We start from the raw sequence: 69,110 nt of genomic DNA on the forward strand, positions 1-69,110 counted from the left end.
AGTCTGGGGTAAAGGGCTTGCTGGCTCTCACTTGGGTAAATTCCTGGATATACATCACTGGTTGCCATGGAGCCTGGCACTGGTCAGAGCCAAGCTTGGAGGAAATGGGGGAAGGGAGGTGCCCAACACCCCACCATCCAAGAAGCTGAGCCAATCTGAAGCACTGACTAAGCCATGTGAGCCACAAAGACAGAGTGTCCTCTGGCCACATAAAAGGCTCATCAGCTAGAGGTGGAACGGTGAAGCTATGCCTGTCCATCCCAACACCCTCTGGGCAAGCCCTTCACCCAGGACTCTATGCTGATACCCCATCGACACCAGTCACAGGACTTGGGGGGGGGGGGTTGCAGGAGCAGAGGCCTTGCTGCCCTTGACTCACAGCTGATGGAGAGGAGCAGGAGCCTATGGGCCCTGCTCAGCTTTCCAAGGTGGCAGAAGGAACAGCAGATTTCGAGAGGAAGTTCCACAGAAACCAAGGTAGGATCAGCAAGATGGATCAGCAGGTAAAGGAGCTTGCCACCAAGTCTCATGGCCTGAGTTCAAACCCCAGAATCCAAGTAAGGGTGGAAGGAGAGAACACTAACTACCACAAATTGTCCTCTGACCTCCACAGGGGCCATGGCACATGTGTGTGCACATACATACATACACACACGTATATACAAATAAATGAATGTACTTTTTTTTTTAAGAAAAAAATTAAAAATGAAAAGAAACTAAGATGGGCACAGCATGTTTAGCCATCCTCAGGACTCCGGCTGCCCCTGGGTCTCCAAGCCTCAGTTTCTTCATCTGCAGAGTGGGCCAGGGTAGGGATCCACTGAGTAGCTCCCTCCACGCTGAGAGTCTGGCTAGCACCTGAGACTATATGACCAGGAGGTAGAAAAGGATCTCCTCTGGAAAAGAGGCAATGTCCCCTGTCTGGGGACAATATGTCCCTGTCACCAGTCACAAGGACCGGAGAACCGAGATACCAGCTTCAGGAGGTGCATGGGCACACTCACACAGGCACTGACATGCAAGCGTGCACTCCCACACATGCACTCACTCAACATCAGTAATGTTGACATCCTCACTCAACAGCAGCAATGGCTCCCTGGAGAGGAAGGCATAAAAGACTCCACCCCGTGGCCTGCTTTCAGGACTGGCCAGGGCAGTCCTCTCCAGGCTATTCCTGTGTCCCTGCTAAACAGTCCATGTTTCAACATTTAAGTCCACCCCGAGTTCATGCAGCAGCTACAACTTCCCCACTTCCTTCCTGACCTCCAGCCCTCTACCCCCGCCCCATCCAAGCCCACCTCCCACCAAATGGGTCAGGTCCCCGGGCCCAGGCAGACTTACGATCACCACCTGGCAGACGTGCCCACGGCAGAGCTCCGAATAGGACGAGTAGTGCACATAGACCATCCAGCTGCCCACGAAGATGCCCAGCCAGACCAGCAAGACATACTTGACCCTGAGGCCTGGGAGCCGGCCCTGCTGAGGGAGGGACCAGGTAAGGAGGGGCCTATCTATGGCCCTGCTGTGCCCATAACCCAGGGCAGCTTCTACCTCTTTAGATCTTCCACAGCCAACCCAGCTGGCACCCATCACCTCCAGCACTGAGAAGCACCTAGCTCAGTACCCCACCATTATCGGGCATATGCCAGAGTCTGCAGCCAGGGGCTCTCCATCAGAGACAAGTAGACATTTCAAAATGAGAAGATAAAGCTGAATGAAGATACTTTTTACAGCCTGTTCCCTTAAAATGCTCTCATTTCCAAATATTCCTGCCTCCAAATAAGGTCAGCTGAGCCATCAGCCTGGAGCTAGTTAGTTCAGCCACCCCAGGAATGTGGCCCTCATTTTTCCCACTGATCCCCTTGAGTCAAGGCCAGCAGGAAAAGGGGTATGGAGGGCAAGGCGCCCACAGCCCAATTCTACTACACCCTGAGAAGCAGTGAGAAGACATGGGGTCATGCATGCACATCCACAGTAGCAGTAACAACAGCAAGAGTGGACAGCCAGTATCCATCCACAAGATAAAAACACCACTCAGCCTCAGCAGGAAGTAAGCCTGGTACCTGCCACCACCAGGATGGATGTCACAGAAGGACACCTTCTGTGGGACTCCAACCCAAGAGTCCTCCAGAGTCCTCAAATGCACAGAGGTAAAAAGTGTCGGGCAGGGTAGGCTGTGGGAACACAGAGTCAGGATGGGAAGGTGAGCTTTCTGTGGATGGACCACGTCCGTGGCTCCACAGCACCAAATGTACAAGCAGAGAAGGGCAGGATTATTTCATGCTGTGGGTTTTGTTTTTGTTGGTTTGTTTTGGGGTTTTGTTATTGTTGTTGCTGTTGTTTTGAGACAGGGTTTCTCTGGCTGTCCTGGAACTCGCTTTGGAGAGCAGGATGGCCTCGAACTCACAGAGATCTGCCTGCCTCTGCTTCCTGAGTGCTGGGATTAAAGGTGTGTGTCACCACTGCCTGCCATGCTGTGTATTTTGCCTCAGTTTCTTTTAGAAAGCTGTGTGTGTGGTGGACACATTTCTGTAATCCTAGCATTGGCACTGTTAAAGAAGAGACCAGCTCGGTTCCTAGCACCCACTCAAACCGTCTTCAACGCCACAGGACTCAGCACCTCCTTCTGACCTCCTGTGGCACCAGGCATACACATGAAGCACATATATATATATATATATATATATATATATATATATATATATATATATATATATACATACATGCGGGCAAAACATTCATAGACACTGGGAGGTGGTGGCACACGCCTTCAATCCCAGCACTTGGGAGGCAGAGGCAGGCCGATCTCTGTGAGTTCAAGGCCAGCCTGGTCTACAGAGTGAGATCCAGGACAGGCACCAAAGCTACACAGAGAAACCCTGTCTTGAAAAAGAAAAAACAAAAACAAAAAAGGGATAGAAACCAGAGGGGGTGGGGGTGGGGCAGGCAGTCCTGGCCCCAAAACCCTGATGAAGATGGACCTAAGACCTTCACTTCTGCAGAGGTTCCAGGTCACCCTGTCTTCCTCACCCCTGCACCCTGTTTCCCAGCTGACAGGTGAGCACTAAAGGGTGAGAAGAGGTCTGATCTAGGTGCTGAGGACACGGGTTCCCACTGAGTACTCCAAGCAGTGTCCAAAGTTGACAGCCAGAGACAGCTGGATGCCACCTCCCTCCCCGGGAAAATGGCAGTCTCTAGGGGAAGGAACTGGGAGTTTCCAGACAGCCTGTGCCACATAGGGCCAAATGTCCCAATCTGAAGCAAAAGGCAAGGGATCAGTCGCAGAGCCCAGCTCGGGGGGGGGGGGGGGGGGGGGGGGGGGGGGTCAGGCTTGTGGGGCATCATCCCCAGAGGAGAGCCTCTTACTGATGCCAAGTGCTTCCTGCGGCGTCCTGTCTACCAGCTGCCAGAGAGTCTGAGCATGGAACCAGTCAGCGTCCCACTTTTGGATCTGGGAGTCGTGCTGAACTCCAATCTACACTCTGCCCTAGTTCCCTCAGGGCTAGAACAGAAAGGAGCCTCCTTCACCAGCACAATGCCCAGCCCTTCCTAAGTTCTTCCAGGAGATGGTCCCTCTTCTGGGGCATGGCTCTGTGGACCTCAATTGGTTCAGGCAATCAGCTGTTTCTTTCAGATTTGTCCAAAATGAAAACACGAAAACTGAGAAACAAGGGGACACCGTAGCTGGGAGGCAAGAGCAAAGGACTTCAAGCTACACCAAGAGCAAAGGGCCAGGACCAGAGCCAGCAGCTGACCCAGGCTAGACCAAGTTGATATAGAACTAGTAGCCAGCTGGCCAGCCAGGGCCCACTCCAGGCAGGCCCCTCCTGGGCCTTGGCACACATGGCTCCACCAAACCACTTTGCCTATTATTACCTGGTTAAGTTCTGATGGTCTACCTGGCCTTTGTCGGACCCATCTCTTCCCCAGGGTCCCTGACCCACTGCATATCCCCACCCTGGTGCAGGTATCACCACAGTGGCTACTCGAAGCTCACATAGTCTTCTGCCACTCAGAGGTGAACAGGCTGGCAAGCCCTGGGCCCATATTTTGCAGCACCAGAGAAGTCACTTGGGAAGTGGAGAGGGTCATTACAAGGATGGTAACTGCACAGTGACCTCCCTGCCCAGGAAGCCCAGGCCATGTGCCAGGCACCCTGGTGTTTCCTCAGTTTCCTGAAAATGAAGCTCAGAGGTAAGGCTCAGCCCACATGCTCCCTGAGTCAGCCCCACTGGGAACTGGCCAAAACCCCTCACTGCTGAGTCAGGGTCTATCCTTCGGAGTTAGGGGTATGGAGACACCACACCTCCTGGCACAAGGAAGTTCCCAAACACCTCAGCTCTTACCCAACCTGGGGCTGAGCATGGACCATAGTGCAAGCTCAGGCCCCTGGAAGAGGATAGCAGACAAGGGCATCTGGGCCTGGAAGATCTCTGCATCCTGTAGGTTTCACCCTTCATCCTTTATCTAAAACCGTCTAAGGCAGGTCAAGCCCTGGGCCAAAGGCGCAGCCCCGGCAGCATCCTCCAAGCATCCTCAGGACCGCCCTACAGAGAGGCCAGGGAGACCTGGGCAGGGCTGGCGAGTGCTGTCCTTCCTACAGGCTCTGAGGACACTGGCAACCAGCGGCTGGAGTCCAGAAGCCTGACCGCATCACCCCAAAGCACGAGCGGAGGAGCCTCTTCTGCAGATAGAAGCTGGCCCTCCCTGGCCCAAGGTCACCAAAGTCCCTGGTTCCAGCTGGCTCAGGGGATGGCCATGGGCCGGGTATGTCCCAAGTTTGCTACTCCAGAAAAGCAAACCTAATTTTGAAACAGGGAAGGAAAGGAAGGACTTCGGTGCACAAAGCGCCCATCGACCCTCACCATCCCACGCCCAGCCCCTCCCCGTGTGGCCGCACCTGGCCTACCGCCGCTTACCTGCAGGCCTTTGGAGAAGGGACAGAGGAGCACCAGATGCACCAGGCGCCGCAACCGCCGCATGATGGGCGCCGTCCAGGGCTGCGGAATCCCGCGGCTGGCTCGGCCTCAGCCCAGGCCTGGCCAGGCCCGCAGCTGCCGCCGCTCGCACGCCATACGGGCCGCGCGTCTTCGGCCCGCGTTAAAGGCGAGGCGCGTGCCTTTCTGACGGCCGACCGCGACGCACGCGCGGGGAGACGGTAGAGGAAGGGCGTGCACGCGCGGGGAGACGGATGGGAGGGGGCGTGCACGCGCGCGGAGACAAATGGGAAGGGCGTGCACGCGTATGGGGGGGGGGCTAGCGCGCGGCCCCACATCCAGTCTCGCCCTCCCGCTGGGGACCTCACCCCTGCCGGCTCCGCAACTAGCTAAAGACACCGGGGCTGAGCTTGGAGCGCAGGGGCAGAGTTGGCGCTGAAGACCTGCGAGGGCCCCAGCCTGCGCTTGCGCGTTTCTTACACCTTTTCAAGGGTAAAAAAAAAACGAGGGATCTGCCCCCAGCCCTCCCGTGTTTGCACGTGCGATCAGTAGTGAGGCCACCGCAGCTGTCTGGCACCCAGCGTCTGCAGCCCTGGCTGCACCGGGGCCTGGGGAAGGATCCAGGGAAAGGATCCACAGCCCCCACGGTCAGCAACTGCTCCTGAGAGCCAGTCTCTTCTGATTTCTGCCCACCGACTGATGCGCCCTTCTCATGTGATTCCCATTTAGAGTGATTAGGAAGGCAGCAGCTGACCCCTGGGTAAGGGGCTTGTTGAACTTCATGGACAATGGCCAGAATGCCCGCTGCACCGTCCCCCATGCTCACCAGCTGTCCTGAATCCTCACCGACACCTTTGGTGGAGATTCTATGGCGTTGTCGTTTGCTCGCTAGGGAATACAGAGGCTGAATAGCCTTCCCCTATACTCCAGTGCTGTCCATAGACATGCTTTGCAAAATGGTGTTAAAAGACAGCTTTAGTTTAAGGATGCTAATTACTTCATAATTACTGGACCAGGCCGATTTTCTTTTCATAAAGTGGAGAAAGTGTCCCATGAGCCCTGCTGAAGAAGTTGGATTTATAGGCTAGAAAGGATGAAGAGAGTTGGAGCCAAGAGCAGGTCACAAAACAATAGGAAAATAACATCAGATCAGTATCCCAGAACCTATGAAGCAGCAACAGAAGGATCAATGTAAGTTCAAGACCATCCTGGCCTTTGTAGCCAGAACTACAAAGGGAGACCCTGCCTCAGGGAAGGAAGGAGAAAGAGAGAGAAAGAAGTGAAACAGAGGGATTATTTCATTATTGCACCAATTATACACTACCTGCTTAGGAAGTTTGACTATTATGTCTCTAATCTTGATTTCTCAGGTCAGATAGACAGTGTAGTTTAAGTTTGGCAACAGGGAGGCTGGAGAAATGGTTCAGCAGGTAAAAATCACTTATTGTGAAATCCTAAGGCTTGAAATTCAAATCCCAGCACCCATGTGGCAAGTCTGGCATCCTGCTCATACCTGTAACCCCAGCTTGATAGGAACAGATCCAGGATGGTTGCTGGGACTTGCTGGCTTCCAGTCTAGCTGAGAAAACACAGCCCTGGGTTCAGGGAGAGACCCTGCCTCAAAGGAAAAGATGGAGAGTGATAGAAGAAGCACCCAACACCCACTTCTGGCCTCCATGTGCACACAAAGATGCATGATCCCCCCTCTCCCCTACACACACATAAATAAATACATCTTTTTTTTAAATAAAACATTAAGCTTGGTGACGTGGACTTGTGTCATGAGTAACTATGCAGTCTGGTCTTCTAGGGTACAATGGCCTTAAGTAAAGTCTGTGATACGCATGTATACTTGTTCATGTCTACATGCATATATGTGTGTGTGGAAGCCAAAGGTCTGTGTTATGTTTCCCCCTCTCCATTTTATCTTTATAAGATTTTTAAATTTCATTTTTATTTCATGTATCTGAGAGTTTTGCCTGCATTTACATGTACCACACGTGTGCCTAGTGCCCTAGGGGTTAGAAGAAGTCATTGGATCTCCTAGAACTGGAGTCATGGATGGTTGTGCTTTGCCACATGAGTACTGGGATTTGAACCTAGGCCCTCTGCAAGAACAAGTGCTCTTAACCACTGAACCATCTCTCCATACTCTGCCCCATCCCACCCTTTGAGGGATCCAGCCTCTCAGGGTACCAGTCCTTGAGTAAACTCCATCTCCTGCCCACTAACTCTTGGCTCTTGGAAAGTGGCTTTTAAGTGGCGATCAGATAGACTTGGATGCAATATCAAGTGTGCCTTTCACTGTGTTGTTGCTGTTGTTGTTGTCCCTTGGGCAAGGCCTGTCAGGTCTCCCAACCATGAAGCCACTGTGCTTCCTTCTGTAACTGGTAAGGGTCTCAGAAGTGACACTGTGGCCATGGGAATGCCTTGCCCTGTGTTTACCTTCTAACGTGGCATCCACTGGACTCCTGCTGGAAATGGCTGATTACACAATATGGTCTTTAAATACAGTTAGTTCTATCTGTTTCCTTGACTTTTTCTGTTGTGATAAGTAAACACAGCAGACATTACCCACATTCCTGTGGTTACCAACCATCGCCACATTCTCATCTCCCAATAAACCATTCCCTTGCCCCTCTCCCCAGTCCCTGACACCCACCCCTCTACCTTCTCTCTGCTGCTGATACCTCAAAGGACCTCATAGAAGTAGAGCCTACAGCACTGGTTCTTTTACTGAGCATCTTAACCCCGGGGTTGATGTTGTAGCATGTGTCAGAATTTCCTTTAAAAAAAAAGAGTATTAGATTTATTGACTCCCCTTGTGAGTTTTGCCTGCACACATGCATAATTGGTTTCCACAGATGTCAGAGGACGGCAACAGAGCCCTTAGAACTGGAGTTTCAAATGGTTGTGAGCCACTATGAGGGTACTGGGAATTGAACCCAGATCCTTATCAAAAGCAATAAGTGCTCTTTTGGGGGGAGGCGGGGTTCAAGACAAGGTTTCTCTGTGTAGTCCTGGCTGTCCAGGATCTCACTCTGTAGACCAGCTAGCCTTGAACACAGAGGTTCACCTGCCTCTGCCTCCCGAGTGCTGGGATTAAAGGTGTGCACCACCACCGCCTGATATGTTCTTTTTATTCTATACCCAGAATTGTAACTTGTAAATTGCTTGATAATTCTGTTTGATTTTTGAGGAATAGATGCTGTACCTGGCTTTTCACACCAGAGCAGGACTTTAAGGCAGCTTAAGCTAAGTCCAGAAAGGAACATTTGGAAACATCTGTTTACATGGATTTTTATCTTTCACCGATGATGGATTGAAACATAGCATTTGGCCGGCATGGTGGCACACAATCTGTAATCACAGGAGGCTGTAAACCTAAGGCCACTGGGACTGAAAATGAGTCCTTGGGGCTGAAGACATGGCTAAGCATTTAAGAGCATTGCTGCCCTTCCAGAGAACCTGGGTTTGGTTCCCAGCACCCACATGGTGGCTCACAAACATCTGTTACTCCGGCATCAAGGAATCCAGCACCTTCTTCTGACTTCGGATGGCACTACACACAGGGTACATTTACATGACAAACAGGTAAAGCACCATACCCATAAAATAAAAATAAATCTTTTCTTTTTTTTAAAAGGAGATCTTGTCTTTAAAACAAACAAAATATGTGTCCTTTGCATCTGTCTCTTCCTGAGTTCTTCATGATGTGGGAATAACCCTCTGGGGAGGTGGGGATCTGAAACAAGTTTTCACATAGCTCAGTTTGGCCTCAAATTCAGTATGTAGCCAAGGCTGGCCTTGACTCCTGATCCTCCTGCCTCTACTTCCCAAGTGCTGGTATTACAGGTGTGAACCACTGCATCCTGAACTCCAGACCCGACTCTGGAATGACCTTTTGTGGATTTCCTAACTGGTGAGCCTCCAACTTCCTCCACCAAATGAAAATACATCATCTCAAAACTAGGAAATGACTTATCTCCAAGAGCCTCCAGTTACCAGAATAACAAACTGATTCAGAACCAGGCTTCTCCCTTCCCCAACCGTCTGCTGCTCCTGTTCTAGCTGTATGCTGTGGAATAATCCATTTTGTACACTCTGAAGGTTTGTTACTGTGGTTGGTTTAATAAAGAAGCTGACTGGCCAATAGCTGAGCAGGATAACGTTAGTTGAGATAGCCAAACTGAGAGTGATGGGAAGAAGAAGGACAGAATGAGTGGAGAGTACAGCCAGCTGCTGAGGAAGCAGGATGTGTAGAAAATGAGGTAACAAGCCTTGAGCCACATGGCAAAGCATAAATAGAAATATGGGTCAATTTAAATGTAAGAATTAGGCAGTAACATGCCTGAGCTATTGGCTGAGCATTTATAATTTATATTAAGACTCTGAGTGGTTATTTGGGAAGTGCCTGCTGGTTATTTGGGAGCAGGTGGTCAGGCAGGAAAACTCTGCCTACAGCTGTAGAGCTACAGTCCCAAGTTCATAGCCCTTTGAAGATGGCAGCACTGTGGGTAGGTCTCCCAAAGGAACTCACCTATGCTGTTGTACTTAAGTTGTAGTTGCTATGGCAACTGCATGGCTCAACTAAATGCTGTGTACACTAATAATATCTCCATGTATATTGGGAAGGAATTTGGTTGAAACCAAGTGGAATCCCACCCTACCCCAAGAATTGGCAGCCAAGACAGCTAATGACAGGAGAAACTCCAGGAAAAAAAATCCTCAAACTCTAAGAGCTTGTGCTCTCAGGCTGCAAGCCCCCTTCAGCAGAATGGTGGGTACACCTCAACATCATGATTGACGTGTGGACTATGGTCCTTGGTGGCATGCTCACACCAGCAGGACCTTTGCACAGGTACCCACTGCCTATCAAGTGCCTGTGTGTGCTATGTGCTTGCCCTTCTGTTATTCCCTGTCCTCACTGAGCCTTCATGAATATCTGGTTCATCTCGGCACTGCCATTATGAGCTATGTGATTTGTGTGACTCTGTGTGTGTGTGTGTGTGTGTGTGTGTGTGTGTGTGTGTGTGTGTGTGTGTATGTGTGTGTGTGTATGGATAAGTATGTTTGTGTGTACCTGTGTGTGCATGTATGTGTGTGTGTGTGTTTGCACATGTGCATGTGTGGTGCTGAAGATGGAATCCAGGATCCTGTACATGCTAGATTAGTACTCTGCCCCTGAGCCATACCTCCAGCCCCTTAGGCAGATGGAATGATCCAATGGCTGCCTTCCAAAAGTCTCTCCCACATCCTGGTTCCTAGGACCTGAGCTGTGATGTCATTTGGGAAAAGGGTCTTTGCCAGAAATCAGAAGTCAGGACCATATTTACACTGGTACTCTAATAAAGGACCCTTCCCACTTATTCAGGGCCTAGTGGCTCCTAGTGTCCCCTGGCTTGTGGCCACAGCTCCCCAATATCTGCCTCTGTCTTCTCCTCTCAAGGACATTGATTAGATTTAGGGTGAAACTCACAGGGGCTGAGCTCATCTCAAGACCCTCTCCTTGACCTGGGAAATGGCTCAGTTGCTTGGTTTTGGTAAAACACTTGCCACACAAGCATGAGGACCTGAGTTTGATCCCTAGAACTCATGTAGAAAAGCTAGACATGGAGGTGGAGGCAGGAGGAACCCCAGGAATTTCTGGTCAGCCAGCCCAGGCTGATCAGTGAGCTCCAGGTCCCAGTGAGAAACCCTGTTCAGAAAACAAGATAGATGGCTCCTGAGGAACACCCAAGATTGACCTTTGGCTGCCACACATAGACACACTCATGAACATGCATGCATCTGCACGCACGCATGCACGCACGCACGCACGCACGCACGCACATGCACACACACACACACACACACACACACACACACACACACCTTAATTATATCCGCAATGACCCTGTTTCCAAATAAGATCTCATTCACAGACTATATCTAACTAGACCCCTCGAGGTTCACCATTTAATGCACTGCTGTGACAAAACCAAGTTACAAAACCAGATGCTTAGTATGGTACCATTTTTTTTCTTGCTGAAATTGTATGTATTGGCATAGATGCAGATGTGCATCTAGCCTGGGAAACAGCTGTCATTGAGAGCTGCCATTTAGGGCTGAGCTTGGGGAGGGAGGGGCCTCTGCTTCAGTGTTTCACAGAGATCTGCTACCTCTGCCTCCTCAGTCCTGGGATCAAATTTATAATTTATATTATAGAAGGTGTACCACAAAGCCCTGCCTACAGCTGTTGAGCTCCTAAGTGGTCGAGATTATTTTCATTACTGAAAATAAGCAGCCTTAAGGGCTGAGAATGTGTCTCTGGGGTAGAGTGCCTGCCTGGCATGCCAAACCCTTGGGTTCAATCCCCAGAGAGGGAGGGAGACCCAGCCCATCTCTGCAGCCTCTTTCTGTGTTTGGCCTATTCCCAGGAGGCCCCACCACCCAGCACATCCACAGGCAACTACCTTGGTAAGGCGATGCTCCAATGGGATGTGAGGGTGGGTGCTACCTGCCATTGGCCCTCTAGACCCTTCTGTCTGAGCCTTAGCCTGCCTCTCACAGGGGGTTGTTCAAAAGAAAACCATATAACTCATTATTAAAAAGAAAGCCTGGTGATAATTCTGTGTCTGGTGGGCTATTCCCCATCTATCTTCGGGTTTAAAGATTAAGTAAAATGGGAGGCCTGAGCCTGCAGAGGACACAGACGCGCCCCCCCCCCCAACCCCACCCCAAACTCCTGGACAGCACACTAGAGCTGACTCTGTAGTCATGTATGCAGGTGAGCCAGCCTTGAGGGCATGAGAACAGGAGAGCTGAGCCTGCCCTGCCTCGTATGCTCTCTCCAACCCCACCCCACCCCCGCCCCCGACAATCAGGAAAGAGGGCCCTGCACCTCACCTGGGCAAAACAGTAGAGCTGGCCCTGGTGTTGTAAGCGTGGGTGACCAGGATCTGAGGACCTGAGAGCAGGAGAACTGGCCCCGCTCCTTGCTGCAGGCTGCATTGGGTGAGCTAGGCAAGGCAGTGCCGGAGAGCTGGCCTGGGTGGTGATGATGGGGGAAAGCTGGCTGACCAGCCCAGCTACCACCCAGGCCCAGAACCAGGCCTATGAGTTGGCCACCCCAACATCCACCTCATCTGTGAACTGTTGGAGCATGTGAGTAGGACAAACCTATAGATCCCAAGCTGCAGGATCCACAGGACAACAACAGGATATCCAAGGGGAGCCCCAGTGAGAGCCCATTATCATGGTGGTGGTGTAGCAGAAGCCAGAGGCCTTGAGCCAGACCCATGACTCACGGCAATAAACACTTGCAGTAAAGATGAATGGACTAAAGGGTAAACTGTGTGACTCAGCAGGCCACACCACAACTCCTACTCAAGATTCTTCTCTCTTTTTTGTTTTGTTTCCTTTCTTTGTTTTGTTTGTTTTTTGGTTTTCTTTTAAATTTGGTTTTGTTTTTTGGGGGGAGGTTGCAAGGGCAGAGGGCAGATGCAAGGGGACAGGAAGATAAATGGGATCGGATTGCATGATGTCAAATCCACAAAGAATCAATAAAAGTTAAAAAAGAAAAAAAGATTAAGTAAAATGGTTTTGCATATTTACTATTATCCAAAGATTTTGTCTTTTCCTTAGATTTTAAAGCAGATTGTGAGGCCCTCTGACAGGTGCACACCTGTAATCTCAGCACTTGGTAGGTGGAAGCAGGAAGACCAAGGTCTGCAGGGCATAGTGACGCACACCTTTGATTCCAGCACTTGGGTGAGATGGCAGATGGATATCTGAGTTCCAGGCCAGCCTGAACGACATACAAGCCTGTCTCAAAAAGGGCAAGCAGGGAGGAGGGGGGACCCCATCTCAGTTCACTGAAAGGACCACGAGTGGCAAATGATGGATGATGTGGGGTGGCCCCACCTGTGGTGACACAGGCCCTGGCTGAAAGCCATTCCTCCTTCTAAATTAAAATAAAGCCATTGTTTGGGTCTAGGATCCTGCACGGAGGGAGCCCTGCAGGCCAGGCTAAAAGCCAAAATGGAGTCTGTACCAGCGCTCCTAGCCAACAAGGAAACCCCTGAGGTGTTTATCTCACCTGGGAAATCAAGATTATCGTGATGTAACCGAAGCTTCCCAAACAACCCTTTCACTAGATTCCTTAATAAAAAGTGCCTTCTGCTCTTATGCAAGGAGCTAGCCTGGGGTAATCAGGTGTCCCCTGATCACAAGGAAGCTGTTCTGTGTCTGGACGTGGCGCTCAGTGGTAGAGCACTTGCCTTACCTGCAGCAGGCCCCGGTTCCATCTACAACATTGCTTATAGAACTGAGGGTGGAGACTGGGGCAGTGAGTGACACACCCTCAATCCCAGCACTTGGGATTAAAAGCAGAGGCAGGAGGATCTCTGTGAGTTTGAGTCCAGCTTGGTCTCTGTAGTGAGTTCCAGGACAGCCATAGCTACAAAATGAGACCTTGTCCCAAAAAGCAAACAAACATAAAAAAACAAAAAACAAATAAACAAATGTGGAGTAGATTGGAGGGGACACTCAGGGGTTAAGAGCACTTGCTGTCCTCTCAGAGGACCTAGGTTTCGTTCCCAACATCATACCAGGAGCTCACAACCACCCATAACTCCAATTCCAGGGATCTGTCACACACACACACACACACACACACACACACACACACACACACACACACACACACGACTTATGCATATATATGCATCACATACAATAAAATAAATAAATCTTTTTGTTTTTGTTTTTTTTGTTTTGGTTTGGTTTGGTTTGGTTTGGTTTGGTTTGGTTTTTTGAGACAAGGTTTCTCTGTGTAGCTCTGGCTGTCCTGGAACTTGCTCTGTAGACCAAGCTGGCCTTGAACTCAGAGATTTGCCTGCCTCTGATAAAGCACTGGGGATTAAAGGAGTGTGCAACCACACCTAGTAATAAATCTTTTAAAAAGTCACCTGCTATGACTGATTCCCCCTTTGTTTCCCTTCTGCCCTTCTCGGTCTATAAAGACAGTCTCTCTCTCTCTCTCTCTCTCTCTCTCTCTCTCTCTCTCTCTCTCTCTCTCTCTCTCTCTCTTTCTCCCCCTCCCTCCCCCCCCCTAAAGAAAAGGAAGAATTCCTGAGAGAGAATAGCTCCAATGGAGGAACACCCCCTTATTCTAATGAAGCCAACTGAGCTTTCCTGTTTTCCTGGTGAGCACACCACAGAGGTACATCCCTGTGCTCGCAGTTTTGTTTGGGGTTTGGGTTTTGTTTTTTGTTTGTTTCTTTCTTTTTTTGTTTGAGACAGGGTTTCTCTGTGTAACAGCTGGCTGTCCTGGATCTCGCTCTGTAGACCAGGCTGGCCTCCAACTCACAGAGATCCACCTGCCTCTGCTCCTGAGTGCTGGGATTAAAGGCGTGTGCTACCTCCATCTGGCCCAGTGCAGTTTTAACCTCTGACTTTCTTCTTGCGGATTCTGGTGTCTTTGGTGGTGTGATGCTGATCCAAGGTAGGTAGGAGTGACAGGAGCCAGAGCTGAGGGTGGAGAGTGGGGTCGGACCTCAGAAGGGTGTGTCTTGAACTAGCAGCCTTCCTCAACTCCTGCCACTTCCTTTCACTGTGAAATCAGGCTCACGTCCACCAAGCCTTGTGTGACAAACAAGGCCGTGCGCTGTCTGTACCTGCAGTGGAATGTGGTTCAGCTGTGAAAAGGGTTGGGACGCCGGCACACGTCACACACCAGTGGGCCTCACAGATGCCACCTGGAAGGAAAGAAGCTAGACGTAAAAGATCAGGTGCTGTGGGATTCCGTCGCTGTGAAATGTCCAGGATGGACAGACCCAGATGGAAGACAAGCTGGCAGTCGGTCACCAGGCACCAGGACAATAACAGGAAGAGGGGTGTCTAGTGGGTGCAGTTTGTGGTGTGTTGCCTAGTAACTTTTCCTGGGGAGATATGAGCAATCGGCACCATGACAGATCAAAGTAACAGCTGCACCCAAGTCTGGTTTGGTGAACCAGTGAGTTTATTAGGCTTACTCACAGAATCATAGGTGACAGAGCCCCAAGCAGCCACATGACTAGAAAGGCTCACCCCAGAATAATGACGTCTTCATAGCTGCGTGGATGGAATGTTACCTCTTCAGTTAACTTCCCTCAGTCCGCATGCAGCTGGGGCAGAATTACATACAGCTGGCAGGGAGATACAGGAGGGAGTGACAGGACTCTCCAATGACCCTCTCTGCCCCCTCCTGCCATGAGGGAAGGTCAACAAGCCTGATGTCAGGGGCTCTTGCAAATAGCTACAGCCTTTGTAATGAGGATGACAATGGCTGTTATTTGTGAGGACAGCGCTCAGCAGCAAAGTGATGTCAGTTCTTGAACTCTACCGAGAGACACTTAAAATTGTCACTTTCATGAAAATTGGTCTGGTGAGACAAAGAAGGTGAACTTTATCGCTGGAACCCACGGAAGGTAAGAACTGACTCTGAGAGGTTGTCCTCTGATTTCCACATGGGAACTGTATCATGTGTATGCACACACATATGCACATTCACAAGCAAATAAATACATGTGATGAAATTTTAAATCGTCACTTGCGTGTTTGGGAATTGTACCTCAATTTTTTTTTTTTTAAAAGAGAAAAGATCAGCTGGGTGCACGCCTTTAATCCCAGCACTTGAGAGGCAGAGGCAGATGGATCTCTGTGAGTTTGAAGCCAGCCTGGTCTACAGAGGGAGTCCCAGGACAGCCAAGGACAGCTAAGGGTACACAGAGATACCCTGTCTGAAAAAAAAAAAAAATCAAGCCACCTGTAATTCCCCAATCTGACAAGTGGTGTCGCGGTGGCACCAGGTGCAGGACATTCCAGACAGTTTGTTACGGATGTGCTACCGCACAAGTGGACCCTACTCTCCCATCAGGGCTGGACTTCAGATGAGCTCTCATTCTGTAGTCCAGGATGACCTCAAAGTCCACATTCTCCTGCCTCAGGCTCCTGAGTAACAGAGTTACAGCTGGCTTCCCCTTTCTTTGACTTAGGTTTTGTTTGTTTGTTTGTTTGTTTGTTTGTTTGTTTGTTTGTTTTAGCAGAAAAGGGGGCCACAGCCATATTCTTGGAGATCCACAAATTCTTTTTTTTTTTTTTTTTGTTTTGTTTTGTTTTGTTTTGTTTTTCGAGACAGGGTTTCTCTGTGTAGCTTTGCGCCTTTCCTGGAGCTCACTTGGTAGCCCAGGCTGGCCTCGAACTCACAAAGATTCACCTGGCTCTGCCTCCCGAGTGCTGGGATTAAAGGCGTGCGCCACCACCGCCCGGCCAAGATCCACAAATTCTAAAGCAAGGATTAGAAAGTGTGTTTTGATCTGGGCATGCAGGCACTCACCTGTAATCCCAGCACTCAGGAGGCTGAGGCAGGAGAATTGTTGACAGTTTGAGGCTACATAATTGGACTTTGTCTCAAAAACTATTTCACTCCAGACACCCCTGTCCAGTCCAGTAAGATCACAGCTGACTTTGGAGCACAGTCCAGAAGCTGTTCTGCTCGAACCCAGTGGGACCACATTCTGGAGCTCTGACCACAGGCTCACAGCACACGATCACTCACTCCCAACGTGTGTGGAAGGCATGGTCTCACCTGCCTGCATCAGATGCCGCTGGTAGACACTGTTGGAGCCACCTCCCCCGTGAGTACCCCTGCTCCAGGAAGTTCTAGCTGGGACCTCTCACATAGAGGCCTTCCATCCAACAGGTCACTCAGGATCCCCCAATTCTGGCCTCCCCAATGGACTGGGAACCTCCAGTTGCCTTCCTCACACTTGGGCTCCAGTGCTTCTCTCTCTCTCTCTCTCTCTCTCTCTCTCTCTCTCTCTCTCTCTCTCTCTCTCTCTCTCTCTCTTGTGCACGCGCGCTGGAAGAGGAGCTGAGGAGCTGGCTCAGTTGAAAAGGTAAAATGCCTGCCACACAAGATTGAAGACCTGAGTCTCGATCTCCGGCACCCATGGAAACAGCCCAGCTCAGGACACATGCCTTTAATGCCAGCACTGGGGAAACAGAGACAAGGAGGATTCCCGGGGTTCTCTGGCCTGCCAACTTGGCCGAATTGCTGAGCTCCAGGTTCAGTAGGAGAGCATGTCCAAAAGATAAAAATAAAAAAAAAAATAAGTAGAGGGAGCCTCTAGAGCCTCACCCCTCCCTGAGGACTTACATGCAGACATGAAAGCTGCAGCGGGAATAAGAGGGGGACCAGAGAGGGTAACGGGGAGTGGGTGCCTAAGCCACTGTGTGGCAGGTGGATTGGTTTTCTGTTGCTGTGATAAAACACTATGATCAAAAGCAGCTTGGGGAGGAAAGGGTTTATTTCATCTCACAGCTCACACTCCATCATGAAGGGAAGTCAGCGCAGGAACTCAAGGCAAGACCCGGGAGGAAGCAGCTGATGCAGAAGCCATGGAGGAATGCTGCTTACTGGCTTGCTCTCCATGGCTTGCTCAGCCTCTTTTGTTTTTGTTTTTATACAACCCAGGACCTCCTGTCCAGGGGTTGCACCATCCATAGTGGGGCTGGGCCCTCCTACATCAATCATTAATTAAGAAAATGCTACACAAACTTGCCTACAGGCCAGTCTGACGGGGGCATTTTCTCTGTTGAGATTTCCTCTTCCCAGACGACCCTGGCTTGTGTCAAGTTGACAAAAACTAACCAGCATAGCAATGTCGTAATGAAACCCATTATGTATTCTTTAGATATGTGTACATCTTCCTTTGGCCTCCAGGTATGCACACACATGCACACTCATCCAGGTACACAGACGCGTACACACACATACATACAGGGGAGATGTCACAACTCTGTTGAAGCTCATGATTGTGGAGAAGTGGAATGTTGCAGACTGAGTAGCAAAATTACCTTGGGCTGACTTTGGCCCCCTTATAATAGTCACTTTCTTTTGTTCTGTGACTATAAAAGCAACATGACTGTTTCCAAGTGGAAATGTTCAGGGCAACCTGAATCCATGTTAGGGGTCACAATCATTCATATCTGGCCCAAAGTAAGTGACCTCTGTCCCTTTGGAACAGAGCTGTGTATTGCATGGACAGCAGCATGTGCTGGCCCTGAGTGGCAGCAGCCTCTCTGTGTGCTTAATCAGAGCATTCTGAGGCCTGGGCACTGCATGGTGTCTGCCCTCGCAGGGAAGCAGGTGGGTAGCAACACGTGCCTGGTGAGTGACCTTGGCAGACCCTCTGACCCTCCAGTCCCTGGAAGCATCAGCACTGTTCCTTGGTTTCCCTCATCTGTTCATTCATTCATTCATTCATTCATTCATTCATTCATTCACTCATTCTATACTTAGCACTTTTCTATAACTCAGCAGCTGGGCTGGGAAGATGAGTGGGCAGAACCTCACAGGGTAGCAGGGAGATCAGATCAGGTGGCTCACTGTGACACAGAGGGACCATAACTCTGTGGTGGACGGCAAACACACATGGGAAAGGTCTGTCCAAGGACTGTCAACATACTAGGTGTCCCTGCCTGACCAGCGTAAGTGAGATTCTCCCTGCTAAGAAGGCAGCCGAGGACCAGCCCATGACCAGTCACTCCAGGCCGGAATACAGGATGTGGTGGGGACAGGGGTGGACTTGTGATAAGGGACTGGCAGGTGATCAGAACCCTGAGCCCCAGAGTCTGGAAGATAAGGAATTTGGATTTTGTCTCTGGGGGCTGAAGCCATGGAAGATAAGAATGCAGGGGGTGGGGGAGAAAAGGGAAAGAGGAGGGGAAGAGAAGGAGAGGGAGAAGCAGAGGAGAAGAAAGGGAAGCCGGCAGGAGAGGTAGCATCAGATAACCCAGCTCTCCAGGCCCTTGGGCACCTCTGAAGACCTGGGCTCCTGGTCATGGGCTGTATGCACCCGTTGCCAGCTGGCCCGTCTCTATGGAGACAAACCACTCCAGGCCCCTGCATCCCAGCATCCATCAACCCAGAAGCCAGGGGCGCCTTCTACAGAGATGCACAGGTCTCTCAGCCCTGGCAGGAGCTGGAAATTAGGGGTCCACCTTTCCCCAGCAGGCAGTGGGAATGTCAGGAAGGCCAAGAATGGCCGGGGACCAGCAGGTGGAAGGGCTGTGAAGAGCAGAGGGAGGAGCAGCTCTAGTCTGGCCTGCTCTTCCTCCTGGTAGCTGCTCCCAAGCTGCCCAGCAGCAAACAGGAATTTCCTCTAGTTCTTGGAATGCTGATCAGTAAGTCAGGAGGAAGCCATTGGGGACAATGGGCAGGCATGGGTGCGGGGAACTGGGGGTGGGAGGGAACAAGGTGAGGTCCTCAGCAGAAAGAAGTGCAGAGGCCATCTCAGTCCCAGGAGTGGCCAGCAAGGGTCCTGAGACCCAGGGAGGCTCACTGTCTCTCCTGTCTCTTTCCCCAACCCCACCTCTCTGTCTCTCTGCCTGTCTCTGAGCCCAGATGGTGTCCTGGACCCAGGTGGAGGAATAACAGAAGGGACCTTGGTGCCTGGCCCAGGCCACCACACTAGGTGCAGACCTTAGCCACTGTGAGGGGCCATCCTCTGCTAAATGGCAGTATTTCTTAAAAGTCAATCATGGTTCTCGTAGATCTATACATTGACCGGCTCAGGGTTCAGGGAGGAAGCTGGGAAGTGCTAAGAGCCCATCTAGAAGTCACGGCCCCTGTGCTCGCACAGGGCACAGTCATGCCAGCAATAGGTCCCAGGACTGATGTCCCCAAGTCAAAGACGAGCATTTCAATTCATGAGCACGCTCATTTCAGTCATGAATACCCGACACTCCAGGAATGGAAGCCAAGACATGGTTAGCCCCATTCAAAAGGTTCATTTTTGAGACAGGGTCTCATGTATCCCAGGCTGGTCTCAAACTTTCTGTGTAGCCAAGAATGATCTTGAACTTCTAATCTTCCTGCCTCTACAAAGTCTTACTGCGTAGCCCTGGCTAACCTGGAACTCAACTGCAAACTAGGCTGACCTTGAACCCACAGAGATTCAGCTGCCCCTGCCTCCCAAGTGATTGCATTAAAGGTGTGAACCACTACACCCAGCCAAACAGCTTTTCTAACTTTTAATACAGTTTAGGGGAATACACAGGGCCATTAAGTCAAAAAGGAGGCAAGAAAGCCTTGGACAGCTTGGCGTAGTGGCATATGCCTTTAATCCCAGCAAAGGTAGATAGAGGCAGAGGCAGGAAGATCTCCGTGCATTTGAGGCCAGCCTGGTCTATATAGTGAGTTATGGGACAGCCAGAGCTACATAGTGAGGTCCTGTCAAAAAAAAAAAAAAAACTAAAACTAAATAAGCAAATAAATAAGAAGGAAAGGAAGGAAAGGAACGAAGAAAGAATCCCTGGAGAATAAGCCTATGGGCCTCCCCTGTTAGTCCTATAAGGAATCTGACCATGGAGTGTAGCTAAGAGAATGACCTCTTGTGATTGGGGAAACCCACTTAGAGGAAAAGTGACCAGTCTCAGGTCTGTTGGCCCACAATTCTGCAGACAGGGAGACCAAGACTCACAGGCAGCAGGTAGCAGCTGTCTGGAGCCATACACAGAGCCCTGTGTCTAACAACATTATGAGGCTGACTCTCAAGCCCCACCTTCCTTATTGAACAAGGGCTGCTTTGCTACCAGGGATCCAGTGCCCTTGGGAGGTGAGGACCAGCAAGCCTGGACTGGGCAAATTCTACTAAGGTGGTGGACACCATCCCTAGGCTACAGGCTGGCACTGTGAGATGTCACCCCCAGCAGGACTTAAGAACAGGGACAGGTATAGGGGCCACTCAACTTTCTCTCCCAGGTGCTTAGAGCTAGGGCAGAGGTTGGGAGATCTACTGAGGTTCCTGACAACCCCCATAGGGTTGTAGAGAGGCCTGTCTGAGGTGTACAGAGAGTGGGCAGCTGTTCTTACCTACACAGTGAGAGAAATGGAGCCAGATCTTCAGACTGGGTGGGGATCCTGTTCAGAGTGCCTTGCCCACACAGGCACAGGGGTACTGCACAGCATCTCAGAAGCACACACAGTCACCGGCTGAGCCTGGCTTGACTCCAGAGACCCTAGTGAATTTAAGCTGTATTCAAACCCAGAATGGATGATGGAAATGTTTCATCTCTTAAAATCAAAGAAAAAAAAAAGTCAAGAGTGATTGCACATGAGATGGCACATTGGAGCAGAAGGACATTGGAGCAGAAAGATCGAAGTTCAAGATCTGCTGGGTGGGTGGCGCACACCTTTAGTCCCAGCACTTGTGAGGCAGAGGCAGGTGGATCTCTGTGAGTTCAAGGCCAGTCTGGTTTATATAGTGAGTTCTACCAGCCAGGGCTACATAGACCCTGTCTCGAAGAAAAAGAAAAAGAAGGGGGGCGGGAGGAGGAGAAACGATCACTTTGAGTTTTGCCCACTTTGGCACCTGTGTGGTCAGGGGGGCATTCTTGCTGTTTTGTGGAGGGAGGATCGTGGAGGTGGAGACACAGGACACCTGAAGTCACACCACAGTTCTGGCCTCCTCAGATCTGGCTCCTGAGCAGCCAAAAATCTGGGGGATGGGGAGCACCGGTCATGCTGGGTAAAGACAAGGAAGGAGGAAAGAGAGGGCGGAGGAGGGAAGGAAGGAAGGTGACTCCAGGAGCTGTAACTAGGACAGAGGTCATGCCCAGTGTCTCCAGAGCTCACTGAGGGAGGGCAGGGGTGCAGGGCACTGCCCTGGGCAGCAGTGTTTCCCGCTCCTCTGTGTGGGCATAGGGATGGACTTTCTGTCTACAGGCAGGGGGATTAAGCTGCTCACAAGAACCCCATGTACAGGGTGAAGAGTCCAAGAGGGGAATGAAACCCACACAAGGGTTACGAGAGAGGCCTTCTACAGCCCAGTGCACCCAAAACCACTGGAGCCACTCCTGTAGCTTAGACAGACAGAGCTGCCAGACCTCTGTGGGTTCGAAGACAGCCTGGTCTGTATAGTTGCCTCTGGTCACCATCTCAGCAGCTCCAGCGTAGGCACCAAGAGCCCAGACCCCACTCCCTTCAAGACAATGCTGAACCCTGGAGGCGCCTCTGTTTCTGGGCTTGAAGACAGTCCAGACCCATTGAGTTCTGGAGGACTGGGGGGACTCTGCCTGCTGTCCTATACCTGTTCAATAGAGGGCAGTGTGTTGTGCCTTTAGCCCTGGCTCTGGATGCAACCAAGGAGTCACCAGGTAAGTACAGGCTGGATTTGAATTTCAGATAGACACAGTAATGCATGCTCATCTGAAACCAAAGTCATACCAGGTCTGGCTTTTCTTTGCTAACGCCAGCGAGCTTCTTAGACACAGGACAGGTAACCCTAAGGACGGAGAGTGGTTCTCGGGGACTAGAACCTCAGGGAGGGAGCAGCTGGAGGGAAAAAGCTGCAGCCCAGCCCTGACTCTGGCACTTGTTCAGGAGGGGCGGGGCAAGGTGGTGTGAGGCTTGAGCTCCTGGACCTTGCCTTTCGCATCTTGACCACAGGAGAGGGAACTGGCTCATTGCCTTCCACTGAGGACTCTTAGGTTGAGGCCTTCGTGCTGTGAAGGGTGTGGTGCTGGTCAAAGACCAGAAAAGTGGGTCTGCTGGCTCTGGGATGGCTGCGTTCATACTTCACGTGGTTGACAACCCCTGGTCTTGAACAGCACATGGCTTGCATACAGTTTCCTTCTCCATCCAGATACCTGCCCTCATCTCTGCCTACCTGGGTTCCTAAAACCAACCGAGTGTGTGTGTGTGTGTGTGTGTGTGTGTGTGTGTGTGTGTGTGTGTGTGTGTGTGTTCTCTGATTGGAATCTCCCTGGGTTCATTAAGTCATGAATCCACCAGGAATTTAACTGGGTTCCTGATGTGAGTCAGGAATTATGAGTCACCATTACAGCCTTTGGGAGTTGCTACATTGTCTAAGAACAACCTGCCCTCTCATACAAAGGGAAAAGATGAGTTTAGAGACCCTCGGTCCCTAGAAAGGGGTCTCTATAGAACAAAGAAGAAAAAAGAAGGAAGTAGGGGGTCAGACAGGAATGACAGAGGTCCTCAAGTCACGCACAGCCCCTGTGCCCCAGCCTCTTTCGAGACCATTGTGTTAGCACGCCTGGATATGTGACAGATCCCAGAGGTATACCAGCCATCTTAAAGCTTCTTCCACATGGCCTCAAACCCCTAGGAGGCACAGAGCAGCTGTTAGAACCAGATGAAGAAAGAGAAATGATAGGGTAGACCAGGGCTGGGATGGAGTGGGCAAGAAGCCACCTGGCCCTAACAACAGAGCCTGGCAGGACCCTGGGGATGCTACCCCTGCCCTGCACACAGGCAACATGGGTCCCATAGCCCAGAGCCTGACTTAGCTTACAAGAGGAACAAAGACATTGGGTCTCATCTGCCTTCTCTGGACTCCGTGGAAGGCCTATGTGGGACACTTGGGGGCACACTAGAAGTGGGGCTCCGAGAAAAGACCTCAATAACAGCTCACAAAGGATAGTCTCAGGAGGTATCACTAAGGCCAGGGCAGTATTGTCCTCCCTCCCTCTTGACAGAGGAGTAACGGGTGGCCTGGGGGAAAGGGCCTACCTGGACTTCTAGTCAGAAGAGGCATGCAGGACCCAAGCTGGGCTTCAGACTACAAATCTGAAAGCCTGATCGCAGCCTTCATCTTATCTTGCCTGGATGGTGGTTCCCATGGCGCTTGTGAGCCTTTGACAAGGCTCCTGGGCAGAGCTGTGGGAGGCACCAGTTGTAGCTAGGGGGTGGGAAACAGCCTGCTGTCTGTCCCTGAGGGGTGTTGGGAAGTTGGAGGGGATTGGAGGAGAGCAGCCACATGCTTACATGCTGACCAGACCAGGGCTCTCCAATCATGCTCTCATCCCCACTTCAGTCACAGAATGGGACCTGGTCTCGGGTAGCTTCCACTGTGGCCTCTAGAATCCAGATAACGGGGAGGCGGGAGAGAGAGCAGAGCCCACCAGGCAGGGTGCTGGCTGCACAGAGGAGAGAGGATGGGGCCCCCATCAGGTGACAACAGCCCAAGCCAGGCACCCCAAGACTAGCCAGACAGAGGCAGCCCCTCCCTAATGGGCAGCCTGGGGTGAGGTGGCAGTGTCTGCTCGGGCTCCGTTCCTGTCCTTCTCCAACTGGCCTGAGGAGCAGCCAGTACAGCTGACTGCATCGGGGACGCCAGCTGGGCCAGAGGTCAGGTGGTCTGAGGACTTCACCATGCGCTGCCAAGGGCTTGGCACATCTGTCATTGCCTCCTCCTCACATGCTGGAAACCTCATAAGTCACATTTTGTCCAGAGCAATGCCCCAAAGCATCTATACCCCTGTCCCCTTTACACAGACTGAACACTAAGACCAAGAGAGGAGGGACTGGCCGGAGGTGAAACGGAGGACAGACGGCAGGGCTGGGTGGCGTGGCTTTGGGCTTGGGGTCTTTACTACGCAACAAGTTCCCCTAACTTGTTGGGGTCCCTGGGGGATGTCTGCTCACTTTTCTAGCCTCCTTTACCTGTCCAAGTGTGGGGCTGTGTGAGTGAGCCACCAGGGCCTGCTCGTTCAAGGACCAGCAAAGTCTATTTACTGACCCTGGCCAGGAGCCCCTCCCACCTCAGCTCCTGTTCCCACCCCAGCTCCTGTTCCCACCCCAGCTCCTGCTCAGCCACCTGAGTGTATCACTTAAATGCAAGTTGGGGGCAGTGGGGGAGAATCTGGCTCTTCTGGGCAGGCGATCACTTTTACCGAAAGGCCCTCTCATCCCCTCCTCCCAGGCCAGCTCTTGCTCCTCTTCCGGCCCAGTCCCTCAGCATCACGAGAGGTGTCAATCTGCCCTACCCCCACGATGATTAGGTACTACTGATTGCCAACTTGACAGGGTGTACAATCACCCAGAGGAGAAGCCTCCAGGCTTCTGTGAGGGATTATCTAGATTAAGCTAAGTGAGGTGGGAAGACCCACCCACCAGGCTGGACTCCAAACTGAATAAAAAGGAGAAAGGGAGCTGGGCATCAACACTCTCTTTGTGCTTCCTGACTGCAGAAGCAATGTGACCAGCCGCCTGCAGAAGCAATGGTGATCAGCTGCCCGAAGCCCCTGATGGTACGATGAACTGTATCTTCTCCAACTGTACTTCGAAATAATCCCTTCCCTCCTTAAATTACTTCTTTTCAGGTACCATGGCCACAGCGATGAGAAAAGTGACGCACTCCCAGCCTGGAGACCCAGAGCTCGAGACAGTACATCCAGAGGTATGACCTCCCAGATGTGGACATATCCCTAGGCCTCAGGGGATCCAGCTCTGACTCTCTCTCACCCTCTCTGTTCCCTAGGGAATGTGTGGATACCCCCTCCCCTGCCGAGGCAGGAACCCCCTATACCTCCTCACTTCATTTATTTTTAAGCACAAGCCCATAAAACATTCACAGGCTGCTTTATTTACAGGTGGCAGGGTTGGCATCAGTGTTGCTGTGACACATCCACCAAGAGACCCGAGCTCTCCAAGAGGACCCAGAGGGGACAGGCCAGAGCTAGTTCCCCGGCAGCAGCGCATTTGGCTCTGCCCTCTCTCCCCCTCTGTTTCCCCCTCCCCTTTTCTTTCCCTCCCCCCATCCTTCTCCCATGTTCTTTTTCTTCCTTCCCTTCCTCCTCCCCATCCTCCTCCTCCCCCTCATGTCCTTCCCCCTCCTTTTCCCCATCCTCCTTCTCCTCCCTTTCTTCAGTTTCCTTCTCCTTCTCCTCCTCTTCCTCCTTCTCTTCTTTATCTTTCAGCTTCCTCTACTCTGAGTTCCCCACAAGGAACCAAGCCCCCTGGAGTGTCCCACCAGAGAGAATAGGACTCACAGAGGGCATTCCTACTCTTCCTCCAGTCCCACCCAAGGCTTCCCACCAAGTCCCATCAAGCCCAAGTGATGATCAGTCTTGGCTCTTCTCTCTCCTGGCAGGTTCATGAGGGCCCCTGAATGTGCCCCCACCCCAACCCGATGCTTCAGAAGCACAGGGCAGCTTGATTTCTTTCAACCCCCTAGTTGAGGCTAGCGTCTCCATTTTACATAGGAGGGAACCGCGTGCCTGTGTACCAAGTAGCCTGGAGCTGGCAGCCAGGTCAACAGGACTTCAAAGTGGGTACCCCACCCTGCCCTTCCTGCCTGGTATGCCACAGTCAGGAGTCACCCAGCCTTTTACCTCAGCTTCCAGGAAGTAAGGAGCTTGGCCTGCTTATGGCCCTTTCCTCCCCCTGATCCCCAAAAGAAATGCAAAGACCTCAGTGCTTCATCAGGTCCTGGGGAGGATGCTGTGGGGGAACAAGACAGGTAGGCTGGGCTCAGCCTCTGGTTGCCTGTCTACTCTGTGTGCAAGCATACCCCCAACCCAGTGCTCAGGCTTCCTCTTGCCAGCAGTGGCTCCCCTTCTGGGCCCCGAGCTCTAGGAAGGAAGGCAGCTCAGCCCTGACAATGCCACTTGGTGTCATGTGTTGGCTGGCTGCCTCCCAGCAAATACCCAGGAGGGCTCTCAGCTGTCATCAGGCTGGGACACAGAGTTGCCTGACACTGCTTGACACACCCCCAGCACCTCCAGGGCAATGGGGACCACCTTCCCTCCCCAACCCAACCAGGGGTTCCTTTCTACCCTTTTCTTGGGTAAGCAGAGTAGAACAGAGCCTCCAGCAGCCCAAGCGACTGAGAAGCACTTGCCTTAGGCTTCATTTCCAAAAGCAAAAAGTTTCGACAGCCTCGGAATGTGCCTCTATTGAAAGATTCCTTGCAACATTTCCCCTTGCATAGGATGAAAGCTGGACACCGTCTTTCAACATTTAGTGGGCTAACAGGAGGAAGAGACTGGAGAGGAGAAGTCAAGAGACTGCCTCTCTAAGAGGCAAACTGCCTTGCCTCTGGGGATGCCAGAGACTCAGCCAAAGCCTCAAGCTGCCTCCATTTCCCGAGACCAGAAGGGCAGGGCAGCCCCCAAACCCCGGGTGGTTGTGGAGCCAGCCTACTCCCCCCCATCACTCCCTGGCTGGCGACTTACTTTAGGGCCTCAGTTACACATCAGTAAAATGGGGGAGTACCTTAGCTCTTCTGAGGAGTCTTTTACTGAGAACTGTTGCACGTGCTAGGGATGGAGGAATGCAGTATCAGGAGGAATGTGAGGGCCACATTAAGGTGTGGAGGACTGTATGGGGGACTAAGAGGCAAGGACCACTGTCATCCAGAAGCTTGAGAAGACCAGCTGGGAACATAATAAGACCTTGTCTCAAACAAGAACTAAATAGTGGTCGGGGCTGAGGCTACAGTTCAATCGATAACATAGCATGCACGAATGTTTGAAGCCCTGGGTGTGAGCCCCCAGTACCACCCACTTGGAATGGTGGCAAATGCCCTTGAGAGACGGAAGCAGGAGGTTTAGGAGTTCAAGGTCATCCTCAGCTAGGAGCCTGGTCTACCTAGCTCCAAAAACAAACTGGGGCTGGAGAGATGGCTCTGTGGTTAAGAGCACTGGCTGCTTTTGTAGTGGACCCAGGTTCAGTTCTCAGCGTCTTCTGACTTCCTCAGGCACCAGGCACACAGATGGTACGCATACATACATGCACACAAAACACTCATACTCATAAAATAAATTATTAAAAACGTAAAAACATAAATACGGCAGATCAATAAATAAAAATAGAATCAGTGGTGGGTTAGAATTAAAAGAGCCAGAAGGATGCAGCGTATACTTCCTGGGGGGACTGCAGAGCTGTGAGGATTGGATGCCCTTGGGGATCTCAGAACTCAGCCCTCCCTCCTGGCTGGAATCTGGAATCTTAGCAGCAGTACCGTCAGCTCCCCCAGCATTCTCTCTGAGCACCTTCGGGTCTTCTTCCCAAGAAGCTGAAAATACTGGAGCTTGCCCTCGCAGCAGCCTTGTGAGCGCCGGAGCCCCATCTCAGGCCTGAGGCTGGGGTAGTCTCCATGGAAAACGACAAGCTAGGTTGTTCCAGCTGATGGAATGCTAGCCAAGGGATGGACTGGAACACCGCAAAGAGAGACTACTCTGATAGGTTTAGCCACCAAACGTCCACAGGAGCGATGAAGAGGGCACTGTGTTAATCTGTTTTGAAAATGGAGAGCACCACTAGCGGGCCACTTAAGGGTGGCTCCCTACCCACCTTCAAGCTGGCTCCGTTTTGAAAACTGAGCACAGTTCTGTGGGTGGATGTTACAGCTATCATCTCGCTATCTGAGAAAACCAGGGGCCAGCGATACCCTCAGAATGCCTGGACACAGGGCAGCCCGTGGGCACATCAATCTGCAGCCATCACTGACCCCCACTCCTAGATGCAGGCTGAGCTCTCCAGAAAGGAAGCTAGATGCATTTTGTAATTGTCATCTGCTCTGAGAACGATCAGGAAGGGTGTATATGCCTGGCCTGCAACCCCAAGGCAGATCTCTTAGGAGAGCGAGCGACAAGTGTCCCAGGGAGCACCAACCACAATGGGCTCTGCTAGGCTACTGGTTCTGCTGAGCCAAGTTGCACACATGAGAACACAATCGCCTGATACTGCTGCCTGGGCACCAGACGGTCCCCCGTGACACACTGCCCCAGGAACACCCCTACTCCTGCTCCAAAACTCCCATTAATCCTTCTGCCTCCCCCAGTTTGTTGCATCATGGGGTGGGGCTTCAGTTTTCCAGCTCAAGGCGACCTAAAGGGCCAAGGCCACCAGCCAGGTGGTCTAGCCAGGTCATCATTGGTCACTCAGCCATTCAATGGTCCTTTGTGTGGTGACAAGATTGGCATAATGGGCACGTCTTAGAGCCGGCTGCACGCCCTTGGGGAGCTGTGGTACTGGGCTGGGGACTTGTGGCTGTGGGCCGCGGTGCAGGGGCGTGGGAGGCAGCGCCAGAGACCAGGCCACCCGGCTGCTCAGAGATGGGAGCCGCCGGACGAGTGAGGGAACCTCAATGACCTGCCGCAAGGGGCAGGGTAGCATGGTGGCGGGGCGGGGCGGAGAGGGCGAAACCCGGAGGGCAGCAGGAGGCGGGGTCCGCGCCTGGGACGCGGCGGGGCGGAGCGGGGCGCGGTGCCCCCCGGCAGGGCCAGGCCCGGAGGGGCGGGGCGGGGACGGGGCGGGGCGGCCGCACCTAGCTCCGGGCTGCGAGCCCGGCCGGCCCTCCACCCTCTGAGCTCCTCAAAAGGGGCACGGGCGGCCAGCGGGTGGCGGACGGCGGCGCCGTCGGGGCTGGGGTGCGGCCGCCATGGAGCTGTGGCCGTGGCTGACGGCGGCGCTGCTACTGCTGCTGCTGCTTGTGCAGCTGAGCCGCACTGCCAGGTTCTACGCCAAGATCAGCCTCTACTGCGTGCTCTGCCTGTCCTTCTCCGCCGTGGCCTCGATCGTCTGCCTGCTGCGCCACGGCGGCCGCACCGTGGATAATATGAGGCAAGGGGGCCGGACGCCGGGATGGGTGCGCGCTTCCGCTTCCCTAACTTCTGCGCTCCTCGCGTTCTTTCCTTCCTGCCCCGCCCGCCCCGCTGTCCTTCACTGTCCAGAGCCTCCGACGACGCGGCTTTCCGTCCCGGGTCCCCAAGAGCGCGCGTCACAATGCGCCGGTGCCTGGCACGGCAGTGGGGCTCAGCCCTCCCGCGCCCCCCTGCGCGCAACGTCGGGTGGCTGTTGGCGCGCGCCGCTAGCTTTGGGAAAGGGAGGGAGCTGGGCGAAGGTGGGACAGGCCCAGTCCCGCTTCACTAGCAGGGAAACCCAAACCTGGTGCCGGGCTTCCGGTTTATTCTCCCACCTCTCTGCAGGTGAGAAGATACCTGTGCCCAGGTGCAGCCACAGGTTCCCCTTGTCCTAACTTCTGGCGGGGCGGGGCAGGGAGGGGGGAAGCTGCCTTTGGACCAGGCTTGCTAGCAAAGAAGGAAGAAGTTGGGCTGTGGCCAAAATCCTCCCCTGGCCATCTCCCAGAGCAGGGTACCTTAGTGAATAGGCAGAGGGAATCAGGCTGAGTTAACCTGCCGGTAGGGGCTGCCTGAGAATAAAAGGCCTCCAGCTCTATCTCCATGTCCACATTGCTAGGAGACTGTTGCTACATTTCTCTCTGCCCTGTTTGGACTGTTGAGCTGATGGGTTTTGCAATGTCCTGGCCTTGGCCTTGGCTGGGTGTTTCGGAGGACCTTGTGGCCCCTGATGCCCCACCTCCTCTGCGGTGGTTATAGGGACTGTTTTCTGACTCTGTGCTGTACCTGCCCTTGCTAGTCTTTGGGGTTAGGACGCTGTCCTGACCAGCCATATTTCATGGGTTCCAGTCCTCATTTTTTCAGGGGCTTGTGGTTTATCACCTCCATCCAGTGTCCCTGGGAGCAGACTCCAGGAGCAGGCTAGGAGACCCCGGAACATAGAGACAGGGGTTCTCTGGTTATGCACGTTTCCTTTTGCTTGGCCTGAGATTAAGGGGGTGTGGGAAACTACACGACTGTTAGTGAGCAGAGGGTCTCCCCAGGGCACCTGAGAGCAGCAGGGGCCTGGTGGGCTTGGGGAGCACCAGGCATGTGTTTATCTCGGAGGAGGTGCTGCCCTTAGTGAACCAGACCAGAGGAAGCCAGGTCTGGTCTTCAGGGCAGCAGTCCTGAGCCTGTAACATCAGCTGTGGGGCTGATCTGTGCATTTTTTTCACCAGCCCCTGATTGGAGAGATCTGCAGTTGGTCCTCCTTGTTCTCTTGTGTTGGCCTGCCCTGGTGGTCTACCACTGTTGCCCTGGAGCCAAATCCAGGCAGCCTTTCTGAGGTGGTGACTGGATGTGGCAGACTGATCAAACCAGGATGGAGCCTCTTGTGCCACCCCAACCCCTAACCCCCTGCCAGATTCCTCGGGTCCAGTGGGCCTTCCAGCATCCTCTCCCAGTTAGTGCCCTGTGGTCCAGGGACATAGGCTGGGTAACAGCAGATGTTCTTCCCCTGCTGGCAGGAAGGGAGGGCTAGAGGACAGGATGGGTGGCCTACTCCTCACATCCCTACCCTGTCTCAGGGTCTTAAACCCTCCTCAACAAATTGAGGTAGAAACAGCAGGCCCCTTGGAACACTGTGAGCATGACATCCTCCAGGTGTGACCACAGAGAGGGGTGAGTGCCAGAGAAAGGGACTGGATGTCCAGGAGGTGGAGGCTTGCTTAGTGGATAGATGGACCCATCCCCATCTCAGGCCTCCGTGGCCTCGGCCAGCCAAGTTTGGGTTGCAGGTACTACTCTGCCTGGGCAACAGACGAGACTGAGGTTCGGAGAAGCAATTTGAGAATAGCTCGGGGGTGAGTGAATTAGGAGGAAGGGAAGTGAGGGCCCAAGCTCCCCCAGCCAGGACAGGGAGCACTGGGAATCGCACCCCAGAAGGCAATTCTGTAATGAATTCTGTTGTCACCCCTCGGTGCCAGCCCAGCTGTGATGCTGCTGCCCATGGCTGCACACAGTCACACTAGGGCAGTGGTTCTCAACCTTCCCAAGGCTGCGACCCTTTAATATTCAGTTCCTCATGTTGTGGGGACCCCACGTGTAAAATTATTTCGTTGCTACTTCATAATTGTAATTTTGCTACTGTTATGAATCGAAATTAAATATCTGATATGCAGGATATCTGATATGCAACCCCTGTGAAAGGCCACAATTTGAAGGCATTATAGGGCTGTAAGCCAGATCCTGAGTTCCTGGAGAGGCAGCCCCACTCTGTACCTGGCTCTTAGAGGAAACCTTTGTCATTTGGTCTGGAGTTCTGAGATGCAAGGAACAGCATTAGGAACACAGAAGCCATGTCTGGCTAGGGGCTGAGCCCTTCCTTCCCTGTGTGTAGACCAGAGTGGGGTGACAGGAGTCAGAGGCCTTGATTATACCATTTGATGAGAAGATAGTGAAGCCCTGAGAGGCTGTGTAGAATATTGCTCAGCTGCAAAGTTGGGTCACCTTAACAGGAACAATTTAGACACACACACACACACACACACACACACACACACACGCCATGGCCCCAGTAAAATAAGGGCAGACCTCTCTTCCCAGCCCTGGGTGGCCACCCAGAGCTATGGTGATGCAGCCTGTGACTGCATTGAGTCCTGTTTGGGGTGAGTGTGGGGATGATGGTTACGTAGGACCTGCAGAAACTGGTCTTGTTTTTCTTTTTGTTGTTTGTGGTTGTTTTGTTGTTGTTGGTGGTGGTGGTGGTGGTGGTGGTGGTTTGTTTGCTTTTTTGTTTTTTCGAGACAGGTTTTCTCTGTGTAGCTTTGGTGCCTGTCCTGGAACTCGCTCTGTAGATTCACAGAGATCCACCTGGCTCTGCCTCCCGAGTGCTGGGATTAAAGGTGTGTGCCACCGCCGCCCGGCTGGTCTTGGTTTTTAGGCTGAACTCTTTTAGCTTTGAGCCCTGACTTGCCTGCAGCAAGGCTGGCCCCTTCTCTACTGCCTAGCACCAGCATAAGCCATAAAAGCCAGCATCGTCTTGGCAAGTCCATTTGAAGGTCAGCAGAAGCACAGGATGCTATAGAACATTGCCAACAGGAAGGGCCCCTTCCTCCCCTGATGCAATGGTAGCATCTGTACCTTGTGAGGACAGTAAAGCCCAAGCTCTGGCTGCCTTTGGCTAATGGGTCAGTCCCCGCTCCTACTTCCTCTGTGCTCTCTCCTCTTGATGCCCAGCACCTCCTGCCTTCATTCTCCTGGGTGTTTGCCCAGGCTAGAAGTCCTCTCCTAGCCCCAAGCTCCTGTCCTCATCTTGTGCTTCACTCCTGTGACACTTGTCAGAAATCTGCTCTGCCAAGTGTCCTTACGAGGCCCGCCCATCTCCCAAGCCAGACCCACGAGTGGTTCCCCACATGCCCTTCCCCAGCAACGTAGCTCTGGTTGGCCCATGAGGCTCCCATCTCACCATCTAGCAAGTCCCCACCCATCATAGTCAAGACCAGAAGTGAGGGCAAGGGTCAGCCAGTGGCCTTCCAGGAGAACAGCCAGGCCCGTGGTATATAGGCCCTGACCTTGAACTGCTTCCCAGCTGCCTGGGGCAAGTGTGGGAGGGGCCCAAGCAGGTCAGAGGGCTCCTCTCTTGTCCTATTTCTGCCTGTGTCCCAATCACCAGACCACTGTTGATAAAGGTCCACAGTGTGGAGTATCTGCATCAGTCAGTCCCACCGAAGGTGGCTCCTTGCATCCTTCCCCTTGCACAGGTGGCAACCAGAAGTTCAGGGAGGTCAGGTCACAGATGGAATGCAGCGAGCCAGGCTCTGAATTATAGACTGTCTGATCCAGAGCAGGAGCTCAGGAGCCGTCCAAGGGGACACTGCCTGACAGCTGCCTGCCATGCTTCCAGAGCAACAGGCTGGGCACTCACTCTGTCCCCAGGCACCCGAGAGGCAGCAGGGGCCGACATGGCATCTCACCCTAGGTCCAGGGCTTTGGGACTGTAGCTCCTTTGGGGAAAGGATAGGGGTGGTTCTGGACTAGACTGGGTTGGCAGCTCAGGTTGTCATACTGGGTATGACACAGCCCTTCAGGGGAGCCACTTTGTGGATGGGTGGGGCCAAGCTGCCAAGCCAACAAAGTAGGCAGATAGGACAGAAGGAGCCTCAGGATGGACTGCTGGAACCCAACAAATCCAGTTGGCAGTGTAGGGAGCCATGGCCCTGCCCTGGGGTGCCCTCTGACCATACACCTCACCTGGCTGGGAGCAGTGTTACGAGGTGGACTTGGTCCACGTGGCTTCTTCATTCCTGGGGACAGGTCACTAACCTTGCTGACCTGAGTGTGTGCGGCCTTTGTAGAGTGGGTGTAAAGGTCTCCCCAATAGCTGTATCTGAGCAGAGCCGTGTGATGGGCCTGAAGTCCTAGGCATGGTACCTGATGGTGTCTCTCCCGTTAGAATGAGAATTCCAACCTAGACTTCTGGTGTCTACCAGCTACACCACCTCTGTAGAGCTTAGCTGGCCCCGTGATCAGGGAGAAACTCATTTATTGATTAATTGATGCATGGGCGGGGCCCAGGGCCTCATGCAGGTTTCTACCACTGAGCCATGCTCCCAGCCCATAATGAGATGTCTATTTTGTCACCCAAAATGGGGAGGGGTATTGAGGGATGTAACTCAGTGGTAGAATGCTTACTTAGTATTGCATGAAACCCTAACCCCCTCCCACCCAGTACTGGAGAGAGAGACAGAAAGAGGGCACATGTGTGTGCCACTACCCGAGGGCACAGTCTGGATGTGGCTGGAGACACTTCCCTTTGCAGCAGCACATGGGAATATGAGTTTGTAGTGACAACTACCGGTTAACGGGCTGTTCCTTATCTAAGCTACTGCACAGGGAACATAGATCAGCTGGCCGGGCACTTGCCTAGCATACACGAAGCCACCATTGCATAAAGCCAGGTGTGGTCTACATTCCTGTAAGCCCAGCATTAGAGGCAAGAGGGGCAAGAGTTCAAGGCCATTCTTGACTACTTAGGCTACTAGGCTTAAGCCTAGGCTATGTGAGACCCTATCTTAAAAAAAAATTTTTTTCTTTAAAAGAGTAAAAAATAAAGTTGTTTATATTTTGGATGATTTGAGATTTGGGAGGATTTATAAGTTTTTCATGAGGTATCTTGGACTTGAACCTTGTGTGCATGCGTGTGAAATGTGCGTTGTACATACCCAGAGGTAACTTCCTAGAACATCTGTAGTGTGCCCGCCTTTGACTGTGGTCCGTCGCATGAGTTCAGATGAGGGACTTTCCACGTGTGACCCCTGTCTAGAAAGTTTGGAACTTTGGAGCATTTCAGAGGCAGCCTTAGGGATGCTCAGCTTTCATCTTGAGTTTGGGGTGTGGCTGCTGGAGGCTTTGGGTTCCACCTCCATCATACACACCCTCTCCAGTAAATCTTGTGTTCTTCCCAGTAAGTCAGTCTTGACGCTGTTGCATTTCCTCTGCCTTGTGGTGCTGGTGCCGGTGTTTCCAGATTCCCTGATTTGAATCTTAACTATGTCCACACCTCTGGGTCACTGCCTTAGGGAGAATTCCTGGGAACCTGGCTAGCCACCAACATGCCCTCCAGATACATCTGGCTATGGCCCAGAGAGCGAGCAGGTGCCTGTGTTCCAGCCCTGTTAGTCTCCCTTAGTGTGCATGCCTTGGTGGCTAGTGAGACTGGACAGTTCCTTCCCTGGGTTGACACATTCTCCTCTCTAAGTCACCTCCCTGCCCCTCTGGAGCCTCCTGGGGATTCCAGCAGCTGTGACTTAGACATGAGGGAATGGGTGAAGACTCATTGACCACTCTCTCAGGAGGATCTGAAACCAGCCTACCTGCCCCTGCAGTAGATGGGGCGCTCTGGCCTGAAGACAAGATGGCCTGAGCTGGCAGGGCTGAGGAGGGGTTCCAGATTTCCAGGCTGAGGGGAGCAATGGCTGCTGTCACCATCTGGACTAGCATTTTTGCCTCCCCAAGACTCAGTTTCCCCATCGGTGAGAGCTGCTCTCCCCACGGCTGGGTTCTTGATGAGGACAAGCCTTGCAGGAGGCTTGTATGGGGTCCACGGAGACAGAAGCTCTGGGGATACAGAACAGTGGGAGCTTCCAGGGCAGGGACAGGTAGAGTCAGGGGTTATGGGGACATCGTATCAGTTTGGAAAGAGAAAGTTCTGTGGAGAGACAGTAGCAATAGCAGCCCAGCACTGATGGCCTTGACGTACTAAGCTGTGTGCATAAAGGTGGTTAAAATGGAAATTTTCATGGCATGTGTATTTTACCATACTTTTTTAAAAAGTAAGAGTGAAGAACCAGCTTTGAATCTGCTGCACTGTCTAGAAATAGCTCTACGGCCTGTGAGGGACCCCTTCCCTCGGGACTGTTGGGGACCCAGCAGGCACTCAGCAGACTGTAAGGCCCTTTCCCCTCAGGACTGCTGGAGACCCAGTGACGGCATATACTAATGTACATGTAGAATGGTGTGTGTTGGGGTCCGTGTGGTGGTACCTCCACTTCCCTCTGTCACAAGCAAATGTCCCGTTCCAGTAGGCAAAGCAGGAGATAGGGTCAGTGCTTGTGACAGCCTCTACCCTCGGGGGTAGGTGGCAGGGCTAAGTGACCCCCAGGACTCTGTCTGCTCAGGTCTTCTGCCCTGTGCTGTCTGCTGTACCCTCGCCCCAGCTTGCCCCTGGATGAACCCTCCCTCGGCTATAGGAGCTCATTCAGGTTCCTGGTATCTCTGCCCTCAGCATCATCAGCTGGTTCGTGCGGTCCTTCAAGTACGTGTATGGCCTTCGCTTTGAGGTCAGAGGCCAGAAGAAACTGGAGGTGGATGGTCCCTGTGTCATCATTTCTAATCATCAGAGCATCCTGGACATGATGGGTAGGCTGCCACCAAGGCTTGGCCACAGAGAGGCTCTAGCTGGGGCTGGTGTGTGTCTCTCTAGCCACAGGCTTCCCTCAAGCTGGGCATTAGAGCAGCAGGCTGTGCCCTGTGCATCAGAGGCGGGGGCCTTGACAGGTGGGGCACCGTCCCCTTCTCCCCAGGAGTGCCAAGCTGGGCTCTGAAGCTGTTCTCCCTTCTTCCCGGTAACCCGCCCCCTTTGTCTGTCTGTCTTTTTTCCATTCTCCCCTCTGTCTCTGCCTCTCCCCTCCTCTCTCTCTCTCTCTCTCTCTCTCTCTCTCTCTCTCTCTCCTGTGTCTCATTTCCCCTGTTTTTCTCCACCTCTGGCTTCTTTTCTCTCTCCTGTCTCTATCCGTCCTGGGTCTTCCTGTCTCTCTTGTCTCTGCTTCCTCTGACTCCCCTGCCTGCTTCTGTCTCTCATTATGTTTCTATCTCTCTCCTGTTCCTTGTCCTCTCTGTTTCCAAATCTCTGTCTCCATCTCTGTCTCTCTTCTGCCTCCATCTCTCACTGTTTCTCTCTCTCTTCCTCTCTCTTTCACGCTCCCATCCACGTAGGCCTCATGGAGATTCTCCCTAAGCGCTGTGTCCAGATCGCCAAGCGTGAGCTGCTGTTCACGGGGCCCGTGGGCCTCATCATGTACCTCGGGGGTGTCTATTTCATCAACCGCCAGCGGGCCAGAACTGCCATGACCCTGATGGCTGACCTGGGTGACCTCATGGTCAAGGACAATGTGAGTATAGGCACAGCAAAAGGGGCTCCAGGGGAGGGCGGTACAGCTCTCTGGGTGGCTAAGCAGGGTCGGGGCAGCCTAAGCAGCCTTCTCCTTTCTGCCGGCAGCTTAAAGTATGGATCTACCCAGAGGGTACACGCAACGACAATGGGGACCTGTTGCCCTTTAAAAAAGGTGCCTTCTACTTGGCCATCCAGGCCCAGGTAGGCCATGCTCTCCTGGGGTAGGGGGCTGGGATATGGGTCAGTGTGGTTCAAGGTTGAAGATGATATCCCAGCCAGACTGAGAACTGCTGGCCTTCAGGGACCTTCTCCACCCTGTTGGGAAAGGGCCTCCCCACCAGCTTAGCAGGTTGGTGACCATTGACAGCTCTGAGCTTGAACACCAGCCTCCCCATATCCTAGCTGGCCGGGTGGGTAGTCCCCTTCATCTGGGGTTTCATGAAAAGTAGGGGTGGGAGGCCAGTGAGGTGGCAGTTTGTTAACATAATAAGGCAGATTGTGCCTAGAAATTCACCTGATGCCTCGGACCCTGGCTTGATCATGGTGAGGCTGAGGAGCAGGCACAGGCTAGTGGCAAAGCCAGTCCTGAGCAGCACAAGTGAGCTCTGTCCTGGGCCTTGGACTTCCCTTGTCCCTCAGCCTGTGGTGGGAGAAGACAGTGTGTATCAGGAGTGTCCCTGAGCCATGGATCAGGGGGTCCCTGGTGTGGGGAGGCCACACTGGGAGGACAGGGGAAGGAATTTTTATCCTGCTTTACTGTTGGCTGCCTGGCAAGCCTCAGCCTCCTCTGCCCCTGTGGTGGGCAGCCTTCTGGGCCCTGGGCCCAGTCCCATACAAGACAGCATGTACTCCTTCCCCAAAGCACCCATCAGTTCCAAGGGGTTGGGAAGCCCAGGCTGGAGCAGGAGACGGCACTGTGACCTCTGATCTGTCTAGTGACCAAGTCCCAGGAGGTCCTTGGGCCTGAGACTGAAGTCAACAGCCCTCCTTGCCTTGAGGTATTGGCAGATCCTGGGGAAAGAGAGAGACTAGGGGCTATGGTATGTCCTCTCCTGCCCCTCCCCCAGGGCCGGTCTAGGGTGCAGCCTACCTACCTTCCTGCCCAGGCTCTGGCGCCCAGGGTTAATTATTATCCCCAGTGCCACCTGTCATCACTGGAGTTGACCCTGGGACCTTCCAGGAAAGCCAACAGGCTCCAACCCCCTCCCCTAGTTTCCTGGGAAAGAGAGGCAGGATGGGGGGGGGGAGGGAGGATCAACATCTCCCACCTCCCCAGTGCTAAATGGAGTCCCACCCCCCCAACTTCTAGGATGTTTTGTGACCCAGTGTGGGGGTCAGGGAGGACACATGACAAAAAATACTAGCCCAGAGAGCTTCCTCTAGGAGGTGGTGTGGAGGGCAGGATGAGTCTGAAACGCCAGGCCACCTGGATGGAGGGGTCGGTCAGCCATAAGGACACCTAGCAGGAGCCAAGGCACCCTCGCAGTGTTGGCCCTCAGCACGTGTCCCTGTCCACAGGTGCCCATCATCCCCGTGGTGTACTCATCTTTTTCTTCCTTCTACAATGTCAAGAAGAAACTCTTCACCTCAGGTGAGCCCATCGGAGCCACACAGGAGCTCATAAGCCTGACATGCTCTCTCTCTCTTTTATTTATTTTGAGATAGGGGTTCATGTGCCCCAGGCTGGCCTGCAGCTCCTTAGGTAGCAGAGGATGACTAATTTAGCAGACGAGTGAGTCCTGGGCCCTTAGTAGTGGAGTTCCCACATCTGGGTGGTGAATGCATCATCTCATTGCTCTTTCTAAGTGGGTTTTACAATTTTTTCAAATTGAAAAACAGGTTCTAGGGGCTGGAGAGATGGCTCAGAGGTTAAGAGCACTGGCTGCTCTTCCAGAGGTCCTGAGTTCAATTCCCACCAATCACACGGTGGCTTTCAGCCATCTATAATGAGATCTGGTGCCCTCTCCTGGTGTGCAGGCATACATGGAGGCAGAATGTTGTGTACATAATAAATAAATAAATAAATAAATAAATAAATAAATAAATAAATAAATAAATAAATAAATAAATAAATAATTTTTAAAGGGGGGGCGGCGGGGGGAGAAAAACAGGTTCTAAACATGGTCCTGTTCCTGAGATCACTGTTGGTCCAGGCTGTGTAACACAGATAGGGACCTGTGGTGACCTCTGCTGGTGAGGAGTGGGAATTCTCAGCTATCTAGTCTCCCCTACACAGGGCGCTCACTGGGGAGCCTCTGCCTCCTCCTCCATTATGTCACCAGCTTCCAGGCAGGTACCCTGACCCTTCACGTGACCTTGGGAGTCAGAGGTTTAAGGCAGTGGAACGAGGTAGGCTGTCTCCCACATCTGAGCCCCTAATGCCCAGCACCATGGAGAACTGAAGGGGCAAGTGTGATAAGGGAGGCTCAGGGGTCACCGAGTACAATTTCAGGGGCAGAGATGTCCTGAGGCATGGGCAGTGGCTGCAGGGAAGGGTAGAGTTGCTAACGCTTACTGGGTCACAGGTCTCCGTGTTGCCTCAATTACAAACATGTGTGCCCGGCCCAGGAGCTGGGGGTGCTGGCCAGGCTCTGAAGAGAGGCTGGGCAGCAGGAGGCCAGGTGAGGAGGAGGTGGGTGGCCGCATCAGTGGGGCCTCTAAGCCCCTGACATCCACCGCTTCCTCCCCAGGAACAATCAGGGTACAAGTGCTGGATGCTGTCCCTACCAGTGGCCTTACAGATGCTGATGTCACCAAGCTTGTGGACACCTGCTACCAGTCCATGAGGAGCACCTTTCTACAAATTTCCAGGATGTCCCAGGAGAACTCTGCCATCAAGGAGCCTGGGGTCGTGGCAGCCCAGTAGCCCAGGCCAGAGGCAGGGATGCTGGAGGCAGGCAGGTGGGAAGCAGAGGCTGGAGGATGGACAGAAGGCCGTACCCTCCCACCTACCTAACATCACCTTATCCCGTTTCCCTGCTGACCGGGCTCTCACTGGGGCCTGGAAACAGGAAGCCCTTTCTGACACAGGCCTTAGACCCAGGACCCCATGTAACTTCCCACCTCGTGCCTGTGCTTCCAGAATCCAGGTGTGGCCATCCAGCAGGTGGGCTGACCCATAAGACCATGAGGCACCTAGGACTGGGCAGCAGGCACTCAAGGCCCACCCCATGGTGCAGGATCAACATCCAGGAATCAGGCCATGGCCTGTATCAGGCCATCAGGAAGAGGAGGAACTTGGTCTCCCAGTCTCAAGGAAACCTGGGTCACAGCACCAGAGGGCGGAGCCTGCCAACCCCACTGTCCGACGGTCTCAGTCACAAATCACTGCTGTACTTGGTTCTTTTTTTTTTTTTCTTTTTCTTTTTTTTTTTTTTTTTTATAAATGAACTCTGAGAAGTGCCTAGAGACCAGGGATCTCTTTCAGAGGAGGAGCACGAGCCCAGGCCTCCATCCAGGGATATGGGGTGGTACGGGTGTTATATAGCCACCCACGTGTCCCTTCTTTGGGGCTGCAGTGTGTATGTTCCCTACTCCCCCCAAATTGCTTGCAGGGGGTAAGCATCTGTGATCAGTGCTTTTCTCAGTGAATGTGTGGGGTCCACGGAACTGAAGGGTGGGCAGACTGTGGGCCTGGTGGCGTGAGAGGAGAGGCTGAAGACCTGCCTTTTCGCCTCTGGCTGTGTGTGGAACCAGTGACTCACCAAGGGAAAACTGGGGCCTCAGGACTGCCTGCTGCAGCTCCTTTTTGCAGAGAGGCGCCTCACTTTACCTGAAGCCTGCGGGGCAGGAGCACCGTGCACGCCCAGTCCCAATTCACCCACTGACAGCAACTCAAGTCCAGGCTTTATTATGACAAAGCTAGAGACAACCCCTACCCCACCTCTGGACAGGGTGCTCTCGTACCTTTTCTGGAAAAGCCCCATTGGCAGAGTCACAAGACCCCACTCCCCAGGCCCAAGTCCTAGGAACCTCCTAAGAAAGAGGGACAGGCAAGCAGGGCCTTCTGCTCACAGGCACCCCCAGACAGCACCTGAACTCCGGCTGGAAGGGGATGTAAGGGTGGCATCTCAGCCCAACCTGGCTGGTGAGATACTATCACAGATCTTTTTTGCAAGAGCCTAGAGGAGGAGAGGAAAGAGGGTTCAAGCTTGCAGATCTGCCCGTCCCCAGTGACAGTTCCGTCCACCCCACAGGTTCCCTGGGATCTCTGTGGGTGGGGAGGTGTGGCACTCACAGGACCCCAGCTGCTCCTCCAAGAAGGAGACCTGCTCACTCAACGAGTCGATGCGGTCCAGCTGCTGGAAGGAGTGGGCCAGCAGGCTGCCAGGGTCCTGGAGCCCAGGCTCTGGAGCCCGAGAGGCCAGGCTGTGCAGTGGGGCCAGCACCAACTGCAGTTTCTGTAAAGGAGATTGTAAAAAGCCAAGGGACCCCTCTTTACCTCCATTCCATGAGAGTGGAAGGAAGGACCAGTAGGGATTCGATAAGTTCCCTACTGAGCCGAAGCAGCGGGGGACCCTGCTTGCAAACAGAAGGAGCCCCAAGCCTAGTAGACACAGGTGTATGACATGCCCACAACCTAGCTAAAAGGTCTCGGGACCCCAGAGACAAGCTAGGAGAGTCTTGGGGCCTGTGGTCTGATGAGACTTATCAGAATCCTTGTATAATAGCCTAAGTGGGCTCTGAACTGTTCCTCCCAGCCTGGGGACTCCCACACAGTACTGCCTGGCATAGTAAGAAAGCCAGAATCCCTATAGCCCTTCCCCATAACACCCCCAACCACCCCACGGTTTGGAACCACAGCCCCAGGGACTGTGGGGCCTGTGGACACCAGCCAGACCCACTCCCAACCAAGCCTCACCTGCTCCAGCACATCAACCCGGGACTGCAGCCTGTGCACCTGCTCCCTCACCACGCTGTCCACGCCTGGGGGCAGATCCAAGTGCCAGTCAGGGGCGTTTCCTGCCCCCACCACGAGCTCGTAGCCTTAGGAAGACTTATGTCCCACAGTTGTGGGAGCAGAGCCTGGAGATGCACAGCCTCTGGAAGTTGCTGTAGGTCCCAGGCCCTATCAAAGCGCACAGCTCAGAGTGGCCCCTGACCACCCCTGGGTGCCGAGGTCCTGGGTCTTGCACGCCGATGGTGGTCCTTACCCAGGTCCGGTGCACTCCTGGCGCTGGGCTGCTGACAGCGCATTATTACTCACGGTACGAGTTTGAAGTGTCACAGCGCGTACCAAAAGTAATAATGTGCTGTCACCGGCAAAGACACGGTGTCTCCAGGCTGCCAGACCGAGGGTGAGGCTCTTTGTCACTCAACTGGCTGAGATGAGGCTCCAGGTATACCTTACCTCCCCATAACACCTTCCAGAAACCTCTTCAGGTTCAGAAGAAACCCCTTCTTCCCAGACAAAGAACCTCCCTCCAGCCCAGGATGTCTGGGCTCAGCCCTCTCAGCATAGTGCTGACCTCCACCCAGGGCTAGCTGCCCTCTGTGTCCCCTCTGCTCAGCTCAGCTACAGAGCAGAGCTCACAACCCAACAACCACCCAAGTCGGTCACAGCAGGGCGGACAGGTAAGATTACCTGTTGAGGGGTTTGGGGCCACCAGGGGGGGCCCCTCCTTGGGCAGACAGTGCCTCCCATCTGCAGATGGGCTCTGCCCCTCCCGGCACTGGCACCAGTAACTGCCCACAGTATTGACACAGCGCTGGGGACACACGGCCTCTCCGGTACTGCATTCATCCACATCTGTAGGAAGCGAAGGTGTCAAGCTAATAGTGTCTACAGGGGCAAAGCCCTGGCCACAGACCCCTGTGAAGACCCACCTATCACTGAAAACCAACTTCAATCAATACACAGGGCACCAAAAAGACCTCTCCTTCAAGAAGAGTGGTGCTTACCTATGTGGCAAGTATCTCCCTGCCATCCCACAGGGCAGCGGCAGTGGCCCGGGCGGATGCAACTCCCTCCATTCCCACACGGAGGCTGGCATATTGCTGTGGGTAGGAGAGGCCTGTCTGTCACCAACTCAGGAGGGTCCCCAGAGCCCTGTGACAGCCAGGAAGGGTTGCCCTGCAGTGAGGATGCACTGCTTGGGGGATAGAAGGCTGCTGGGCAGTTGGAAAGTGGGGAGTCTCACATCAGACACAGTGCACACTGCCCTCACCTGCTCCACAAGCGCCGGGGAGCCCGCTGGTCCTCTTCCAACCAGGGCAGCAGGCGTAGTGAGGCCTGGTGGGAGTCGGCCCGGGGCTGCGGCGATAGGCAGTCCGGTAGATGGTTCTGAGGTGAATAAGGATAGTTCAGAGGGGTCCAACATGGGGTGACCCAGGCCAGGCCTTCCTTAGGTAGGATACACCCTGCCCACCTCATCTGTTTGTGGATACCTAGCCAGCATCACTTCCAGGGTCTCAAAGGTTCCCTTCCCAAGGTCCAGCTCGCTTGACACAGACAGGATCAGCACACAAGCTTGTGTGTGCCACTCAATCCACCCCGCTTCTTATGACAGACACAGGCCCAGGGAGTAGTGCAGGGCTAGCCCCTCCTGCAGTGGTTACTTCAGAGCTGGCTGAAGTCTGGCTTGCTTTCCTTCCCTGGGCTAAAGCTGCTCTCCAACTCCAGCACTCCCGTAACTTTGGAGGTTCAGGAGTCTCTGGAATCTGGCATCTTGAGCACCTAGGCTTTTCTCAGGTGTTTCTAGGCAGGGAGGAGGCTGAGCTCCCCACATCAGAACAAGGACCGGCCTTCTTGGCTGTGTCCTATGCTGTTCAGACTGTCCTGTTAGCCTGACGGGACATTGGATGGTCCACATGGGCACTGTCCCTATGGATGAGGACTTCTAGCTAGCAATGCTGGGGAGGAAGGAGTAAACTCTCTGAAAGAGGGGTACCGATGTGATGAGAAGCCCCTATACATATGGGTGATGCCCTTTGAGGTGACATCCTCTCAGGGGACAATGCTGGGCATGATTACACAGCATCCTTGGGTACCAGCCTCCAAAGCTGAGAGGCCACCTTGATCCCTGATGTCAAGAATGCCCACCGCTTTGGCTTCAGCTCCTCAGTTCAGGGTGAGGCAGGCTCTTGGGCTCCAAGGATTGCTTCTGCTTGGCAATGGTGGGGTGGGAAGTGGGCACTCACCGGTAAGTGCTGCAGGCTCGGTGTCCATCGCAAGTGGTGAGGAAAGGCTGGTACACACGCTGCACATAGGACTCCAAGACAGAGCCTCCGGAAACCCCCGCGGCGCACACTCTGCGGCTATAGGGATGGGGTCAGCAGGGGGTCCAGAGCCGGGACTCTCCCAGCCCAGGGAGCTTCCCAATGTTGCTGGGAGCAGGATCTTCAGCCGGAGCCCACAGGGAATTTTCTCCAAGTCTTAGGGCCCACCTTGGACAGGGTTAAGGGGCTCTGAACATGACCCCAGCACCCCAAGACCCAAGCCCTTGCTCACCTGGGCCTGTAGACATGCTCAGTACCACTGGCCGCCAACACTAGACACCATGCCACAAGCAGCTCCAGGGAGCCCCACATGGTCTGCGTCTCTAAGTGGGGTAGCCTTCTTCTTTTGGTGGCCTAAGGAAAAAGGTTGGGTCCCGTCGATCCCCTATGGAAACCCCAGCCCAGGCTTCCAGTGGAGTCTGTACCCACTTGTTGGGTGCTGAGGCCACCACTACCCCAGGAGATAGCATCCAAGAGTAGTGCCAGCTCTCTCCTGCCTCTGGCTCATCTCTGCCAGTGAAGCTGGCCCCTTACCAAACACAGAAAGCTAGGCCTGTTGATCAGGACTCCTGAGGCAGGAGGAACCTGAATGCTGGTAGGGTCAGGGGCAAAACCCAGAGGGCAGCCGAGGCTCTGGGTGGTGCCTGGGCAGCCAAGCCAGTCCTCCCCGACCCCAGGCTGGATTGAGGGCTTTCCTGTATCTTCCCCCGTCTGAAACAGAATGCTGTGGATGGAGCTGAGACCAACACAGCAGGGGACTCTGGACTTGGGCTGGTCAAATGCTCAGCAAGCCCGCAAGGCACTGCGGATTTCATAATGTACAAATGTGCGGATTTCATAATGTACAAATGTCAGCTTCCTGCAGGTGTGCATGTTCCGACCAGCAGGGGGGGTCAACAGCTTGCAGGGGATACCTCTCTTGGACTTGAGTATGCGTATAAACACCTCCCAGCTGCCAGGGCAGTGGTCCTATTGTATTCACACCTGGGGCATAGTGGAACCTCCCCCAACATGTCTCTGGATCCCATCTCCAGCCTTCTTCTGGCTGTGTGTTAGGGAGCAGGAAGGATGAGGAATGCGAGAAACCCCAACCCAGGTTTAATGGTCTGTGGCAATGCCAAAGGGGAGTGGCAGCTGTCCCACTGTCCTGCACAGAGTCAAGAGTGTGGGAGGCTGGCAGGGCTCCACCCAGGGTTCTTCTTGGTGCTTCCTAAAGGGGCAGCTCCCTACTCCCCAGACTCTGCACAGCCCTACAGACCCCCTACCCGAAAGGGACGGGCCAGGAGACAGGTGTAAAGGAGCCTGGGGTAATCCGCTTCTACGAGACTCAATTTTCTCAGACACCACTAGGATATCTGAGGTCCTCTGTCTCCATCAGTGCATCCAGCAGTAAACAGTGATGGCATTAAATGGTTACTGAGCTCTGGCTGCTGGCCCAGCCCCTACTCAAGGGGAGAGCAAGCTCCTGACGCCTCAGGGATACTCAGTCAACTCAGTCCTGCACCACATCATAGGCAGGAAGGTGATAGGGAGCCTCCTGCCTGTACCCCTTATCCGTTGAAGGAGGGCAGAGAGCTTTGAGATGAGTCATTGAGACTTAATGTGGGGGCAAGAAGACCATAGGGGAATATCCAGGCAGGAGTGTGTCCTGCGGTCTATCTGAGCTGACTCAGGAAAATTAACCCTGAAGGGAGGGCCCCCTCAGGGGATGGCATTACCATGCCAAGCAAAAATCAGGTGGCCCTGAGGAATGGTACCTAGAAAGAGATATAAACCAGCATATGACGCAGGCAAGGGGGTGTCAGAAGTTTGCAATCTCTGTGTGCCTAGCCCCTGGGGCCTGGAGGGTTCCTCTCCTGAGGTCATTGCCCCCACAAATCTTAGTCCACAGCACCTTCTTCGGAATAGGCCGTCTAGAAAGGGGGCTGTGTTTTCAAACAGGAGAAGCAATTTTTGAAAAGTCATGTTTTGCCTGAGGCCAGCAAAACACTGGGCCGGCAGCTCATTTCCTTTGGTGTTCGGCCACTAGGTGCCCCCAGCCACGCATCAGGCACAGGCTGTGGTGTGGCCTTCAAGTTGACAAGTAACCATGAACCCTCAAGTATCACCATGGGCCCTAGCAGCCATCTCCCCTCTCCACCTACCGCTCACCAGCCCCCAATGGGGGAGACCGGTTCGGCAGAGGAGGAGCCTGGACACTGTAGGGAGAGGGCCCTGGGTCCCTTTGCTGCGGGACAAGTGTCTGGACATCAGCACCCACGGATTGGTGTGGAGAGACCAGACCTGCATGGTGACCAGACGGACTGGTCTGGTCTGGTGGGGGATTCCTCTCCACGGCCTGGCTCCTGCCCCTTTCCAGGCTCCATGACGGTAGGGGCAGAGTGTGAACCGCCCCCCCTTCTTCCCCAGGACTATCTGGCTGGGCTGTGCTGGGGAGGGGGAGGGTGGGCTGCTGCGACCATGGTGGAGGTCGTATGGCCAGGATGAGTAAGGGGAGAGGTGCCTCGGCAGCCAGCAGGGGTCGCCATTGCTCAAGGCCGCTGGCTCATTTTTCCCCCGGCGGCTTCAGGACCCAGGCTGGGGCTTGGGGTCCGTACGGGGCCCAGCCACAGACCCCGCGCGCTCACCTCTCGGGTCCCTGCGATCGCTCGGTGTCGCCTGGGTGGCCAACTCTAAGCTTGGCACCCGACAGTCCCGCTCACCCCAGACCCTCCCGGGCTGCCTCCATACCCCTGCCCCCAGCGCCCCGGCCCCCGGCTCCCTCCGCACTCACCGCGCGGTCCGGGGCGCGCACGCGCCACCGCCGCCGCCGCGCTGTGGGGGGCCCCCGAGTCCCGCCCCGCCCCGCCTTCGGCCCCGCCCCACCTGAAGCCTGAGCTGGAGCCCTACCCCCTCCTTAGGGGCTCTCCCGCTCTGTCCGATCCCATTTTGCAGATGGGGAAACTGAGTCTCAGCAGCGGAGGCTCCCAAGAGCTTTGTAGCGAGTAAACCAGTCACTGGTGGTCTAGATGCGACCTCTGAGTGCTGCCGCCCGAGCCCCCTTCTTGCATCCTGACTGTCCCCAGCTCTGCAGCAGGATCATGTGGCTGCTGGGGACACAGGACTAAACAAGTTCTAGGAGTCAGGAGGTTGTGAATGGCTCCCACAAGGATTCGGCTAACTCTCGAGCCTCCTGACTGATGCTTGCTGCTGGGTGGTATTAGAAGACAACAGCTGGCCAGGCAACTAGATGCCAGGCCAGAGGTGAAGTCAGACTGGCCCTGCAGCCATGTAAAGGGTGGGCATCATGACACACCCAGCCCGGATACTAGACAGAGATCACTGGGCAAAGCCCAGATGAGAACTAGGTGTGACCACCAGCCTCCTTGGCAGCCACCGGCCTTTACATAGGGAGACCTGCCAGGGACCTCTCCTGACAGCCCTTGGCCACTTTGGTTGGTTGTCACTGCCTTATTTGAGACAGTCAGGACCACTCCTGGTGCTCCTCCTATGAGCTGACAGACCCTCACCCCCACCCCAGACTTCTGGGTTAGCCATCTTTCCTCTCTCCCAGGCTCCATTTCTGAATTTGTTCTGGGATTGTCCTGGCTCTTAAGGTGCATGAGCCTTGTCAGTTTCTTCCAACCGCAGCCATGTCTTGGTTAACACATGTTCCTGTGCATGCTCCTGCAAGGCAGGACTCCTGACTGCTGTCCAGAAGGCTTGCTGGGGACTCACCTGTGGTCCGGCCTTCAGTCATCCCCTGGGCACTGGTGGCAGATGTCCTTATGAGCAGATGGAACAGCCTGCGTCTTGCTGCTGCTGGAGGCTGTGGGTCAGAGATGGAGCGTGAACTGGGGCTTTGCTTACATGTCCAGGGCCGGGGAAGAAGCTTGGAGTCCAGGCTTCCATATAGCTATGGCATTTCAACCTGCTCTCGACCTACAGACCCCCTCCGTTTACTCATCATGTCCCAGGTTGATCTGGCCTAGATCTGCTGGCAGAAACAGCCATTGACCACAGAAACCACAGCATGCCCTAGCTAGGGATAGGCTTGACCTGCCCGGCTCCCCACCATCTGTCAAATGTGACTTCTGCCTCCATCCCTGAGCTCCCTAAAGACAGGTGGAAACTCTGCTGAGTAGAACTGATGTCCCCCTCCCTTCATGAAGCCGAGTGCCGTGTGCAGAGCCTATACACTAACAAGAAAGGCCTAGCAGCTCAGAGCTCCAGTCTGGCCCACCTTGGTTGGCGCATAGGAGCCACTGGAGGGGTTCCTGAACAAGTCCTCGCCTCTGTTCAGTGGCTACCACCCTGAACTAGAAATCCTCCTGGCAAATGAATCTGTACCTATTGTCGTAAATGGGGTTCCTGGGTCTCCTGGCCCCCTCAGCTCATGCAAGGCACTTATCCTTCAGTCTCAGCAGTAAAGAGCTGTACCTGATGCTCTGAGGGGGCGAGCATCCTGCACAGCCTTTACCCTCACCCCCTTTTGGTTCCTGGAGCTGTGATCCTTGGTTCTCTTTCCACTTAGGTAGCTTTCACTGATCTCTGCCTTCACCTAGGCCGAGACCTAACCATCTTCTAGTCTGAAAAAAGGTGTGCTTCCCAGAGATGCCACTGGAGTGAGGCTCCAAGAGGCCCCATTGTGGTTTGGGGGCCTGGGAACAGGGTTCAGGGACTAGAAAGAGTCAACACAAGAGGCTTCACCAGGAGCCAAGATGGACCAATAAGATGACTCAGGTGACCCCAACTGCACCTCATGAAGCTGTCCCTAAGCCTGAAGCCCAAAAGGGATGGGCTCAGCCTTAGCCCCACGTTCTGTGCCCCTCGGTGGGTGTGCATGGCTCAGCCAGGTTACAAACGTGGCTTTAGGGTTCCCACTCTAAGGGTTGATTTCCTGGCCAGCACCCCCATTCTCCAGGAATGCTCATTTACTACTAATAACAAGCTTAGGAGCCCCCAGCCCTGTCTCAGAAGCAGAGGACATAAGCCTTGACCAGAGGGTCCTGCTGGGCTGAGCTCTGACGCCTACCCAGGGGATCCTCCAAAGAGAAAGAGTGGGGCCGGGAGGTAGGTGGGTTGGGCACCATGCTGCTCTCAGCTTCTCCTTTCAGGGGTTGGTTCCATGCTGCTAGACATCTAGGGGTGAGGTGTGGAGTCGTGCCTGAGCCACCCCCAACAAGTGCCAGGCCAGCAGACCCTAAGGTCTCCTCCGCTAGATAGGAATGGCTCGCAGTGAGGACAGCATACCTCACAGTTGAGCAGACCCAGACCCGGCTGACGGGTGCTGCAGCCATCTCATGGGTCCTGGGGCACTCGGGGCCCCCTCCACCCGCTCTCTACCCTGCAGGGCCATCCCGCATACCTGGTGCCGCCCAGGCCTGGCCGTGGCCATCTCTGCTGCCTCCATGAGCCACCCTGCCCTTCAAGGGAGCTTCTGCTGCCCACGACCCCTCTTCAGGTCTGCCCGCCTGTCCTGTCAGCTTCAGCCTTCCTCGGGGCCTGCACAGCAGCCTGCTGGTGCACAGAGGCTCCTCCCGGGTAAGGAAGGGTGGCTTTTTATGCTCCATCCCGTGTAAATCGGGATTGGGATGGGCCCTTCCCTCCGGACTTCCTGTGTGTGTTCTCTGCTGATAACAGGGATCCGTCAGTGAACAAACAGGAGGCCAAGGGGCTAAGGGGGGCATTAAGGGAGGGGGGCTGACCACACTGTGGGGGAGGGGGTTGTTGTTCCCCTGGGACTCCAGGGTCTAGCCCTGAAGCAGCCAGAGACACCCAGCCTGTGTTCAGGGACAACCTGGCTGGTGACAGTATGAAACAGAAGGTGTGACCAGGTCCTTCCCATTCCACAAGACTACATCCAAGAGAATGACAGAAGGGGTCTTCTACCTCTTTGGGACACAGGACCTAGCATCCTCCCTAAATGTGTGTGACACCATGTAGGGACCTGAAAGGGGAAGCCTGCCCCACTGTGACCAGGGACTGGTGCTGGTGGTACACAGTTGGATGGGAACCAGGGGTGGGCAGGACAGGACAGATGGTCTGAGAATAGCTTGTTCTGTGGGTCTCAAGGTCCAGGACTAGGGCAAATGCCAGCTCAAAGTCAGCTCAGACTCTTCCCAGAGAGCTGCCCAGGCTGACAGTGGGCCTCCCCCCACCCCCCGACTGCAGAGGTGTGCAGGTAGAGCTGAAAGCCTCCAGGACCAGTTGGCATAGGCACTCTGGGATGACTCTCCCTATGGCCTGAGGGAGCAAAGGATGCTCTTAGCCTTTCCTCCCTTCCCTTAGCCCCAGCAGGCTGTGAGAGGGAAAGGTCTTTTTGTTGTTGTTATTGTTGTTGTTGTTGTTATTGTTGTTTGAGACAGGGTTTCTCTGTGTAGTTTTGGTGCCTGTCCTGGATCTCACTCTATAGACTAGGCTGGACTTGAACTCACAGAGATCCGCCTGGCTCTGCCTCCCGAGTGCTGGGATTAAAGGCGTGTGCCACCACTGCCCGGCTCAGAGAGAGGTCTTTCAGTGGCAAAAGTGGGGCTTTGTAATTGCCTAGGGTCCCGGTTCCCAGTGTGACACTCAACAGTGGGAGACTCGGGCCAGACGTCCTATGGATGAGGATGGGAAGGCAGCAGTACCAAGGACTGGGCAGCTACCAAGAACATGCACAGACCTCCGAAACTGAGGGCACCCAGAGCAAAACTTCTCCACCCATGGCCGTCCTTATGGTACCAGCCTTCCTTGGCTCAGCCTACCCGATGATGCCTGGGGCATCTCCTTTCGGTGCCCTACCTCTCTCCCACCCCACCGAGCTGGACAACTTGGGCTAGGATGGAGGTGGGGCAGCCTGGGAGCTTCCGGTGGAGTGCTGAGTGAGGTGCTGCCCCCACCCTGTTGTTTCCAGCTTCACATCATCAGCACCCTCCCTCTAACATGGCCAAGGGAGGAGACTGCTGCAGGCCTCAGCCTGTGGGCAGGGAACGGGGCTCCAGCCAATTAGGATAGCACACTTTTTTTTCCCAGAGCTCAGTTTCCCCATTTGTCCCAAGGCATGGGAGAGGTGTTGGTCAACAGAGTCACAATGGTTGAAGGGGCTCATGGCATCCAAGTGTTGTTGGCCTGAGTGTCTAGAGATAGCTCTTAGACGGTATTCTCATCCTAAACGCAGACCTGATAGGTGGAGGCCCCATCCCTAACTTCAGGCACACACACTGGCCACACCCTCAGCCCTTTGTTGCCTTGCTCCACTTGGCCTTTGTTTCCACCCAAGGGCTCCTACTGTCCACAAGGGCCAGGGTATCCCACCAGCAGTGGGAGCCGGGTCCTAGAGATACCCCTCTCATGTCACCTGGGCCTGCCTCTCTGTCCCAGTGACTATGAGCCATCTGCCTTCCCCTCATTCACTGGACTGGCTAGATTCAGATCCTTTCATGGACTGAAAGGGAAACTGAGGCTCAAAGAGGGAAGGGACTTGGCCGGGTGAGCAGTGAGGTGGAGCAGAGCTGAAACAGGTTAGCTCAGGAGCGGCACCCTTCTTCCCTCAGGGAGCTCAAGTCAGCCTGGGAAAAGAGTCCTCAGACTTGGCTGTGCCAGCGATGGCTGAGGGATGCAGAGCTGTGGTCCACCCTCCCACTGGTGCTCGGTGCCTAGGAAAACTGCCGAACTTCCAGGTGCAGAACGAGGACTCCAAACCAGAGCCCCGCGGGTCTGCCTATGGAGACCTGTGAAAGACTGCAAACCAGTGTGGGTAGCCATGCCAACCTGCTGCCCGTGTGTCTGCGTTCCTCTCCTGATGACTCTGTCTCCCCGGCCCCAACCTGGCCAAGACTGAGACATACCCAAGAAAAGAGATCCTTGGTTCAGAGCCTCAGCATGCAGGCCTGCCCCACACTGTCACGTGAATCTTGTCATGGGACCTGATTCACAGACATCCCTCAACCCCAGAGACAGATACAAAGGCAGACCGGAGTCTCACCTTGACACTGGGCGTGTCGGGGACAGAAGAAGGAGGGACCATCAGGGGAGGAGGAGGAGCTGGCTGATGGGCCCCTGGAGGTGCTCAGGGACTCCCCACCCCACCCCTGAAGTACCTACCGTTTCAGGCCCTCTTCTCACTGGTGGAACTTATTTATAGTCATTGCACGTTGGAAGGACCCAGGGGCACCTCCTACTCAGGTCTGCCAACACCCATTGCCTCTAGGGCACCCCACATACAGCGCCCCCCCCATCTCCCACAACTCCTACAGACTGGAGACCAGATAGGCATGGCCCATATCTGGGCCAGGAGTCCCTCCCTGATTAAAGTCACTGAAGGCAGGAACTGCTGCAGCCAGGAAACTACTCCCCACACTGTGCCTCAGTTTCCCCATGTATCGCAACTACCTTCTAGCCTATCTACCGATGCACTGAGGTTGATGGTTAAAGGAACATGGTTGCCTTACCTTCCCACAGGCCAGGTAGGGTGCAGGGACAGAGGCTGAAGAGAGCCCCCCTGGTCTCCCAGGACTCTCCTTGGACCCCTCACCGCTGAACGTCTGGCCTCTGCAGCCCCAGGAGAGGGAGGACCTAGGTCCCGGCAGAGGCCTGCGTGGGCATCTTGGACAGTACAAGGCCGAGGGGCAGCAAGGCCCAGATGTATGAGCCAGCTGCACTTCAGGAAGGAAAGACCAGCACACTGCAGAGCAGAAAGATGGGGCTTCCTGTTTATCTCCCAGCTTCGGTGGCTGGCCTAGGGACAGGATGGCTCTGTCAGCTAAGCCTGGGCCCAACTTCCCATCCAAGGATGCGCCTGCCCGAATGACCAGTCCTCACTGAGGGCTGAAAAGGACATGACTGGGTAGGATGCTGCATGGACCGGTGGGTAGCTCAGCACTGGGTTCAACAGAGGGAAGGAAGCTTACACAAACAGGAGTCCTGTGCCGTGACCTGAGCTTCCATGTCCCTCCCTGCCTGCCCTATCCCTCCACCAGGCATCGTGGGTTATAGACGTCGGGTGCATCCAGCTCCCCAGGAGACGCTCTTTCTAGAGAATTCCCCCGGTCAGCTGAGGCTGCAGAAGCTCACAAATTACCCAGGAGATGAGAATGAGGACCCTGCAACCTAGAGCCCAAGCATAAGCAGTGGAGGTTGCTGGGGGACACTTGGTCCTGTCTCCTCACTGCTCTCTTCCTGGAGACCACCAGGTGACCTTTGTTATGCTCTCCACTCCATGGGTAGGCCAAAGGCTGAGAGCTGTCCATGGCCTGCCTATTTGACCCTCAAAGTGTCCCATGGCTGGGCGGTGTCCACGACCTCTCCTCATTCAGCCTCTGGTATTTCCCCGTAAGCTCTGCCTCTAAAATGTCCCAGAAATTGTCACCCTCCCCCTGCCACTATCCCCAGTCTGCAAGCCACCAAGGCCTTCCTGGGCCTCAGTAGGTTCATCCCAGCCCCCATCATGCTCATGTCTCATACAGCTTCACAGAGATGAAATCAGAGCATGTCTGCCTCTAAAGCTTCTCTCCACATTCAGGACAAAGTCCCATGGGTTCCTTGCGCCGGCCCTTCCGCACCCTCCAAGGAGCAGGACAGGGACAGGGGACCTTGGGGGAGCAGAAGCAGTGCAGGGCAGGTCCAGAAAGAGTAACAGCCCCAGCTGGCTGGTGGCCGCTTGACATTATAAGGTAGTGGTTTCACAGTGAGTGCGGGCATGAGCGTTTATACAGACACAGCCCTGTTGTTGCCAGTGACCCAGACTGGAGACAGCGCCCTACTGCCACGGCCGAGGCTGCCCACTGTCCTGACCACTACAGCCCCATTCATGTCATGAGACACACAGGTGCTGTGGTCACTTGTGGCTGCTGCATCTCCCCACTTCAGGTCATGCTGCAGCCCATGGGGGCATAGCCCAACATTTACCCACATGCACTGCTACATTCCACGGGGCCTCTTTCAGAGCCCAGGCTTCTCCCAGACCTGAGCACCTGTGCATTCTCTGCACCTAGCCTGTCCTTGAGGGGTTACTGATTCCAGGAAAGGCAGGAAGCCAGTGACTGTGGGACGGGTCTCCATACAGTGTTAGGAGCGCCGGGTCCCCTCCACACCATCAGAAGGCAGCATCTACTGCTGTCATTTTAGCTCTTCTGATGAGTCTACAGTGGCAGTGCATGGTACCGCTTTATCAGTGTCAGGACTTGAGCCCCAGAATTCCACCCTAAGGAAAAATTCATTTCCCAAGGAGATTCTCTGGCCAGTGCTGGAGACTCAGGAGGAGCAGGCCAGAGTCCGGAACCCTGTGGCAGAAGCATTGTAAGGACACCAGGGAAGGAGAGGGGTGTCATGGACTGGGCTGTGAAGAGGTAGGGGATGTCTCTGGGTATGTTAGCATCTTCTGGCATCTAGGCTCCTCCTACCCCAATTTGCTGAGCTTCATGGATGGGCAACCCAGCCCTTAACAACAGGGAAAAAATACTCTATCTCCAGGGTGGAAAGGGAAGTCCCCAAGAACTCGGGTCCTAGGTCATGTCAATGGAAGTGGGTGTTGGGTCAGCATCCCAGCCCTCCTGTCTGTCCTCTTCTGCTCCCCCCGGTAGAGAGAGCCAGCATGGGCACTCAGAAGCAGGGGGAAAGAGACGCTAGAGGAACAGTCCGGCCTGCCAGGCAGGCCCTGTGCTGCTGGCCATGTCTGGAGGGGAGGAGCTGTCTCCCTGTCCCACACCAAAGACCCAAGGGACTGTCTGTTCAAGGTCACAAAGCCTGTCACTGTAGGGTCTAGACTGCCAGGCCTGAAGCTTCCCCAGACTCTGCCAGGGTGGAATAGGGGGGACACCTCTCTCCCTGGTGACGGCCAGTTGGCCACAGTGGTCAGAGGAGGAAGAGATCTCTGGGAAGGGATGAGTCAGTGTCCATCTTGTGGGGCTATCGGGGGCTTCCATGAAGGTTTCCCCATCTGCCAGGTCAGAGCATGGAGAGAATCAGGAGTATTGTCAAGGATGAGGACCTTCAGGTCCACTACTATGGTATAGACCGTGGTCCCAAATTCAGAGGCTGGGTGGCGGCCCTAAGATTCCTCTTGCTTCAAGCACTCATGCTGCTCAGCTTCAAGCTGTCTGCTCTTGTTATTTTTAATATCCTTTAAAAGCTTGGGGGGTGGGGAGGCATCAGTGGCCCGCCAGAAATCTCTGTTTCCTTCGGGCCAGGAAACAGGAAGTGTGTGTGTTGGGTGATGGGGAATCAGGCCCCTGAGAACAATGGGAGCACTGCTGAGCGGAAGGGGAACTACGTCAGGGCCTGGGTCTGCAGGAAGCCTGACCTCTCCTTCTGTGAGCCTGAGGGGGCCCTGGCATAAATTTAGCTTGAGTTCTTTTCCTGAGGAAAAGCTCAAAGGCTCCACAATGGGGGCAGATGTGCAGAGACTGGTCTCAGTCCTTTGGGGGTCAGGGGTAAACTGAGGCTAGGGTGGGAGAAGAAGCTGAGGATTCTGGGTTCTGAGACATTAACTACCCTCTCACTCCACCTCTGCGCTAGCACTTTGCCTGCCGAAATCGAACAGGGTTTCCTGGAGATGCTGCTCCCAGGCCAGCTCTGGTTCTGTCACTGTAGCAGAGCGGCCACAAGCACCATGTGTCACCTCCCAGTCCCACTTTCCTAATTCCTCAAGGATGTTGACTCTGGCTGCCATCCTGCCATGCTGACTCTGGTGTGGCAGGGCTCTTGAGGGTGGGCACCACTAACTCTGGGCTCCTTGTAACACTGGTCCAAAGCCCTGGACAGCCCGGGAAGAGAGCCCATGAGGGGCCAGGCTGGGGCTCAGCAGATGGTTTCCTCTGTAGCATGACAGCTTTATCAAGAGTGTGTTCACAAACATAGTCCACCCTTTAAAGCGTAAGATTCAGTGGGCTGGGGAGAATCACAGCTTGTGTGACCATTATCACAGTCAATTCACAGTATCACAGTACTGTCACTACCTCAGGAGAGCTCCAGTTGTCCTGCCAGGCCATCCCCAGCCCCCAGGTGACCCTCTGATGTATTGTCTGTCTCTAGGGACCGGCCCCCTTGGGACAGCGCTTATTGTGTCTGCCTTCTTTCCAGTTTTGTTTTGCGTTTCCTCCATGTTGTGGCGTGAATCACAGCTTCTTTCTGGTGGAACCATGTTCCGTAATGTGGCCAGAGCACAGGGTGAGTGTCCATTTATCTGTGGGCCATGCCCTCCTTTAGCTGTTTTGAACCTGGTGCTATGGCTTTTCAGACCACAAATAACCCTTTGTACCAGTGCATCTGGGCGGGGGGTGGGGGGTGGGGGGTGGGGGGCACATGGTCCATTGCCAGTCAGTATCTGATTCTCTTCAAGGGCTAAGCCCCAGATGTTTCCCATAGCACTACCCCATCTACTATCCACAGCCTCTGGCCAACTCCAGGGGATCTGGAGGAGCTGGTGAGGATGAGGCGCCTGGTGGGGACAATGCACCATTCCATCACTGTGTCTGTCTGCCTGTACAGGGATGTATGGGAGCTGCTGCTGCTGCTGCTGCTGCTGCTGCTGCTGCTGCCACCAACACCGCTGTCACAGCCATCGCTGCTGCTGCTACTGTGGCCTCCTCTGGACCAGGCACAGATCTCAACCATGTCCCCCCTCAACAACCCTGTAATGCTCTTGAGGCATGACGCAGCGTGGGTCAGCTCCCTCACCTTGCTGTAGCGGGGGCACTGAGGCTTAGAGAGGAGAAGCTGGCCTGAGACCCTGGCCTGGGGCAGGCAAAGTGAACTGGGCCGAGACTGGAGCTCCAGCATCAAGTCCACCTATAGGAGAGGTGGCCAACGGATCAAGGACCCCCAGCACCCAAAGTCCTGGTGGGATATCAGGGCTGGGTAAGTAAGCATAATGGCCCAGGAGCCGAGGCCAGAGCCCTGGCTAAGTAGACTAGGAACAGGCTCTGCTGGGCCCTAGAGCCAGCCTCCATCATACCTCCAAGGGTCAAACACATGGGATGTCCTTCTGCAGACCCCAAGGGAACAGATCCTAGCAGGGGCCTGCTGTGGGTAAGTAGACCTGGCTAGGACCTACCCCAAGGATGATTCCTGGAATTTTTGCCTTTAAGAATGTCTTCTTGTTCTGTCTCTGTACTTCAGAGCAGCTGCGCCCCGGCTGATCATGTTCTCCTTATCTCGGGTGGGAGGGCTAGACCTTGTGTGCGGACAACACCAGCTCCAATCAGGCCTGTGCTCGGTGCTCCCCTAGGGCCCTGAGACCCCCAGGTCCTTGTGTAGTCTCAGTCACAACTCTGCCTTTTCTAGTCCTGCTTCTTAGTCTTAGGGAACGCCAAGCCCCATACACCCAGTCTTTATATCACGTGGACGTTGGTGCTCTCCCTATCCGCATCATGCCAGGAGGGAGCCATGGCTGAAAAAAGGCCAGTGCTTTGTATCTACAGCCAGACAGCAGTGTACACAAAACCAGATTAGAACACAAGTCCCTGAGCTGTGTGTGGCTAATGCTGTGCTCTGCCCGCTCCAAGCTCCTGCCCCTCTATTCTAGGATTCAAGTGCTAGAATCTCAAGCCAGAAGCCTGGAGACCAGGTCTCTTCGCTGTCTCCAGCATGATTCCCTGGGCTCCCCCAGTGTCTTACGTCTTGTTCTTTCCCTAATCACTCGCCTGAGAGTGACCACATGAAGATGGCCCCGGCTCTGCCAGGCAAAAGTGGAGTGCCCAGCCTTCTTAAGCCCCTGTGGCAGTCACTGTGCTAAAGGAGGACCCCCTCCCCGCAAGCCCTATGCCATCCCCCATGGCCCCTTCTGGACTCAGCCAGGATGTCCCCAAGCCCCTCCTCCACTGTCACCCCTTTCTGAGGATCACAGCTTCCTGAGCCAGCTCTGGTCTGGACAATGGCCGGAAATGCCTGGCTCAGGCTGCTGGGCCAGGCACGTGTGGTTCAGGAGCTGCAGGGGCCTGGCGAGTGGGGGCTGGTGAGTGGTAGAGATGCTGGTACGTGGGTAGAGGCTGGGGAGCTGGGGTTGGAGAGCAGGTGGGGGCTAGTGAGAGTATGTTGGTGAATGATAGGGCCTGGTGGGGGGTGGAGGCTGGTGGAAAGCTGATTGGGGCACTGATTAGCTGTGGGGAGGAACTAGTGATCGGTGGATTGAGTGTGCTATCCCGGCCTTCCCAGCTGCTTTTAAAGGGCCTCCCTCCTGTGTGTCCAGGCCATGTGTGGAAACTACCCTACGGAGGTCTGGGAGAGCAAAGTATTCAGAAGCGGGCTACTGGGCCAGAGAAGACTCCTGACTGTCCTGGCTTCCTCTAGGGTCTCTGTTGTGGCGTAGAAGGGACGCAGCCCCTAACCATATGGCCAGGGGTTAATTTTAAAGAAACAACTTCTAGAAAAAAGGAAGAGTCCTCACCTCCAGAGCTCTGCCCACATTACCATGTCTTAAGAAAAGTGGCCACCGCTCCAGCCTCACAAGTCCCAGAAAAACTGAGCTCCGACGCAGATCCCAGGTCCCAGGCCAGCAAGGCCTTTGGAGCCACAAGCTATTCGTGCCCTGTTTCTGGAGAGGGTGTGGAGGGAGACACAGCTGCTTCCTTCTGGGAGAAGCGTCCAGCCTGTGCCCAGAAGGTGCCTGGAGAAAGCTACTCCAGGATAGGGACCGCTTGTTTATTTCTTCTTTTTAAGTGAAAATTAGAATCAGTTTTTGTTTGTTGATTGGGCTTTGAAGTAGTTTGGACCCTTGAGAAGACACAGCTGGATTAATGTTCACAAGCATTTAAAAAAAAAAAAAAAAAGATGCCCCCAGATCTGGCATTTGTGGGGCTGTTGTGCCTGTCTTGGTGACAGACAGGAGGTCCTGAGGGCTGAAAGGCCAGCAAGCTCCATCCCAGGCCACTCCCACCCAGTCTCCAATGGGGTGATAGGTGCCCAGACTGCAGATCAACTTCACTGAGATTTTTTTAAGAGACTTTATGCTTCTGGTCTGTTTTAGGTTCACAGCAGAACTGAGTGAGTGGAGAGACCCCTGTGTGTCTGCCCCTCACCCCAGGAACTCAGCCATCACAACGGGGAACCTGCCTTGTGCGTGAGGATTGCCTAGGTGCCGAGCATTCTTGGGGTTTGGACAGGTGTGATGTTATATGTCCACTCCAGGGCACCAGGCAGAGAGGTTCCCTGCCCCAAGAACACAAGCAGCAGGTTCTAGCATTGGGCAGTTGGGTTTGGGGAACCCACCACCATGGACCTATTGTGGAACACTTTTATGTTCCACAGAAGCACCCTCATGCCCCACCCAATCCTTAGGAAACCCCTGAAACGTCTCCACTACTCCCTGGACCTTCATGTCCCCAGAGCTGTCTAGCCAAAGGCTCCTTTGAAATGGTGCATACCACAAGTGTGTCCATGCTTTGCTCCCTTTTACTTCTGAATGGGAATTTGTGGCTCGAGGCGGGGCCACTGTTTTCCAAAAACAGTCTGAAAAAGAAGAGCCTTGTGGTTAGGGGTGTGACTCAGTTGTTAGAGTGCTTGCCTAGTGAGCATGAAGCCCTGGTTTCCAGCTCTAGTACTGCAGAGCAACACACTGTAATTCCAGCACCTGGGAGGGGGCGAGAGGATGAGGAAGTTGAAAGGACTCAGCAACTCCGATCCCAGTTAGCCTCCAAAAAGAGTGGAAGTGGACTCCCACATCTACATGGTCTGGACTAGCATTTCCAAGAGCCAGGAGGGGGACGCCACAGACAGAAGATAAGCAGCATGTAACAGAATCAGAACAAAGTATTGTTTGTTATTCTAGCCGGGTGGCTCAGCGTGGGGCTTGTAGAACAACGCATGAGTCCCTGGCTTCCATCCCCAGAATGCAAGCAAATAAAAATAAAGGAACAGCCCCGGTGTAGCAGCGCACGCCTTTAATTCCAGCATTTGGAAGGCAGAGGCGGGCGGACCTCTGTGAAATTGAGTCCAGCCTCTTCTACATAGCCAGTTCTGGGCCAGCCAGAGCTACATAGTGAGGACTTGGTATCAAAAAACCAAATACAAGTAAATAAAATAAAGGAGCAGAGTTCTGGTATATGCTCTAGTGTGGAGGAACAGAGGAGGAAGCCGGTGGTGTAGGACACACACTAGATGGTTCCATGTACCTGAAGTGTCCAGTGTGAGAAACATACAAAGCTTCTCAGCAGTGCCAGGAGCTGGACACTGGGCATGGCTGCTAATGGAGAATGCTTCAGCTTGAGGCAAGAAAAGGTCTGGGAACGAGTGGCTATGATGACCGAATTGTGAGTGCGTTTATCCTACTGAAAGACACTTAAAGATGGGGAAAAGTCTGGAAGGAGTGTGGGGCTCCTCTAGACATCAAAGCCGGAGCACTGTAAGGTCAGCAGCCCCCTTACAGGGTGTGGGAAAGAACATGAGGTCAGTGTTGGAAGGGACATCCACCCTCCCGTGCTCACTGTAGAACTGTGACAGCAGCCAAGGCGACTGTCCACCCATGACGATGGTGAGGACACGCACTTGCATTGGAGCGCCGCCCAGAAGAGAGAGATCCTGTCATTCACACCACCAGAATGAACCGGGCCGAGGAGGCAGTTCCATGACCTTGCTCACGCAGAGCCCGAAAGAAGTAGAACCTCCCACAGTGACTGCAGTTGCCACAGTGGTCCCTCAGCAAACACCCAGTCACGTAGTGACCACAGGATGACCATGCAGCAATTATACAGTGACCGCACAGTGACCACCAGGACTGTGTGGTGATCACATGGCGATCTCAATGTCTATGCAGTGACCACACAGTGACCATGGTGACCACATACTGACTAACCATGTTGCCACCACAGTGACTATGTAATGAATGACCACACAGCACAATGAGCATGTAGTGAATACATAAGGACCAGGTAGTGATCATGGAGTGATCTACATTGGTGATCCCAAAGACCAGGTGAGACCACAATTGACCACCAAGCGACCATATTGACTATACAATGGTTGCACAGTAACTGCCAAGTGACCACAATAACCACCAAGTGACCACAGGAGCCACACAATGACTATCCAGTAGCCAGGCAATGACTACACAGTGACTACTTAACGACCACCACCACGCAATGACCACCACACAAGTGATCATGTTCCAGCAACACAATGACTGCCGAGTGACTATAGTTAACACCAACAGCCATAGTGACCACGCGGTGACCACACGATGACTACAGTGACCATGTAATGACCGCCTAGTGACCTCCCACTGAACACAGTGACCGCCGCATGCATGATCACTGTAGTTACTGATCACTGCATGGAGACTGTGGGCTCAGTATGTGTTCCTTGTGGTCACTGTATCACTGATGTCTACAATATGGCCACTATAGCCAATGTGGTCACGTGCAGCCACTCTGAGGTCACTCCATCCGCTGAGTATCTGATTGTCAACTAGATTGTCATTGGATGATCACTATGATAGCTAGATGGTCACTAAATGATCACGATGCAATCACTGGTGTCGCAGTGTGGTCTCTTGGATGTCACTGCTTGGTCACTGGATCCTGTGTGGCCACTGTGGACCATGGGGGCAAGGATGTCAGTCTCTCAGTCTGTCATTGGGCTGGGGTGGAGTGTCACGGAAGACAGACAGAAAGAGCAGCCTGGGAAACACGTAACTCTCCAGGCTCATGCCTCTCTGGGTCCCCAGGCTAGAAAGCCACTGAGGGAGCCTGGGGTGGGGTCAGACTGCAGGAGTGCCAAGAGAGGAGAGGAGAGGAGAGGAGAGGAGAGGAGAGGAGAGGAGAGGAGAGGAGAGGAGAGGAGAGGAGAGGAGAGGAGAGGAGAGGAGAGGATTGCTGCCAGAGCAAGCAAGAGTAGGGGGCTGCCCATCTCCCACCCCTCACCCCACTGCAAGAGGAGGACACAGAACCCTGGAGTGGGCTTTATGCTCTTTGTGGGCCTGGGCATCATCTGCAGTGTGGACACTGTCCTTGTCCCTCACCCAGGCCTGAAGCCCCTGTGCCTGTGGTATGTGCTGGTCGCAGGCGTTACTGTGCCTGGGGCCTCAAATTCTCCTGGGCTAGCACCTCAGGGACAAAAGGAACAGGGGCTGAGAGAGGCAGAGGGGAGGGAGACACAGGCAGGCCACAGTCCTCCCTCCCTGGCAGGCATGAGCAGGAAAGGCTGGCGGGGCTGGGACAAAAGGCGGACGTGCAGAGAGCCATGTGTGCCTTATCAGGGCCTGCACTCGCGCCCCCTGGCCCAAGAGGAAATACTGCTCTACTCTGCCCGCCTTCCTGTCTGTCCCCCGGGCTACAAGGGGCAGGAGAAAGGGGAGGCCTGTGAGGGGACCAACACCTACTCCCAGCAGGGAAAGGAGAGGGGCAGCTGGCAGCCAGTCTGGAAAGATCCCAGCTATGCATGGACATCACTTCAGCCTGTGGCTGCCCTGTGGCGGCCGACACTCTCCACGTTTGTCAGATGAGAAAGCTGAGGCCCAGAGAAACGGTGACCACTGAAGAACGTACTAAACTAGGAAGGGAGTTCAACCCACATTTGCTTGCTCGAACCCCTGCCCCTACTGCCAAAGCTCTGCCATCCCCAGGGGTATTGCCGGGCGGTGGTGGCACACGCCTTTAATCCAGCACTCGGGAGGCAGAGGTAGGCGGATCTCTGTGAGTTCGAGGCCAGTCTGGTCTACAGAGTGAGTTCCAGGATAGGCACCAAAACTACACAGAGAAACCCTGTCTCAAAAAAAAAAAAAAAAAAAAAAAAAAAAAAGGGGGGGGGTGGCTCAGTGGTTAAGAGCACTGACTGCTCTCCCAGAGGACCTGAGTTCAATTCCCAGCACCCACATGGCAGCTCACACCTGTAACTCCAGTTCCAGGGGACCTGACAGCCTCACACAGACATACATGCAAGGAAAAACACTAATGCACATAAAAGAAAACTGACTAACAAGTGCCCACTCCTTGTACAATTGAAGGTGATGTCAGGGAGCCCAGGCCCCGGCTGCCCTCTAGTGGACATGGAGCGGCACTGGGCAATCTAGGCTGCCGCAAGGGGGCATGGCGTTCTCTCCCTCCTGGGCGAATCTGAGGAAGTGAGACAGTGGGTTGAGAACCTTGCTGTTTACTCAGGTCCCTCTGGGATGGTCTCTCTGTTGTTGGTCTCTCTGTTGTTGTTGGTGGTGGCGGTGGCGGTGGCATGTATAAAATGGGATCAGCAGCCTGAGGCATAAATCATAACTCCATCTCTACTGTCCTCCTCTAGGCTTATCTGGTGGGGAGTGGTGATGGACCCGGCACACTGAACCAGGCTTGGGAGGTGTTTGCTATCCCCTAGCCCCCTTTATAGGCCGATGCCTTTTCTTTTTTCATTTTGATTAATGAATAATTGGTTTATTGCACATGTCTGTACACATGCATGTGTGTGAGTCCGTGTGCCAGGAGGCCACTGGTTTGCTTCCACTGTGGGGTGGAACTCAGGTCTTCGGGCTGGGCGACAAGGACCTTAATCTGCTGAGCCATCTCACCATTTCTATTTCTTTTTCTTTCTTTTAAGATACAGTCTCACGGGGTTGCTAAGGCCGGCCTGGAACTTGCAATACCTTTGCTTCCACCTCCTAAGTGTGGTGACTACAGCGTACTCTAGCAGGCATGGCTGTAGGCTCACTTATTCATACCCTGGGCAGATGTTGGAGTCAAGGCTCTGCTGTGGAATGTGACCTCCTCCTCGTTACCTTTGTAACACACAGAGCAAGGCCAGACTACCGCCTACCACCTAGGGTGGCTGACCAGGTCTATCAAAACCGTCAGACCCCACTGTGCCTCGGTTTCCCATTCAGCAGACGGGTGGTTGCTGCTGAGTAGTGCTTGCTCTTACCCTGTGGTACATGGCCGGTGGACTGGAGGAGTGGGACGTGGCCCAAGGAGAGGCCTGTCCTCACGTCTGGAACACGTCCGAATGCTGGCCGTGGTCTGGCTTGGCCTGGTGATGGCCCTGCCTTCGTGAATCCCAGAACCAGAGGAAGTCCCCGTGGCCTCGAACTTCCGCTGCTGACTTCACCCTCCGGGTCCCCCAGGAAGCATGGGCTGTGCTGCAGAGGCCTGACCTTTTGGCTGCTGACCATTGTGGCCCAGGCCCAACACTACACTCTACAAGGCCTCCCTGCTGGAGGCTCCAGGCTCCCATGATACTTGGATCTCATCCCTTTGCTAAGCTCAGACCCCAAATATCTCTGAGTCCCCAGCCAAGACACAAAGCCTAAGCCAACCTTCCCAGGGGACCATCACCCCCAAGTCACCAACACCTGTCCTCTCCAGGGAATTAGTTGTGCAGAGAGAGTCCTGGTCTCGTGACCACTGGGGTCCCTTCTAAGACCCAGGCCTGGGATCCTCGTGCCTCAGCAGGAAAGGCAACTAGACAGACCCCCATGTAGTTCACCAACTCACCACAGGATGGCAGTGCTTCCACATACAGGCCAAGATCCTGAATCAGGAATAACCCAGAACTTCCTGGCACTCCCCACCCCCTACCCTTGGGTGGACTCCAGAGCAGACCACATTGTCAGCTGATAGCTGGAAGCAGCTTCGCATGGTTCATCCAAAAGTCCCTCAAGAAGCAAAGAAGGAAGGCCTGACTCAGTTATGACATCACAACATCCTGATTGGTTGACAGCTTCTATATGGAAAGGTGGGCGCCTCCCCAGGGAGCTAACCTGGAGACACCCTTTCCCTGTATACCTGCCAGGCCCTACCCACAGCAGGTCTCTACTAAGGTTCTCCTAAGGTCTCTACTAAGAAACAAGAGGTCTCTCCTAAGGTTCTGCTTCCTCTATGGGACCAGGAGGCCTGGTCTGGATTCCAGCATTGGGGGGATGCCCAAGCACAGCAAAGTGGGAGTGCACTGGCCAGTTTTATGTCAACTTGACACAAGCTAGAGTCATCTGAGAGGAGGGATCCTCAATTGAGAAAATGCCTCCATAAGACTGGGCTGTAGCTGGGCGGTAGTGGTGCACACCTTTAATCCCAGCATTCCAGATGCAGAGGCAGGTGGATCTCTGTGAGTTCGAGGCCAGCCTGGTCTACAGAGCGAGATCCAGGAAAGTCACAAAGCTACACAGAGAAACCCTGTCTTGAAAAAAAAAATACCAACAACAAAAAAGAAAGTAGACTGAGCAAGCCATCTGGAGCAGCACGGACTGGGAGTGACTGGTCCAGAGGAGATGGTGACCCTGGTTCTAAGCAGGGATTCAGGATGAAAACCAGCTGGAACCAGCCTGGAAAGGGGGAGTCTGGGTGGCCAGTGTGTGGTACTGACTCAATTCATCACACCAGTCTTGGAAATTCCGGGTCAACTTCCAACCAGAAGCAGAGAATGAGGTCTTAAAGCTCACACCTCTCTCCAGCTCCCCCTGCACACACTTCTGTTCTGCCCTCCAGCAGCTTGACACCCCAAGTTCTGTTTGGGGGCACTAATCACTGCAGGTGGTGTCCCAGCTGTATGGTTACCAGCACAGCTGGTCCCTCTGCATTTACCACACCACACCCCCAGTGCTAAGGATGCAACTTGGCCTCCAACACAGTAAGCAAGCCCTCTTACTGAACCACACCTCCAAGCTGTTCCCTCTCTGCTCTGCTCTGCTCTGGCCTTCAGCTGACTAGAAAAGCCCCCCTGATACCAAGGTAGGTGACCAACTTAACTCGGTGTCATTCCAATGTCATCTGGAAATATCCCACTGACATGTCCCCAATGATAAGTGTCATACATCTGAGTACATGGGAGCTAGGGAGCATTAATAGACACATGAATACTCATGACAAATGGAATTGCAGATGTTCGTCCTTCTGCAACTGGCAGTTCTGCTGACCACGGTGTGATTTGTGTGTGGACTCCCTTTCAAGGCTTCACAGAGACAGCAAGAGGAACGGTAACAGCTCACTGCTTACTTCCTGAGACGGAGCAAGGAATGACCCTTTGTGTTGCTTCTTGGGGAAGTTTTTAAATGATATGCATAAATCCTTTTAAATAAAAAGAAAAATGAAACTCAGATTCTATTGGTAAAGTGTTTGCCGTACAAGTGTAAGGCCCTCACTCAGATTTGCACCACCCACAAAAATCACACATGGTACTGTGATTTGCAATCCTCTGGAGAGGCAGAGACAGGATACCCGGGGCTCCCTGGCCAGTCCGGCCAAATCTGTTAAGCCCATGTCTCATTGGCAGACCCCCCTCTCAGAACACAAAATGGGTGGTTCCTGAGAAACACTGCCTCCACCCCGTGCTTACCCAGGCTTCCCTGTTTTTACCTGACATCCCATCTCAGAACACCTCATGTTTCATGCCCCCCTGGGCTCCTCTTGGCTGTGACAGCATCTTAGACACTTAGTCTCTTGGTGGCCTTGATAGCTCAGAGGCCAGCTGGGCAGGTATGGCGGCTCCCTTTGGTTGCCTACAACTGCTGTGACTCTGGTGGTGGCCTGCAGAGGCCACCCTCATCCCATGCCAGTGCCGAATGTCACCGCTGTTCTCAGACTTGATCACTGGGCAGAGGCTGTGTTAGGCCGCTCTGTGGTGAGCTACCACCCCACCCCTGCCCCTGGGAAAGGACGCTACTGTGCAACTCCGTGTGAAGGTGTGGGTGTGGCCTGTGCGGGCGCCACAGGTATAAGTGTTTAGGTGTTGCCATTGACATCTGCCTGAAGCTGAACCTCAGTCTGACCCCGTGACTCAGGGGCATGAGCGCTCAGGGGCATGAGCGCCCTGCCCCCTCACTGGCCGGGCTCTAACTTCTGTGGTAGTGGGGACAGCCTGGACCCTGCTATCTGGCGGTCACCCCCTCACTGTCACCTCTCCCACCTGAGTGCTGGGTCCAGAGTCATCCATCCCCCCCCCCCCAGGAACAAGCATACAAACAGGGTGGTCCTGGCACCCACTGTCTCCTTTCCTATGCAGCTAATTATGGTAGTGACACCCAAGATACCAATCTGTAGCCAGCTGACAGGCATCCAGCCATTTCCGGGTTTTAGCTCAGATGTCATTGAAAGGACTGGTCTCTGCCCAAGACACCCCAAGACCAAGTTCTCAGCACAAAGGAGATTTATTTACCCCAGAGGGACAGAGGGCAGGGAATAAGAGACAAATACAGGAGACAGAGGATGAGGGAGAAGAGGAAGGGAACAAGGATAAGGGGGCAGGAGTATTTGCCCCAGATGGACAAAGGACTACATCTGGATAGAGGGGAGACAGATGTGGCCCATAGGCAAACAGCAGTTTATAAAGGGAAAAGGGAATTTTGATTGGGCATGTTAATTAGAGTAGCCAAAGAGGACTTTTGATTGCTGGACGTCAATACTTTTCTAGCTGGACCTTGGTAGTCAACCTCAGGAGGAGGAAGTGGCCAAATAAGAGAATGAACCGTGGTGGCTAGCTTTGGGAATGCAATCTGACAGTTTAGCAAGGCAGAGGGAATGGGAAGAAGGATAAAAGGCCAAACCTGTCAGCAGCATGTCTGCCATGCTAGGGCCTGCGTTTGCTACGCTCGGGCCTGCTAGAGCCCTTCCGTTATTATAAATATGTCATTAACATTTTTGTTTTAATTTGTTTGTGTATATAGTAGTCTGGGGGTGCATGCATGTTAGTGTGCAGATGTGTGCACCCATGCATTCGTATGTGGAGGCCAGAGCTGGACATCAAATTTCTTTCTCGTTGTTGCTTTGAGACAGAGTCTTTCACTAGCCAGTCACTCATTTCTGCTAGGTTGCCTGCTCAGTAAGGTGGTTGAATCCACCTATCTCGGGTCCCCAATGCTATAGGCATCTGTAGCCATGTCCACTTTTCATGAATTCAGGTCCTCATCATGCCTGCAGAAGAAATACCCTTATCTGCTGAGCCATTTCCCTAGCCCCTGTAAATGTTTTAAATCTCTAATGCTTTATTGATGAAATACAGAAATTTCAGTTTTCTGAACAGGTCGTTTGCCCTTGGTCTTGCAGGGTAACTTCATTCTAGCAACTATTTGTAATTTCAAAAAGATTTTCTTTTTTTTTTTTTTTTAAAGATTTATTTATTATGTATACAGAAGGGCGCGCCAGATCTCATTACAGATGGTTGTGAGCCACCATGTGGTTGCTGGGAATTGAACTCAGGACCTCTGGAAGAGCAGTCAGTGCTCTTAACCTCTGAGCCATCTCTCCAGCCCCTCAAAAAGATTTTCAATCAAGTACAGTAAGTAATAGGCCTTTTCCCCCAGGAAGCTGAGGCCAAAGAATCTTGAGTTCTAGAACATACTGATTCACAGTGAGATTCTGTATCTTACTTTTCTATTGTTGTGATAGACACCAGGACCAAGACAACTCATAAAAGGAAGCATTTAATTTGGGGCTTACAGTTTCAGAGTCCATGATGGTGGATCAGGCCGTGGGGGCAGGAACAGCTGAGAGCTTATATCTTGATTCAAAAGTTGGAGGCAGAGACAAAGAGGTCTTTTTAAATCTCAAGCCCACCCAACCCCCAGTGACACACCTCCTCCAACAAGACTACACTTCCTAATCCTTCCCAAACAGTTCCACCGACCGGGGACCAAGCATTCAAACATATGGACCTATGGAGGCCATTCTCATTAAAACCACCACAGTGTCATAATTAGTTTTCTGTTGCTGTGATAACACCATGATAAAAATGACGTGGGGAGAAAAGGGCTTATTCTAGCTTACAGTTCCCAGGTTACAGTCCATCATGAAAGGGAGCCAGAGCAAGAAGCCGGAGGCAGGAACTGAACCAGAGACTGTGAAGGAATGCTGCTGTTTTCTGGCTTGTTCCACATGACTTGCTCAGACTGATTTTTTTATATAATCCAGGACCACCTGCCCAGGGGCAGCACTTCCCACAGTGGTCTGAACCCGGCTACATCAACCACAAATCAAGAAAAATGCCCCACTGACTTGCCCACAGGCCATTCTGATGGAGGC

General features: G+C 53.7%; 3 protein-coding genes across 15 annotated transcripts in view; 1 reads left to right on the forward strand and 2 right to left on the reverse strand.

Moving 5' to 3' along the window:
* The window catches only part of Dipk1b (divergent protein kinase domain 1B), an 8,101-nt gene extending 2,653 nt beyond the window's left edge, over positions 1-5,448 (reverse strand). The window contains exons 1-2 of one of the 7 annotated variants that reach the window (XM_042275091.2): positions 4,920-5,448; positions 1,342-1,479 (exon numbers count right to left, since the gene is read on the reverse strand). In XM_042275091.2, the coding sequence (XP_042131025.1) occupies positions 1,342-1,479; positions 4,920-4,982 (201 nt within the window). In that variant the 5' untranslated portion in view covers positions 4,983-5,448. Of the gene's footprint in view, positions 1-1,341; positions 1,480-2,063; positions 2,639-4,919 lie in introns of those variants that run through there. The other 6 variants (XM_015999440.3, XM_015999441.3, XM_015999442.3 and 3 more) reach the window with 6 other exon arrangements.
* Positions 5,449-29,074: 23,626 nt separating this feature from the next.
* Agpat2 (1-acylglycerol-3-phosphate O-acyltransferase 2) lies at positions 29,075-40,416 on the forward strand. Of its 2 annotated transcripts, XM_006980968.4 has the most exons (7): positions 29,075-29,337; positions 36,121-36,254; positions 36,831-37,006; positions 37,114-37,209; positions 38,527-38,599; positions 39,699-39,909; positions 40,091-40,416. In XM_006980968.4, the coding sequence occupies exons 1-6, from the start codon at positions 29,156-29,158 to the stop codon at positions 39,872-39,874; spliced, it is 837 nt and encodes a 278-aa protein (XP_006981030.1). In that variant the 5' UTR covers positions 29,075-29,155; the 3' UTR covers positions 39,875-39,909; positions 40,091-40,416. The 2 variants fall into 2 exon arrangements, with proteins under 2 accessions (XP_006981030.1, XP_042131027.1); XM_042275093.2 differs by having other exon boundaries at positions 39,699-40,416.
* Positions 40,417-40,842: 426 nt separating this feature from the next.
* Positions 40,843-52,779, reverse strand: Egfl7 (EGF like domain multiple 7). Of its 6 annotated transcripts, XM_006980970.4 has the most exons (10): positions 49,574-49,742; positions 47,944-48,034; positions 44,459-44,580; positions 44,149-44,265; positions 43,176-43,291; positions 42,910-43,005; positions 42,593-42,757; positions 41,870-41,934; positions 41,246-41,408; positions 40,843-41,129 (listed from the first exon to the last, which is right to left on the reverse strand). In XM_006980970.4, the coding sequence occupies exons 3-10, from the start codon at positions 44,536-44,538 to the stop codon at positions 41,107-41,109; spliced, it is 825 nt and encodes a 274-aa protein (XP_006981032.1). In that variant the 5' UTR covers positions 44,539-44,580; positions 47,944-48,034; positions 49,574-49,742; the 3' UTR covers positions 40,843-41,106. The 6 variants fall into 6 exon arrangements, with proteins under 6 accessions (XP_006981032.1, XP_076425292.1, XP_076425291.1 ...); XM_076569177.1 differs by lacking the exon at positions 49,574-49,742 and adding an exon at positions 52,641-52,779 and having other exon boundaries at positions 41,004-41,408; XM_076569176.1 differs by having other exon boundaries at positions 41,004-41,408.
* Between the last annotated feature and the right edge of the window lie 16,331 nt (positions 52,780-69,110).

This window comes from Peromyscus maniculatus, chromosome 4, assembly GCF_049852395.1.
Source record: "Peromyscus maniculatus bairdii isolate BWxNUB_F1_BW_parent chromosome 4, HU_Pman_BW_mat_3.1, whole genome shotgun sequence".
Taxonomy (NCBI): Eukaryota; Metazoa; Chordata; class Mammalia; order Rodentia; family Cricetidae; genus Peromyscus; species Peromyscus maniculatus.

Bases quoted from the DNA above. Each gene is read 5' to 3' on its own strand.
- Agpat2 (XM_042275093.2), top strand. From the start codon at position 29,156: ATGGAGCTGTGGCCGTGGCTGACGGCGGCGCTGCTACTGCTGCTGCTG. The intron at 36,255-36,830 runs GTAGGCTGCCAC...CCATCCACGTAG, and splicing joins GAGCATCCTGGACATGATGG to GCCTCATGGAGATTCTCCCT. The intron at 37,210-38,526 runs GTAGGCCATGCT...CCCTGTCCACAG, and splicing joins ACTTGGCCATCCAGGCCCAG to GTGCCCATCATCCCCGTGGT.
- Egfl7 (XM_076569177.1), bottom strand. From the start codon at position 44,538: ATGTGGGGCTCCCTGGAGCTGCTTGTGGCATGGTGTCTAGTGTTGGCG. The intron at 43,006-43,175 runs GTGAGGGCAGTG...TCCTACCCACAG, and splicing joins CCCCGGCGCTTGTGGAGCAG to CAATATGCCAGCCTCCGTGT. The intron at 41,409-41,869 runs GTGAGGCTTGGT...TCTCCTTTACAG, and splicing joins GGGTTGATGTGCTGGAGCAG to AAACTGCAGTTGGTGCTGGC.